Raw genomic sequence first — 72,089 nt, 5'->3', positions numbered from 1 at the left:
CTTAGCCTTGTCCTAGCACAGTTCCCTTAGAAGAACCATTTTTTAAGGAAACTCACTAGAGTGAAAAGAAGAAAATTTCAGTTACAGCTGTTCTTTCATATTCACCTAATTTGTTTATTATATCTTTCAAACTATTACTGTAAATAATTTTTAAAGTGATTAGGGGTCTCCAATTGCATAGGTCTTTGTGAAGATTCTTTCTTTGTTCTGGTTTATCTAAGTTGTGTCTACAAATTGTAAAAAAAAAAAATGCTCAAACTCCCAACAAAATTATTTTTATTCTCCTAATTATCTTGTAAATATTCTGCAGCTTAAAGCAATGAGTGGGTCTAATATGAAGCTTAAATCATGTTACCATCTTTATAAAATTCTAAGTGCAATCTGTTCAATGAACTCTGATTTTAAATGCCATCTAACATCTAATTGCATATTACATATAAACAAGTAGCCCCATTCACAACATTAAAAACTAATAAAAGACATAATCTGAAAATAGCTTTGTGTTTAATCAGAGGTAGATTTATAAACAGTAGGAAGGAATGAAGTATAAATAAAATTTATAAAAATATAAATAAATTTTCAATACTGTTTGCTTGGAAAGTGGTTACAAACAATAATTGATACCTGGATTGGACTTTGAACTGTAATACTGACCCTGGAACCAAGGCATTTTGGTGCTTACTATGTGCTTGCAGCTTGTTTGTCATTTTCATTTAGATTGCATCTATCTGAGGCAGGCTTTGTCTCAATTTTTTGTGCAACATGGATCAAATCAAGCTCCCAACTACTTCTGATTTCTCTAAGTATGGATCCTAGAAGCAATTACTAGTTCAGCCATACCTGGCTTACTAGATTAGTCTCAACACTTTCCAAAAGCTCAGCTCTATATGTAATAAAAAACAAGTGTATAGTGTGACAGAAGCAGTCCTCTATATCCAGCTAATTTTATATCAAATGACAAAATTTAGTTTATATTACAAAAAATTGTGCATAATTAAAATAAACCCACCCCCCCAAAAAAATCAGATATCTTCAGAAAGAAATTAGATAAAGATATCTCTGTAGGCTATTTTTTATATTTTATATTTTGCTACTCATTTTTCTGTTATCTTCACATAATAGACATTCTCTGTATTTTTATAAGATTCTTGCACAACTTCAGACATCAAAGAAATCTAAGAAAAGAAGCAGTATCAGTTAAATTATATTTCAAAATTCACTTCCAATCAATAGCCATTTCATAACTAATCTTTAGAACTAAAACCTCCTCTAGGAGACTTTCTCATATATCTATGTTGATAAATATCCAAATATTGTAATGATATTTCAATTTAGACTATCCTGTTTATGTGTGTCTGTATCTTAGCATTCTCCAGGACAAGTCCAGATGCATCGTTACATGAGGTAACAATGTGCCCTTATGTCAAAGGTCAGTGGTCTCCTGGGCTTCACTGGACAAAGTATTTCCAGCAGGTCAAGGGAGGTGATTCTTCCTCTCTGCTCAGCACTGGTGAGACCACACTTGACTGCTGGGATTGGTGTTGCCCAGTGGTAGGCCCAGAGACAACCGGCACAAACTGAAACACAGAAGGCTGCTCCTGAACTGCAGAAAAACACTTTTTCTCTGTGCACAGATTGCCCAGGAACTTTGTGCAGTCTTGTACTGGTTTAAAACCCAGCTGGAAAATTAAACCATGTTTGAGCTGCTCTTTTCCTACTCTTTCTCCTGGTGAAAAGGAAACCAAAAACAGATTCCTACTTGAGATAAGAATGATTTACTTGGTTAAAAAACAAACAAAAAAACAAACAAACAATGAAATAAGAAAAATTAACAGTCAAAGCAACATTATTAATACTAAATACAAAAAGAGAGGTATGGAATTAAATTTTGCTAGATACTCCACCCCTCTTTTTCCTCTGTACTCAGGACAAGTCTCCATCCTTAGAGACATTCCAAAATCTTCTGCACATTGTCCAGGGTACCTGATCTGGATGTCCCTGACTGAACAGGGAGGTTGGACAAGGTGATCTTCCAATCTCAACCAAAAACTCTGTGAGTTTTAGATTATCTGAATCTGACAAGTTCTTTTTGCCTGCTGCTGGGATAAATAGACAAGCTGCTTGAGAGATTAAAAAAAGGTATTTTGCCAGCATTGTCTTTGTATTTGGGGGATTAAAAGTCTATCTTTAAAGAAAAATGAAAGGTTTTCTTCAACAAGTCAGCCAAACTTTGTTCTGAAAACTTAACAATAATTCAACGTTTTCAGAAATATTTTTGACACATAGCTAAAGCTTGATAACCTATACAAATGTATACTTTTTCCTGTAATCAAGATTATAGAGCTGGTTATGATTAACGAAACATTCATGTTAATGAAAAAGCTTATAGAGACTTTTTTCAATAATGGTATTCCATTTTACACTACCCGAGGATTTGAACTGAAATGGATCATCAGTCCTTTGATCTGTTGGGCACTCCTCTCTTGATGCAGCCCAGGATGCAGTTGGCTCATATCCAGCTTTTCATCCATGAGAACCCCCAAGTCTTTCTCCACAGAGCTCCTCTCAATGCCCAGTGGCTTCCTCTCCCTGCTTCCCACAAGTCTGTGCTCATGTCTGGGATTGCCCTGATGCCATGGTGATTTTTTGCCTTTTCTTTTATATACCTTTTATATATCCTCAGTGCTCTTAGCATTCCTATTTGTAATTCATTAAGTCTTACAATCTAGCATAGCCCTAGTATTTTGTTAGGCCAGAATACCAAACATCCTAGAGGTCTCGTAGCTGGAGATTGGAAAGCCCTACACTATCTTAAAAAACCAAGGTCCTCTTTACAATACCTCCCATAAATTAAGATTAAGCCCATCCACAGGGGAATTTTTCAGGATGGCGGAATATCACAGTATTTATTCAAGCCTCTCAGTGGGGCACCGATATGCTAATTTGTATGGTCCATAAAATTGTATATGTGATCTATCATGTGTGTGCATTTTAGAGTAGTGGTGCACCATAAAGATCCTTACTAAATACTGAGACAAAAGCCCTTTATCCCTTAACCATGTCTGGCTCTTAATCTTTAGGGCCCAGGGAAAGTCATCAGCCCTGCCCAGGTGAATTTGGACTTGTTGAACCTCATTAAATTCTCATGGGGCCCACTTCTCAAGTTTGTCCAGGTCACTCCTGGATGGCATCCCATCCCACTGCGTCAAATGCAAATCTTGTCCTGGTGCTGGCTGAAAACTTGCTGAGGGACCAATTGATCCACTCTGTGTCATTGATGAAGATATTGAGGAGCACTGGTCCCAAGACAGAACCCTGAGGGACATCACTCATCCTAGGCCTCCTCCTGGACATAGAGTTTTGACCAAAACTCTCTGTCTGTATCCATCCATCTATCCATCCATCCATCCATCCATCCATCCATCCATCCATCCATCCATCCATCTCCTTATCCACTGAAAAGTCCACCTGTTGTTTTCCTTCTCTAAGGACTGTTTGGATTCCTCCCTATGATTTCTTATGCCAGAGTGAGAACTAGTTTCACACAGGCTCAAGTTAATTCCTGAAGCCTAAAAATCTTATTTGACCACTGTCAGTTCCCATATCCACCCTTCAAATCCAGGTCTCTCCAGTCTGGAGATGAGGATGATTTCTGGGACCATGCTAAAGGAAGTACAGAAGTCTAGGTAGATTACATCAGTCAATTATCTCTTATTGACCATGGCAATCACTTTCATAGAAGGCCAACAGACTGGCTGCACATGATTTTCCCTTGGTAAAGCCATGCTGGCTGTCAAGGATCACCTCCTTGTCTTGCATGTGCCTTAATGGTGTTTCCATGAAGATCTGCTCGATGATTTTCCCAGGCATAGAGGTGAGTCTTACTGATCTGCAGTTCCCTGGGGATTCCTTTCTTTCCTTTTTAAAAATCAGAGTCATGTTTTCCCTTTTTTCCTGGGGACTTCCCCTGGCTGACATTATTTTTCAAATACAAAGGAGACTATCAGGGCAACATCAGCCAGCTCCCACAGAACCCTGGGATGCGTCTCATCAGGACCCACAGACTTGCGGCAGTTCAGTTTCATCAAGGGATCCCAAAACTGCCCTTCATTTACATTTGGAGGTACTCCATTCACCCAACCCTCAACTGGATGTTCAAAATGGAGAATCCCAGCATTCCCCAAATAAATGTGGCAAGATCAAATGTGTCACACCTTTTTTCTCAACTTTTTTTCACAGTATAACTCAGTGGAGTAATTTAATTTTGGCATTTAACTTATCTGGAGGTTTCAGAAACGCTGAAACATTCATGAAATATAAAAAACTCTACAGAGTCTCCATGCTCATGTTTTGTCACCTGTACATTTTTTTTAATTTATATTCTTTCTTTGGTGATAAGCAATAGTGGGAACATTTAGGTTTGCCAGGATGAATATGTGTGCTCTGCTAAGGCCCATGAATTACCAACAACATTTTCAGTAATGAAACACAGCTTTTTAAACACATTCATATATCTTAAAAGCCAGCTGAACATATGAGGGTTTTCAGAGTATTTTTTAAAAGCAAAACTGTAAAGTCTGTTGATTTATGCCTAGCCTTGATATTGAAATGCATTATAATTATCCTAGTCAAAGTTTTATGTAGCAACATACCCATTCCATAAACCATTCCTCCAAAGAGGCATTTTAGCCAGCACAGACATTTCTCATGGCATTAAATGTACATGCATATATATTTACATTATATGTTTATCATCATCAGATTAGTTTGTTGGTATTGATGCTTGTACATATGTGTGTATATACATATCATATATGTACAGAAATATATATTATATAGATAAAGTATATAACTCTATAGATATGGTATATAATAACTCTATCTATATGGTCCTAAGAAACCTGTAGCCTCATATGAAGGCCCCAGAATTTCCCTGCTAGAATTAGATCTCAGTTTTGATACAGACTCATTCTACTCAAATTATACACAGAAGCCTAAATGTGCATAACCACAAGGAATTCCCTTCAGTCCTGCCAGTCTCTGTTCTGACACAGATTTATGGAATTCTCAGGCTCTGGCATTGTGATGCTCCACTGTACATTTTAATGATTCTCTGGTGGCTGGAACCCAGCAGTAACAATTCAAGTCAGTAAGTGGGGCGGCTCTACTCTAAACTTCATAGAAGAGGTAGAGGAAAGTCTTTGCTTCTCTAGGGGGATTTAGAAGGTGCTTGCCCTCCAAATAGAATCAAGTTCTGGTATATTAACTCCATTTTCTTCACTGATACTAATAGAACTGTGAACACAGGTAGATTTTAAAGCATCAATTTCTACCGTTACCCTGTCAAAAATTTAATTCCTTTCATACCAAGTTCTAAATCTTCACTACATCAGACCTCTCATATTAGCTTCCAAAAATCACATTTTCTCCCTTTTAAACAGTAGGTTTTGATCATAGGCAGATTCCATTTGTAGACCACAAATGTTTAAGTGAAATCTTCATCAATCTGAGTGCATGCTAGACATCACCCATTCCCCATTCTAGGTTAATTCCAGCCCTAGGAATGCTATTTTCAAGTGCAAGGGCTTTCCTTTCCTTTGTTTAATCCTTCATTCCTTCCTGACTTCAGTAGCTGCTGAGGATCTAGCTACACAGAAAAAGTAGTATCCAGAATTTTGTCATGTTCACCCCGGCCTGGTCCTCTGCAAGAAATGATGAAACATATTTCCTCTTACTGTGCTTCTGGGTGAATATGTGTACTCATAATATTTAATAGGGAATGTGAAGTAAATAGTAAGTACAGGTTAACTACATGTAACATAAGTATTTTTGCAATCTTTGGATGAGATTACACTGGAATAATTACTGTCATCATAACTTCTGTTTAAACACAAAAGGTGCCCCTAGAAAAGCAGATTGCTTGCACAGATGAACTTTGATGGTGTTTTTGACATGGAGTTGTTTATCAAAATGATTGGGTTTTTTTCACTGTGCAAAGAAACAAGTGAGATTAAGCTTAATGGCTAGGAATTTAACAATTTAGTAGTTTGGAGGTATATGACCTAGGTAAAGTATCTGTGATTGGCTTTGATTACATTTTGTAGTGTCATAATAATAATAATAATAATAATGGTAGTATTTGTATTTTAGAATCTCATGGCTTCACATTTAAAAATCATTTTTCTAAAGTGAAGAAATTAAATTATTTAGTAGCCCAGTGTATGAAAGATCTAATTCAGAATGCATAACAGTACAAAAACCAAACTTCACAGTGTTAGTCTGTGTCGTGGTTTCAGCTGGGATAGAGTTGATTTTTCTTCAAGAAGCTGGTACAATCTTATGTTCTGGATCTGATATGAGAATAATTCTGATGTTTTAATGATTGCTAAACTGTGTTTAAACTAAACAAGAAGGCTGGTGGGATGCAAAATGTTGAGAGGAGGCAGAGCCAGGACCACATGACCTACACTGGCCAAAAGAATATTCCATTGTGTATGGCACCATTCTCAGGATATAAAATAGGAGGGATCTGGCTGGGCAGCCACTGCTTGGCATCAGGCTGGGAGTGGTGAGCAACTGTTTTCATTTGCATCACTTGTCCGTATAGTCTATTGTTGCTGTTGTTGTTATTTTCTTCTTTTTCTGTCCCATTAAACTCTCTTTATTTCAACCTACAATTGACTTACTTTAGACTTCGGATTCTCTCTCTGTAGTGGTTTAGATTTGCCAATTTCATTTCCCGGCCAACACACCAAATAAATGTTATGGTTTTAAAGCAGTAACTAAAAAAGTCACTAGAAAACTTCTTTATTTCTTGTTGTGAGATGGATTAGAACAAGAGAAAAACAAGCTTAAAACTTAAAAGGAACAAAGAAAGTTTCTTAACAAAAACTACATGAATAAGAAACCAGAATAAAACCTCCAGAAACTCCTTTTTCCCCCCAACTACCCAACCCTTGTTCACATGACAACATAAAGAAAATGAAAAACTTTGGTGTTTAAAACAGTCCCAATTCTTGCTATAGTCCTTTCATCAGTCTTTGTACAGAAAAAGAAGTCTTCTGCTAACCTATGGAGGTTTTCACAAGAAAACTATCTTCTTCATAGCTTTCCATTTTTCTGATGCCAGCTGCCCAAAAATTCTGCCATCAGTTCTCTCCTCCCATTTCACATCACTCTGAGGTATGTTATGGCTCAAATGAGTCTAGGGATGTCATTTTTAAGGATGAGTTATTCAAAGGCAAAAGTTCTCTTCATCTGTTTTTGTGAGCCTCTCTGGAAATATAAGTTTTCTCTTCGCCTCTTAAAGGCCACAAATCTTCAACTATTACTTCTCCCCCTCCCTGTTCCAGCATCTCACAGTATCACAACCACTTCACCATTTGCTCAGAATCCACACTCTGAAACACTCCATTCCTCCCAATATACTCTGTCATGAATTAAAGGAGGTGTTTTTTTTTAAGAACACTATTGTCCATCTCTATAGCTTTAACAGAAACATATTTCAGCTTATTAAAGCATCTCCTTCTTTATCTACCCTCTCTGAGGCTTAATTCTTTTCTTCCCCCATGTTGTCTCTTTACATGTTGATCACTCTCTCCCCCTCTCTTTGGGAAAAAGGATTAATCTGCAAGTCTCATCCAGGTAGTAAAAGAGTTGAAGTCTTGGAAAGCTGCAGATGTTCATGGTGTCAGGTTTCAGTCCAGCAGCAGAAACTACAAACCAAGCCAGGCCAGCCGGCTCTGTTTCTCCCCCCACCCACCCTCTGCGGCCTTGTCCGGCCTAGTGGGGGGAAGGAGGCCAAGCAGGAGCTTGTTATCAATTCAGAAGCCGGAAACCAAAGAGAGCAAGAAATTCCCGGGCTTACATCTTAAGGCAGGTGTTTACAGGTTGATCTCACTTTTCAATGGTCGAAATCACTGTCAAGTCTCAGAAATGGTTAGTTATTGGTCAGGAGAAAAAACTCCCATCAGCCTCCAGCAGTTTCAACTTCCTTAGATCCTAAAGCTAATTTTAAAGGTGCAGAACTTAATATATATAGAGCAGGTGATTTGGAATACCAGTATCATAAAGTCACGCCAGGACACTCTCCCATCCAGACTGGGACAGGGGGAGTGACTGAGCAATCTAGTGGCTGGCTGGGTTTAAACCCTGGTAATTTGGGACCTTCCAGAGGAATGGATTTCCTGAAGCTTACATCTCAGATGTTTGTCCACTTTTTAAGGAAAATATATAAATTCGGAAAGCAGAGATTTTCTTGAACTATTTACCCAGTACTAATAATTTATCAATACTTATTCTCAAATTTTCCAAGATTGTTCATATCATGAAATATCTGATATACCATAAATTAAATAAAATATCCAGCATATTTTAAACATTTGAACAAACAAGATAGGAAAAAAATGGACCTAAGGCTGTCAACAGCTCTAGGATGAATCAACAGTTCTAAGCTCCGTTGCAAGAATTAATTTCATAGCTTTGATCATATGAAAAGCCATTGGGATTTGCTTAAGAAAAAAAAACTTAAAATCTCAAAACAGAAAAGTTCATGATCATTTAGAATTTCAAAAGAAAATGGGGAAATATACTTACTAAATGATAATTTTGCTTTGTTGTGTGGCCGTAGAGAAAGAGGAAGAAAGTGATCCATTATATTTTGAATTATGAAAATTCCCATAAAATGGCCTGCCAGGAAATGAAAACACATCTCAATTCTGAAAATAGGGAACGTGATGTAACTATGAACCCATCCAACTCCTACAAGCTACATGAGGACAGAATGTGGGAAGGAAAAGACATTCGCTGTACTGAACACATTAAGTTAGACCTCACTTGCAGGAGAAAAAAAATGAATCAAAATGACACATCAGCTTTGAAGATATTAATTATTACCAGATTTTCACACACAAATCCCACAGGTTGTCTGACAAAAGAAATAAATTAAAAATCAAAGCAGGTTATTATTTATGCATAGGTAATATAAGAGGAAGTTTATCAAGAGCAGCCCATTCTCCTGGCAAAGAACAAAGCTCTCTTCTTTCCTGGCAAGAAGAAGAGTTCTTTTGTCTGGAGAATACTTCTTTTCCGAGAACAGGATTTTCAAGGGATGTGGGTTTTCTGTAATGTCCTTCTGGGACCTCCCCTGATTTAGCCATATTCCAGTTCTACATACTGTATAATATCAGAACAAGAGTGAAACATTAAAGATTCACTAACATTTGTTCTATTACTGTATACTGTCTACATGAAGGAAAAAAAAAAAGCCTGCATTGACTCAGACAGTACAACTATATTCTAAATCTTCAAGACAAGGCCAAACTGAAATGCAAGATCTTGAATCAAAAAAAGCAAAAAAAATTAAATAATGGTATGTTCATGGATAGAATCAATGAGGTGTAGATATGTCAGTTAAAACACTGCAATGAGGATAGAATCCTCATCAAAGCAGAGAAATTGTTGGATGGCAAGATTGCCTAAAATATTTACTATATATCACAAATGAGCTTGAAAATATATACTGAAGACTATGAGGCCCTTGATCCAGAATTAAAGTAACAGTCTTATTCACATTCAGCATATGTATTTTTAGGGCACTTATGATCAACAAACTTAAAATGAGAACAAGAAGGTAGGAGGAATTCAGCAGTTGAAGGACTTCACCAAAAGCAGCATAATTTGTGATTTGTACACTGACTGTGGAAGAAAAATACATATCATTAATGTTACAAAGGGAAACTTATTATGATCCAGGCCATGTATCGACATATAGTCTTGTAATGTAGCTTCTAGGACTAAAGAGGAAATTGAAAACAAAGTGACATATCTAAGCAGATTTGAGCGGGAAATCTTTTCAAATTATATATGCAATAAAGTACCCCTTGTGGAAGAAGTATTATCATCTTAATTCTCTTTTTGTCAAGTTCAACACATACCAGTTTCAGAACTGAGATGCTGTCCTAGTGAGGGAAAGGATTGCCAACCAAAGCACACTGTGAAGTTTTAACAAGTAATATCGGATTGTGTGGATTCCAAACAGACTGGAGGGCTAGTTTGGACTGTGCTTACATTGCTTTAAATATAAAGGCCATGGGCTACTCCCTTTTCCTTAAGCCAATTCACAATGAGCTTTTCAAAGCTCATTGATGTATTCTATTCATCAGTGTTTACATTTACTACCCATAACTCTTGGTTGTGGTGGTTAGATATATACCTAACATGTCTTTATGCATATTCATCCAGATGCTTCAAGACTACAAACATCATCCTTAACTGCGCTAAGGGTTTTCATTAGGAAAAAAACTATATGAGCTCAACACTGAGGTAACTTCTGCTACATGTCACAATAGCAATTCCTCCTACTGCCCCTGCTCCTGGTTTAACTACATATACTGTCTACGGTTTGTCTGACAGTCTTTGCTATCTTAGTGTGTTTAAAGATCTTCATCAGTCTTTGTCATGTTGTCGCTTCAGCTGCCTCTTATTAGAAACATCCAATCAATTAGAAATTAGGCTTAAACTCAATGCTAAAGGTGCAGGTATGGACTGTTACCTTTGCAATTTTCTTAAGAAAACTTTGACAAATTAAAACACATCCCTTGACAACATTTCTTATCTGTTGCTTCTTCAGAGTCATGTTTCCTTTAGCTCCTGGGAGTTCAGTTCAGGATTGGCAAGACGTTTTGGGAATGATTGCCTGAAGCATCCATAGGGTTCCACTCCAGGCTGTCTGTGGGTGATTTACAGCAACAATGTATCTAGGTCATGGAAGTTCTGGCACAACACAGGCTGATCAGCTGTCAGAGGGCAGCAGGCAAGGCCAGGTAAAATGTGGCCCATGAAGCTTTTATGGGGATGTCACCTGCAACTGCTTAAATTCATTTGCTCCTGAAACACTACTTATGATCAGCAATCGATTAAACCATTACGCAGCCACATGTTGCATGCTAGAGCCTTTAGGACTTCATCTTTATATGAAAGGGGGTAGGATGACAAATTCTCTTTATCCAAGATTATCAATGCATATAGGGCATCAACAGGACACTTCAGGGAACAAGATATTGCTTTAATCATATCTCACTGTGCATTTACTTTGGGACAGTCAATGGGCATCACAGCGTCTCTCTGGAAGGTACATTCATCCAGCTGACAAAATGTCCAATTGAGAAATAAGATGTATATGCATACAATGTGCAGATTATCATAGGCTGCTGCACTTAGTGCAATCTATGCGAGATATTTGCAGTGTATGCGAGGCAAATGAGTATATTTCATGCTATTTGTAATCGTGTATTTTCTATTGGCAAATGTTTCCAAATGCAGATTTCCAAGTAATCATACTGTAATAGGACTAAGTACAGCAATACAGCATTTGCTTTGAGTCACACAGACATAAGATGAGGAAGTTTGGAGAATGCTATTCATTTAGTAGCTCATAAGAGCCATCCTCACCAGGTGTTAAGTGATTTTTTGGTAGCATGCTAAATACTCATATTTTTTAAAAACCTCAAAGTGTTCTTCTTGGTTCACAGTGTTCAGTAGTTTCCATACTTTTCATGGTGAGGACCTAAAAATGCAGATTACTGCACTTTTTTCTACCATATGCTGTTGTTCCTGAAAGTAACATTAAAAAAGGTTAGAAATCTCTGTATGTTTAGTCCATATCCTGTTAAAAAAATTTCTTTGTTGTCTCTTGTAATTAGTTTAAAAAGATACATAGTCCACATAAGATCAAATTATTTCAAGCAAATCACTCTTGGGGGATTGTGAGGCTAGGTGGATCACATAGCAGAAGCATGAAGGGTCAGCCCAAGCTACCTCACCCTGCCAGAATGGGGATGTAAAAGTAATTGGGGCAAGATAAAGATAAAATAAATTGTTTTGCGTTTGGAATATTTTTTCTGCATAGATATAAAATGCTTGTACTTGGTATTCATGTCAATAAGTTTATTCCATCCTACAGAAATCACATTGTCAATGTAATCATATGAAAAAGATTTTCTCTGAGAATTAAATTAATTGCTAATTTAATTTGTGATGAACTAAGCTAAAATGTGAGAGATTTTTGGCATGCATGGAGAAAAAAAATTATATATACAAAAGCTATCACTGACTGCAAGAGAATTTATAACATGTAATATATCTTGTCACAATGGATGGCAGTTTTTACTGAAACACTTACTAATGAGACCACTGGTTTTGGATTCCTTACTCAACAGTATAATTGCAGCTGACTAAAAGGATCTTAAAATTCTTTCAGCAAAGGTGTCAAAACAATTTTCATTCAGTCTGCATTCAGCATTCACTCCCAATGGCACAGGACAAAAAAACACAGTGCTGTAGAGAACTCAATAAGAATGTACAAAGTTTTTGAAAAAGTTAAGTTTATTATTTCCAAGTTAATAAGCTGAAAATGTTCAAGCATGAGGTTCACCTAAAAAAGACATTTTTAATGTACTAACAAATTCATCATAGGTAAAAAATCATTCTCAGACCACTTTGAAACTTACTTGCAGACAAACGGCACAAGTAAAAAAAGCTCCAACCAGAATTTGGAATGAAATTCAGGTAAAAAAAAAAAAAATCATAATTTCATGTTGAATTTAAAATAATATTGACCTTCATCACTAAGATGTGTACTCTATATTGAGTATGTCTGACTAGACTAAAATCTGGTACACAAATTAAAATTAGCATGTGCTTGCCTTTGCTATGACTCAGTACTGCAGAGCTACTTTTGAGCTTACCACATCCTTGATATTAGAATTACTGAGCCAGTAGATGACTCAGATTATAAATGGAAATGTTTATATAATGCACTAGGGATTGGTTTAATGCAGTTTGGCCCTTTTTCACCTATCAAAGTAAATAACAAACTTGCACTCTAAGTGTCTAAATGGCTTCAACTTTTCTGCTACTCTAGTCAGTATTTTAACCTTTTCTGAGCATTTGCTTTAAGACCATCATAAATGAACCACCAGGGATAAATGCTGTAGGAGTGAGCTTGAAGCAAAATCCTTCCCTAAACAAAATTTCTCAAAGATAATTTATGTCAGACCGATTCCCAAAGATTCTTTCTGATATTGAATGCATCTATCTAGTTATTTCTTAAGAATCATGTAAAAAAATTGTGTAGCTCCACTTCTTGTGCTGTTTCTCTATCAAATTAATTGAAGCCTCTGCTACCAGTGTACTTTCATGTCTGCTGGCATCCCAAAGGCAGACTTGTCAATCACACAATCCCTCTGCTGCTGTTCTGCAGTTGACCTGATTCAGCACAGAAAAAGAGCAAGAGCTTCTATGCAATCAAACTCGAACTTACGGGTACCAAAGAGACCTTAATAGACTCACTTAGTACCAGGCAGTGAAAGTATGGGAGGCAAGATAGGGTAAGAAAGGACATACTGGGGGAAATGGTTGCTTTGGAAGTGATACATTTAATTTTTATTTATTTATTTTTTTAAAATCTTTGCAGAAAAAGAACAAACATGCAAATATACAACTAATGTAGTATCTATGCATATATGGTGTGCATATCACACATCCCTACCCCCAGGTGTAATTGTAAGAATGCTAGCAGACTCTGGAAAAAACTTAAAATATAGATTTGTTTGAAAAACTCTGAATGGCACATTTGACAAACCTGGTATTACTAAGATGCACAAGGGCATGGTTCAATGACACTTCAGTTTGAACTTAATTTTAAATAATTCAGAACTTTAAAATGAAACACATCAGTCCCAGTGGCTATAGGGATAATTTTAAACTGAAAAATTTCAAATAATTTAAAATTACGCCTTTTTTTAATATTGCTACTACATTGTCACCCTGATGACTTATAACTTCCAACTTTAACACTAAAATCACATTGTAGGGAGCTGATTAACTGATGACCTTATCACTCAGACATTTCAAATTTATTCTTAGTAATATAATATTAAAAATAATAGTGAGTAATGATACATAGAGGACTGCTATGGACAGTCCAGTATGAGAAAATAACATGTTATTATTTTCTCAGAAGATACTAATTTCTAAGAGCTACCATATTGGACCAGCAAGATTACATATCAATTTACCAATGCTTTACAGGTCCTCAGACTTGGTCTGGATTTGGATTTGGAAGTCTCCCTTATTTGGATGTTTGTGTGAGATCTAAGATTATTTCACAGACATAAACAATGTTCACACACAGGCCAGCTTTAGGTGTTTACAGCTAGTTTTAATTATCCAAGCTTTCCTGTATAATTACAGTAAAAGAAAAAATTCCTTTTGTGGATAGTAAGTGTCCTTAAACATTATTCTGAAATTAAAGAAAATATATCCAAAGCTGAAGTATTTCCCTAAGGAATAAACAAATAAAGTGCATAAAGCTTCAGAATTCTCTTTAAGAAAACAAATCTGTTGTGCTTTTCCCCCCCTAAAATGTAATAGACATTCTCTATTACAGAAACAGAGAATACTGAAACAGGAATACTGAAATAAAGTAACAGTTGCCACAATTAATTTATGTACAATGACAAAGCCAAATTTAGACTTTATGGAGGACTATATGGTCAGATTTCTAGGACCATGTTTTTTTGGAATCAGATTAAAGGTTGATTGTGTATAGCATCTTGACTTTTACAGAACAGAAGTTTCATGTGATTCATTATTTAAAGACCCATTGAAAAACAGCTGGAGACAGAAATCTGATTAGATGCTCTTCAGAGCCTCAATAAATATTTAGGAAGATAACTTTTACTGAAATTAATGAATATTAAAAGCCTTACAACCACTGAGAATGTAAACTGTGTATGCCTGTATAATGTACTGTACACTGGAACACTGAAAAAAAAAAGAAAAAAGATATTACAGGACTGGTTATGTGTTCTTTTAGAAGGGTGGAATCTGGAATCAGATTCATCTGATCCCCGATTCATGTTTTCTCTCTTTGTAAGAAAAGTAGAGACTTTGAATGTTTACCTGAAAAAGGCATAAACTCTCCAAGTGTCCTCAGGCAGTTCAATTACTTGTTGACCCATCATCTTTACTTAAATTTGAAATATGTTTCACCTTTTGAAATATGGTAATTAAGTTGAGATGGTTATTATCTTTTATCTTTTTGTCCTCAGATTATTCTCAGAAAGACAGTAGTCCAAAAACTATTTTGGAATGCACAAGTTTTTTTAAAAAATCTATTATTTCAATAATGGTAATGGCTTACAACACAAAATTCTGTTTGGAAAAGATACACCTTGAATGGATTAAAGTCTTTCTGAAGATACAAAAATTATCTGCAAGGAAAAATTAGCAACAGTTTTCTAGAATGATAAAAGTACATAGTGTATTCTGTAGGGAATATAGAGGGATCTTCACATTAATTTATCTGAAATTTTTCTGCTTCTACAAATATAATGAATTGTCAACTTGTTGTCTTGCAGTTTTGAATGCAGGACGCATTTTACTTAAATTCATACCCTCATAAGAAGACTGTATCCTAGATAAGGTATACATGCAATATCCAGTGATCACATTCAAACAGAATAGAAAGATCAGGGATCCCACCTGGTGTGGACAAAAACCAAGACAAACATGACTCTTGTTCAGCTTATTTTGACTGTGGATGGCAAGAGGTTGCACTGAAGAAGTACTTCAGTCTCTGTGTGAACCTAACCTGTGAGAGCCTTCTCCAGTTGCTAGTTGCCCTTTGTGCATCCTCTGGAGTGTGATGCTAAAACATGTCTGAGTCAATTTATTTCAGCACCTTCTCTTCAAAAGCTGTGTTTGGTTCTCTGTCTCATGACATTCAGATAATCTAGCTTCAGTCTGATGCATCAGGCCACCTTGACCACAAGGTCCATGTCTTGTTGGCTGGGATACCCTGTGAGAAAGAGTTGCCTCTGTTGATCCTCCACAGAAAGCAGCTACTGTGTAGGAAGATTAGTCACAACTATCTACTGTTAAATATTTTTCTTTTTCTGTAGGAATCTGCAGAGTGCTCTGCCTTTATACATGATTTCTAGTGTGTGAAAATGGCAAAAATGGTACTTTTACCTGGAATAGCCCTCAGCATAAGCCAAACTGCAGTTTTCAGAACAGTGGAAGAAGTATCTCACCTCTGGGCATATGTGCATGTTTCTATTACAGGTCAGAGAAGCATACTAAAGAAAGACAAAATTTGGCTAGGTGGTGCATTCTGCTATGCACCTGTCTAGAGGACAGAAAGAAAAATCTTTATATCACATCTTTCAAGAGAAGACCAGAATGGTTTGTGATTCAGGAGGTAATTTTTTTTATAATGAAATTTTAATCAAGTGTCAATAAAAATGATAGAACTGAAAAAATATTAAAGAAGATATGTCAAAATTTTAAAAATATGAAGTACTGTTTTTGTAAATGCTATGAAGAGACTCAAACAGAAGGATTATATTTGGTTGCTTACATCCATAAAGGTACATTGGAAGTATATAATCCAGATATAATCAATAATGGATTACTTCATCATCAGTATTTATGGAAAATTATGTATAGTCTACATATCCAAAAATGGTTGGAAATGTTTAGAAATTTATGCTGAAAATATTTTTCTGAAGTCATTATATTTAGACCATTGATATTCTCTGATAATACCAATCTTATGTTCCAAGTAATTAAATAATCAAATAAAGCTTTACCTTTCATTTTTATTTGGTAGATTTTCTCCGGCTCAAACTAAACCAACTTCTGCTTCCATTTATTACAGCTATCTTCAATATCTGTGTTGTTTTTTTTCCCTTTAATTTTACTATACTCTGGAACTATTTGACCCAATATAATTTAGACATAAATGACGATTACTAACTTAATTTTCTAACAAATATTTTTCTTGTGTCTTTTTTTTCAGTTGTTCATACACTCTTCTCTTTCAAAGAGGTGATTGTCTTCAAGCCAGAAGAAGGTATGAGTTCCTCAAAAAGGAAGAGAGGCAGAAACTTCTCCTCAGGGATGAGATTAAGATCAATATTTGCATTTGAAAATCATAGTTTTCCCTCAGTTGAAAGAAATATAACAGATCCATTAAGTACCTACATCATGAAAAATAATTAAAAATTATATTCATAATTTCAAGATTGACTCCTTTGCTACAGAGAAACACGCTGAGATGTACATTCAGACCAGATAAACACACGTTTAGTTAGGGGTTTAACACTAAAGTAATGTGTCCCTTGGGTATTAGTCCCTGGTTTAAGTGGTTTTTTTTTGACAAGCTACTGCGTACTCTTATTCAAAATGACCTCTTGTCTAACACAAATAGAATGAAGAAAGAGAGGGGGGAAAAAAGGAAAAGGTGACTGCTCTTGAAGATCACTAGACCTCCTCAGACATATTCAAATCAGAAGAGTGGTGCAATAAATATTGAAATATTTGATGAGGAAAAAATGATAGTTAAGCCCTCTTGACCTTTTGTGCAGCCCATTAACACAGTCTGCTAACACCTGCTTTGTAATTACTGTGCTAATCAAGGCAACAGGGTTCACCAGTTGCCACATTTCTGTCCAGATTTCCATCTTTGTTGCCATGTTGCTATCTCAATTAGTCTGCAGCACTCTTAATGTAGCCTCCTCCTGCAGAAAGAAAATTGGTTTCATATGTGAACGCTTCATAATGAAGCAATCCCTTAATGTATAGTGAACTTATTATGCATTGTGCTGAAACTAATTTTCTTTCTTCTAGAAATGCATGTGTGCTTAAAACTTAGAGGCAGAACAAATGATATCCAGCTTTGTCCCAAAATTAGATGTTTGGGACTAGTTTACAATAAACAGACAAACTGTCACAGTCACAGAGTTGAAAAAGCTGTTCAATCAATACGCTGTTTGCTTAGGTTCTGTCCACACATGCACACAAACAAACCATTTTATGTCATATATTTCATGTCCACTTTCAATATTAATACTGTTAGAATTACTGAAATGTCACCTGTAAAGCAGAAAAGCATTTGAAAACTGTCATGTGGATAAGGTTCCCATGGAAACCAATTTACTTGATATCCATGTGTTCAATATAGCTGCCTATAATTTTATTTGGATTCTTGTGGAAAAAAAAACAACCCAAAACTGTAGCAAAAACTTGGAAATAACTTAAACATTTTTAAAGGATATTAAAAATACTCATTTAATGCACTATATGTCTCATGCAGTAGAATAGCACTAACCTGATCAGCATTCATCACTTCTAGCTGTAGCTTTCATGCTACCTGTGATGAATATGGTGTGTTGACTCAGAAAATCTAAGGATCTTACCAAAGTAAACACAGTGCCTTGAGTTCTTTGTTCAGTACATAGAGGAGTTACACTGGAAGCACATTTGCAATGGAGACTACAACATCACTGAATTCCCTTCTGCAAATCCCTAAAACTTGTCACCTTACACAGCACTTCTGTGTGACAAAACCACATTAGTTCCAGGACAGGAGAGACTGACTCTATCCAAAACTAATTATGATAAAATTGACTGTTTCAGACAGAATTGGTGAGAAGTTAAAGTGGTTGAGATGACGAGATAAAGCTCGCAAGGCTGTCTGTGAAAAGAGCTAACAAAAAAAGGGACATAGCTATAAGGATTATTCCTTAAAACACAAAGAACTCCAGCAACCAAACCTTAAAAAAAAAATCCTAAAGGGTTTATTGTTGTGAGGTTTTGTTTTTTTTTCTTTTTTTAACTGAAGAAATTTGGTGTCTTTAAAGCTGCATTATTTTCAGCTTTGGTGTTCTGATAGCCTGCAGTCACCTAAGGCTACATTCATCGCCTATATCCTCAATTACCTAAATTTCTTTAGCCATCTCATATCCTTAGACAGACTAAATCTCTAACACCTGCCATATTATTTACCTTGCAAATATTCCAATAAAATACATAGTCCAGTTACCAAAGCAAGATGCTTCTAAAACGTGATTATGTATATCCATGTGAACTATGAAATAGGTGGTATTTTTTCTGTCTCTTTACTGAAGATGAGGACCAAATATCCAAAAGACATCTACATTTAGTTTAAGACACTGGAAAGTAAGGATTCTTTTTTGCTGACATTTTTCATATGTAGAAGGGGAAAAAAGCCATCACTGTAAAAAGAGAGAGAATATACTTTTTAGTAAAACAACACAAGAGGAGGGGGAAGTAAGAATACAGACCGTTTGTTTATTTCAAAACAACTTTGTGAAGATTTTCAGTCATAAGTCAGTGTATTGCTTTGTTGGGCTGTAGTTAAATTGTTTGCTATTTTATAAAGCTGATAACCTAGGTTTTCTGAGCTATATGGCAAAGTACTGAGTCCATGTTAAACAGAAGTAAGAAATGTGCTCAAAGCTTGAGATAATTCTTCTTGGCGTTGTTATTTCTACAGCTGCAGTGACAGCTGCAACAAGATTTTCCAGAAAGTACAAAAGTATATTTTGCCTCTTTGAATATATTCTACTAACTGCAAGAAATGTTAATCTGAGTACACTGTTTTATTTCCTACCTATACAATTTAATCTATAAGCAGAAAAGAATTTAAAATTTTATTTGCTATTTCTTGGAAGGAAGAAAGCACTGTACTATACTGCTGATAAGTGGCCATTAATGTCCCTGATTCTGAATTAATATCCTTAATTCTGGCTATGCTATACTGATGATATGCTTTAGCATTGAATGAAGACATAATATTTTCTTCATAGGCTACACCACTTTCTACTTTTTGTGTGCAAACCTACTGTTATATTTCAAGTTTGAAATATAGTTTTATTTTTCAGCTTGTTTCCTTAGTTAAAAAAAAAAACAAAACAAAAAACAAACCTCTAAAATGATTCTATTGCAGTTCCAATACATTGACACAAGATTGTTCTGAGATTCTTTGTTCAAATACTAAAGGCAGTAACCATGCAATCAATATGTTAAAGTCATGGAAAACATTTCTGGATAGTAGAGACATGCATAAAACCTTCATGCAGTGGACTGTGGAAAGGATAAGAGAAGTAAAAAAGCCTGATTGTAGTCCTTAAGGGCTTAAAGTAAGAGTCACAGGATAAATGGGGCAACAGAGAGGTTTGCCTCCAGCTAGATACCTTTTACTTTTCAGAGAAGGTGAGATAATAAACTGATAAGGAAAGTATACTGATGATATATGTAATTAAATTTTAATTACTGGATATTATCAACAAAGTTGAAGGGTTTTTTTGTTTTTTTTTTTCCTTTAAAGCCCATTATTTTTTTCTAAGGCTTAATATTTAATAATTTAATATATTTTACCAGTGTTTTTAATCTCTTATAATATGTGGGGCTATTTACTCACAATATTTTTACCAATTTGTATTAGGGTTTAAATAGAGAATGAGTAGATAGATGGAGTATTACAAAAGTGATGATCCTAAATCTGAATGAAACCTGAATGAAAACTGTCTATCTTAAAAGACAAGATAATAGTGAACTATTTATTATATGTATATTGCACCTCTTGTTGCACATTCTTAGCATTGCTCTGTAGCACAAAGATATTTTTAAATTGATCTTCCTTCTTTCAGCATATTACAACTATAAGTCAACATGAGGATGTGTCTGCATGTAAATATGCTCAGATCCCTACAAGCACTTTCTGAAGTAAAAATTGGTTGTTAAATGAAAGGCTGTGAACTCCAGTTTTGTTTGTAATTGATCAAACCCTGCAGAAGTCTTTAGATTTGTACTGTAGGAGTCATTTACATTCTATCATCATCAAAACAGACTGAAAATATCAGACCCAAATGCATGACTACAGAAACCTTGTCTAAATATTTTTTTCCTCCTAAAGATACGGGATCTGGGGCATTCTGATCTAGTAGTTGGCATCTCTGCCCATGGTGGGGGAATTAGAACTATATTTAAGGTCTCTTCCAAATCAAACCAGCCTATGTTCATTTGATTCTATAAGTTTTGTCCTTTTGGGCTTGATAAGCTTTCCCATCCTATATTTCTTCTTTGGTGTTTCTAAAATTTAGTCTTTCACCGTATTAGAGTGTAAGAGTCACAAAGGTAAATGTCCTCATTCTTTAGCACATTGTGGAATATGAAATAATATAAATTTAGTGGGATGTTTTTATGAAACAAAAGAGAATATTACTAAAAATAATTGTTTTTAAATAGAAAAATCCATGCATTTTAGAAACTTTTCAATGATGTTCTTTGGAGGGCTGCTCTCAACCATTTCTCTGCCCAGTGGATAAGGCCTTGAGCAACCTGGCCTTGTGGGAGCTGTCCCAGCCTATGGCAGTGTGGGTTGGGACTAGAAGGTCAATTCCTATTCCTGAAGATTCTATGATTCTGTTACTTGAAAAGCAAGGCTAACTAACATCTTTGGGAAGATCCATATGAGTTCTTTGACTAATAAAGATTATTGGATCTGGCTAATTAGCTGAACTAACAAGTGAGATGCTTACAAGCATCTGCAGGAGGCTTAAAAAAATCATAATTATCTTAAACACTATTAAGATCACCACTTTGCTCACTTTGGCAAACTGTTCAACGAAGTTGCAACCACTGAAGAACACCCTGCCTCCTGGATTTCAGGAAGTTGGACTTTAAGACACCTGATAAGAACTGGAGATAAGATAAAGGTGGCACTATTATCCAGTTATCTCAGGTCTAAGAAGTAGATGAGGCTTAGGGAGATGAGTGTGTTCACAAGGCAAGCCAACAGCAGCTGTGTTGAAAATCAGCTCTGGTTGAGTTTGGTGTGGGAGAGGCTGTAGCCCACAGACTCATCTGATAATGCCAAGGAGGTTCTTGGGCATTCCCAAATGCACCTGAACTACAATAATCTATGGAACAGTGTGTTTTGTGCAACCCTCACCACTGACAAGACCAGAAGATGACCAACAAGCAGCCATGGGATCTATGGGGCTGATGATTTTCTGCTTAATCTGTCTCTCTTTTCTCTCCCTCACCACCACTTTCCCTCACTCTCCTCACTTTTCTATTTCTTTTTCTCTCTCTCCCCCTCTCACTTTTATTGCTAAATAAAATCCATACAGTTGACTTCTGCATATGATCTTGTTTGCACCTTAATTTTGGCAGAGGTATCTCATTAATAATTTTAATAATCAGATTGTAACCATGTGATTTAAACAAGCTGGCAAAATGACACTGATTTTATATCCCTTGATCTAGGGAGAAACACTCCAGTCATCTCCTTGCCCTACTTCCAGTATAATAAATGTGTCCTCTATGTGCAAGCACAGTGGCAATAATAGAAATATAGTTTTAAATGGGTGCTTATTTTTTTGTTGTTCATTAATAAGCAATAATAAATAAAACCACCTGTAAATGTACTATATTTATCCAAATAACAGAAAAGACTGGTACACAGTGATGATGTAACTCATTATATACTTCTAAACCCATCTCACAAAAAAAGGAAAAGTAGACTAATCAAAAAAAAATGTTTATCCTGGTAAAGCCTATACTCTGGAGACACAAATTTTATTCCTATTGGAGAAAAATCCTTTTATGACATGAAACTTTTAATTTATGGTACTTCATCTCTAATTTGGATGAAAAAACATTTCTGTGCTCTAATAGTGTGTCTCATATACATATATTTTGTGATTTTTTGTGATCTTAGTATGTATTAGAGAAGCAACAGAATTATTTTGTATACTATAATGTAGGTTAAGTTCCAGTTGTATTTTATATCAGTTTTTTATAACATAGCAAATTGTCCTGATAAATAAAAATTTTTATTTGGTTGGCTTGTTTTATATTCTTCTTTGAATGAAGTAATGCAACTCTATTTTCAGTTCTTCCAAAATTACTGCAAGACTGACCTGTTTTTAACAAGCTTAAAACAAAACAGTGTTGTGTCAGAGTGTTCTGTTCCTTGGAGAACAAGATATTAACATCATTTTTCTTATGTTTCTTTCCCAGAATTGTGAATTTTAGGCAAACAAAGTGTTTTTCAGGGCAACCTGAATAGCTTCTGTATCTGAATTTTCATTTAAAACAGTTTTAGTCACCAGCTACCCATTCAGGCTTGTAAGTTCAATTTTCCCAAGTGTTTTGTATCTTTTCTATATCTTAGTTAAGTTCCATCTTGCCATCTAGAAACCTTAAGTTAACCATGTGTATCATGGTTTGATTTAAAAAGTCAAATGTAATAGAAAAAGGGAAAAAAACATAAAAGAGGACTAATCACATAAACTCTGTGTCTCAGCCTCATAAGCTCTGCAGTTCTACAGATTCATCATCCAAATTTAATTTGAAGTGACTGGGCTGATGCTACATTGGCTGCCACTTAGGCTCCAACTAGTGCTACTGCTGTGTATCATTAGAACACCTCCTGTTGGACAGAAAAATGTCATTGCTGCCAGCTAGCACTGCAAAAAGATGCCATGCTACAGGAATCTGTTCAGTATCTGGAATAAGATTTGCATTGTCACAGTCTCATAAAAATAAAATAAAATATAAAATATAAAAAATAAAATATAAAATATAAAAATAAAAATATAAAATATACAATATAAAATATAAAATGTAAAAAATAAAAATAAAAAGAATAAAAAGAATAAAATAAAAAATTAAAATAAAATAAAAAATTAAAATAAAATAAAATAAAATTAAATTAAATAAAATAAAATTAAATTAAATAAAATAAACTGGAGTAATAGACAGGGGTGGGGGAGAAAGAAGCAACTGTCTTACAAAATTGTCCCTGGACCATTAAAATAAAAAATCTGATGTAGTGAAGAAGAAGCTGGAGTAACAGCTGTCATCAGATCGAGATAGAAGGTGACCTCTCCCAGAAAAAGGTGTCCCTGGAGTTTTCTGGCTGACACCACAGTGGATACATCAGCTTAAATATATCTTCATTTATGCACATAAGGTTGCAGTTAAAATGTCAGAACTCAGTAGGAATACATAAACACACACAGAGACAAATATATGTATTTACACACACGTGCACATATACACATACATAAATACATGTATATATGAGGAGAGATGGAACACATCTAAAGAATGTAGACAGCACTATGGTGGAAAAGGTAGGATGAGGAAAGCTGTAGAAATCTAAGACAATTATTTGAAGGAAGAAACTTAATCTCACTCCCCATTGTTTATGGGGTACATGACCTCAATTTGTAAGAAACTCTTACATAATTTAAACTCCTAATTTTACATATCCTCAGAGAATTTGCCCGTACAGCTAAATTGATGTGTTATTGCTAATAGGGACTCATTTCCAATGTGGAAGCACATATTGAATAAATCACTTTAAAGTCAGTTAGATTTACATATATGCTATTTTTTCATGCTAAAACAATCCACATAGACAATTAGCTCAAAGTAGCTGTACATTCTCTACCTACTTTATTGCACACTTTTTGTTAATCTTGGCAAGTCCACAGTTACCTCACATTTAAACTCTTAATAGAACAGTACACCATATGTAGGCAACAGCCAAATATACCCTCTTAGATGCTTTTCTTCCTCTTGTACTATCCTTTGGCAAGAACTTCTAAAAGTCAATATATCAAGTAAATTTCTGAAATTATGGAATTATGGACCCTATGAAAATACATAACTATGAAAATGAAACCTGGTGAACCCCAGGAAATTATGAGGGAGAACACACATATATACACACACACACACATATATATGTATATATGTGTACACAAAATGGTGTGACAAAAATAAATTCAAAGAAATTAATTGCATTAGAGTTTTTTTTTAAATTTGTAATTACAAATTAGAATATCTTTTTTTCCTATACTGTTTTTTTTTTCTTTTTCCCCTTTTAATTTTTTTAACCAAAATAAAGATAAAACAGTTCCCAGAAATAAAGGCAATTCAGTTTTGTTGAAGAATTACTTAAATATTATGTACATTCTTTAACAATATAATTTTAATGCATTATTTTTATTTATTAAGATATTAAACACAGACACTGATGAATGGAATGCTGAGAACCAAAGAGAGGATTTTGCAAAGGACTTGGCATTCAAATTCAGTACATTATATATGATGTATTTCCTGGCTCTGTCTATGACTTAGGCACTTTAGATTTAAAGAAAACCTTGTGGCCCAAAATAGTGTTACAGCAGATATGAATACAGTCCATCATTAGTGGAAGAAAAGTGTAGTTATCTGAAGAAAACAATGTGCTGGGTTGAAGACATGTGACAGAAAGCTTTAAAATGTCTGCACATCTTTGGAAGTGTGACATTTTCTACTGGCAGGAGCAGAGGCAGGCAGAACAGACTGAAGAAAGGAAAATGCCTAATGAGGTTTGAAGGGAAAGTTGTTATAGTGCTGGTCCAAAACACACCACAATCAATTTGTATTTCTCTTTTTTGTCTCATCCACTGTACCAGGTTCTCTGTCAGGGTCTGCACTTCATTCATAATAACACATACACCGTGCAGGGGTAAAACAAGAAAAGGTAAGGAAAAGTAGTGTGGGTGGTAATATTGACAGAAGCTGCATAGGTTGCATGAAGGCAGTGATTTACACCAGCTGAAAAACTGGCTAGTATATACATTTTTTAAAAATAAGAATTTGCAGCTCTCCTGTCTGTTACTGACACATTCTCTGTATATATGTAAAAGAATAATTATGAATATTCTATGCACTACTCTAGATAAAATACAAAATTCCCACTATAAAGAAGAGTCAAAGGTAACATCATTTTATTCCCCAAATTATTTAAGATCTGATTTAACTTTCAACACTGCACGGTGATAATACACTTTAAGCTTTAATTATTCAGTGAAGTAAAGAATACACTTTGGCTTTTATTCTAGAAAATTAAAAAAATAAGATTCTTAAAAATATAACCTTTCATTCCAAAGAGTTTACATTTAAGGAAAGTAAAGAACAGTTTTGTACACCATATAATACCAACGGTTACGTTCTAAGTATTTTTAGAAAGTGCTAATAAGCATTTTGTCTAGTATGGATAACAGACAGCTTTCAAAGCAAAGACAAAATTACTTCCATGGAAATTTACAGAAAATATTTCTATCCTATAGCCTACAAGAATCTACCAGAGCACAGAGACTGTAAAGTCAGGAAATTGGTCAAGCTTTTGTATGTTTTTCTATTTAATTGGTGTCATGGTTAGATATTGCCTAATGTATAGCTGATGTTGGAAAACAAGTTGACAGCTATATGAAAGAGCAAGTACCATCACTAGGAAGAATTGTATTTAATTATGTTTTGCTAACCACAGAAATTCTTGCAGTTGATACTTAGAAAAGAATAACAGAAATCATACTGGCTTATAGCCAGCAGTGAGACAAGCTTGACATTTTCATGACCAATGAAGGGTATTTGGTGATTTATTTTTTTTTTGTTAAGCATAAAGAAAAAAAAAACAACCCAATCTGTCAAAACATCAAATAATTAAATTCACTTTTTATGTATTACCATAAGAATAGTAGTAGGTGGACACTCAAGAGCTCTGGGCTGTTCCCAATTCCATCACATTATCAGCTGTATCAAGTAGGTGCACACATACATACAGCATAGTTTGAAGTATGCTGCAATATAAGTAGACAACACCTAATGCATTGTTTCCCTAAAGAACTTCTCCTGTGACAGTGATGAAACTATAGAATCATTCATAGAATCACAGATAGAATCATAGAATCATAGAATCATAGAATGGCTTAGGTTTGAAGGGACCTTGAAGGGTATCCAGTCCGAGCTGCCTGACATGGACAGGGACGCCTTTCACTAGACCCTATGGTCCAGAGCTCCATCCAGCCTAATCCTGGCCCAGGGTTGGTGCATCCACAAGTTCAGTAGGCAACCTGTTCTAGTGACTTACCACCCTCACAGTAAATATTTTTTGTCCCTGACATCTAATCTAAATCTACTCCTTTTCTGTTTGAAGCCCTTTCCCTTTGTCCTGCATCCTCTCGTAAATAGTCCCTCTCTATCTTTCTTGTAGGCTTCCTTCAGGTACTGGAGGGGCACAATTAGGTCACCCCAATGCCTTTTCTTTTCCAGGCTGAACAAATTGAATTTTCTTAGCCTTTCCTCATGGGAGAGGTGCTCCATCCCTCTAGTCAATGGACTACCTTTACTACAAATTACTGATATTCTGATAGTTTAGCACACACTACTGTGGTGCAATTGGCTACACTGTGAATGCTTTAAGAGGATGAATATTGTTTATGTTAAATGGGCCAAGGACTATTGCCCACCCCCCCCGCCCCAACAACAAAAATCAGGCCTAGTTTTGGAAGATTTCTTTATATTCTAATGTTTACTCCTTTATGAAACAAAAAAAAACAACCACAAAAACCACCAAAAAACCCAAAAACCAACCAAACAACAATTGAACAAATAAACAGAAAAAAAAAAACCCACTGGACAAACAAAAACCCCAAAAACCCCTCCAAAAATCCCCAAACACTCAAAGAAAATATTTTTCAGATATGCATTATGAATTAAGAGTACTAAACCCCACAGATTAGCTTCACAAAGCAATTTGTCAAAAGTTGTCAAAGCCTTCAAGTGTGATGATGGACGATTTTTTCTAATTCTTATGTGAATTAAAAATTTATCTTTATTTTTGTTCAACTATCTTTTTGAAATTTTGAAACAGTTTATGTTTCAAAACAACTCATTGATAGCACCAGCTGCTGCTGTCTCTACCATAAGATAGGTGAATCACCAGCTGACAAAATAGGAAGGTTGTACTGCATGATGCATTATGAGATGATGTGAATAGTGTTATGTCCACTGTAGAGTAATACTTTCCCTTGTTAAAGAAATGAAACATTTGATGCATGATACAAACAAGGTTACCACGAGGTTCTCTCTTCATATAGATGTCTACATAATGTGAAATTCTGCCAGGTGCTGAGGCACTAATGGTAGACACCCCATAGCTTTCCATATTCACATTCAGTTACAGAAGCTATGAAGTCTAGTGCAGCTGCTTCCCAGTAGGACAAGCTGCTCCTGAAGCACAGGCTGTCTCAACATGCTGCACACCTTTATGCAGTAAAGGGAATTTTTCAAGTTTCTTTGTGTGGGCAGAAATCATCTTGTTCACTTATTGCTGGTATTGAAAATGGGTACTTCTAGGGTGCTTTTTTGTGTTGTTTTTTTTTTGCTGTCTTGAAATTGTAGATGTTGGTCATTTAATAAGTGATTTTTTTAATGAAAAACTGCACTTTGTTAAGAAAGCTTCAAAGAAGGCTTATTCTTCTTTGAGGAAGGCAGTTTTTACACAAAATGTTGAATCTCTAGTATGAAAACATCATTCTCATGAGAGAATTTTTAATCATTATTCTCTGTCCAGAACAAGATTGCACTTCTCTATTACTACCATCTTGTCTATCCATAACCTCTTTCCTCTTCCTTGCCAGTTTTGGATGATGACTACTTTTTTTAGATTCATGAGACCTTGATATATTTCAATTTTAGTTCTCAAAATTGAGTTTTTGATTTTTCAAAGAACTTGTTTTGTCAACTATATAGCAGGATGAAGATAAGTCTTCAAGATACAGTGCCTCATAACTCATGTGGTTTCTATAAAATCAATATAATCACAGAATGACTTAGGTTGGAAGGGACATTAAAGATCATCTAGATCCAACCCTCTTGCCATGGGCAGGGGTATCAGTCACTAGACCAGTTCCATCCAACCTTGCCAGGATTGCTCAGCTTCTCTGGGCAGCCTGTTCCACTGCCTCACCACCCTCACAGTAAAGAATTTCTTCTGCATGTCTAATGTAAATTTCCCATCTGCATTACTCCTTGTCCTATAGCTACAGCTTCTGATGAAGGAACACCTTTATCATTGACTGACTATGGCAGTGTTTAAGTCTTATGAGGAAAAGCTAAATTTAAGGATGCTACTGCTGGACTATACAGCACAGTGGTTGAACCTGAAAGTTCAGTCTTTGTCAGTGATGTCTAAATCCATGCTGAATTCCAATATCATGTTGCAATATTTTTTCCCTTATAAGCTAGATGCCCAAGTCTGGCCTTTACTGCAAGCTATAGATCATGATTCACCACTAGTACAGGCATACTTAATGGGATCTTCCTAACAAATACCACTTTTTTTTTTTTTTCTTTTAAATCCTTTTTCCCCCCCCTTTTTTCTCTGTCAGGAAAAGTATGGCAGAAGATGAAAAATGACCTATTTGTTGTTCAGTATATTTTAACCACTCCGGCACTGAGAAAGTCTGAAGGCATGATAGTACATTTAAAATGTACACTTCATTTACATTTAGTGCATTTAAAATATACTCTTCTCCTATGAAAAGGTAAAATACCCAAACCAAACAAAAACCCCCAAAACTGTTACACTGATTTTATCAGTGGTTGTGTCTTAGGGAAAGTAAAACAGTTTCCAGGAGTGATATATGCATGCAAGTTAGAGAAACATAAGTCTATCCTGGATTTTTCCTATCTGCCAAGTTCTTCTCTGATTTTATTTTAATTAACACAAGAAACATTTCTCTTGCTCACTCACACTAACAAGTAAAACTCATGATGACTCTTCCAAAAAATTTTGAATGGAGATGAATAGATGGTTCGAAATAGGTCAGAGAAGTTTCTCAGAGCTAATTACATTATTTTACTGGCACTTCTCTGAATATGACTTCAGCAGTACTAATTTCTAAATATTGGAATATTTTCAGTTTTGCAGTATCCTAGTTGCTCTGCCAAGAAAAGTGATGCTTAAAACATAAGGCATTTAACTGATCTTCAGTTTCTTGTTATCAGCTAAAGAAACAACAATCTGGTAAAAAATTAGATTCATAAAGTTGTCTCTGCATCAGACAGGGAAGCGGACTGTACTCATGAGAGCTAGAAAATATCTGTGTCAAAGAAGTAGGCTGAGCATCCTGGCATCAGTATTTTTGCTGTACCTTTCCACATGTTTTATCTGATGTGTTGGGTGTAGGTGGCAATGCCTTGGCGATGAGACAGGTGCAGAGGAGGACCTGTCCTATGCTGGACACAGCTGGTTCCAGCTGGCTCCAGTGGATTCAGCAAAGGGCACAGCTCAGGCCCTTAGCCAAGCACACTTAAGAAAGGGCAAAACACTACACAATAGTATGGATGCTAACTATGAGCAAAAGCAGGGAGCACAGTGCCTGTGGAATAGCAGGCTGCATAACTTTCTCAGTCTCACCTGAGAAAGTGGCCTGGGAAATCAGGGGGAGGAATTAAAACAATCCTCAGAGATAGAAAACAGCCTTGCAGGTGCTGTTTGTCTGTTCCTTGTTTTCTTGCAAGAGAAGGTCGAGGGGTGGTGTACCCCACTGACCAATGATGGTGATGTGTTAGTTTACTAACCAATAAGAGTTTTACTTTTCTCTACTTTCACATATCGGTCTATTAAAAGAAGATCTGAATAAATAATAAACCCTGGAAAGAACTCCCCTGTTCAGCTCACAAGAGAATCTGTGTCATTCTTCTTGCCCTTCCCAATGGAGCAACACAGGGAATTCACAGTGAGGAGTGAATGAGACAAGGGTGAGAAATAGTCCTACAGACAGCAAGGTGAGAGAAGAAGATGCAAGAGGTGGTCCAGGTGCCAGAGCAGGGCAGAGGTTCCCCTGCAGTCATGGAGATTACACTGGAGCACACTGCAAGCCATGGAGAGGGTAGATAACTTCTGAAGGAAGCTGCAATCTGTGGAGAGTCCATATCTGTATCCCATGGGAATGACCCATGGTGGACGAGGGTAAAAGTATGAGGTGGAAGGAGCAGCCTGGACAAAGAGCTAGGAAGTAATCACAACTCCCATTCTCCATTACCCTGCTCTACTCAGCAGTGAGGTAAAGTCAAAAATGAAGGAGTCCAGTCAGGCCTGGGAGGAAGGTTGGGTGGTTTATTTTTTGTTTCTCACCATTTGAATGTATTATAATTAGCAAAAAATGAAATAAATTTTCCCTAAGTAGGTACTGTTTTGTCCATGATAATGGTAATTGGTAAAAGATCCCCCTGTATTTATTTTGACTCATTAAGGTTTTTGTCTTACTTTTTCTCCCTATTCCCCTGAGGGGCAGGAGAGAAACTGGCAGGCAGCCAAGGTCAACCCACCACACCTGTACATTAATGTCCAGTCTTCAAATTCTTAGTTTTCTTGAAGGTAGTTATATGGCAACTTATCCGTAGAAGGAAGAGCAAGACAAGAGGATAGAAAGGCACAAAGGCAATTTAAAGTGGATAGTGAGGCCATTTGATGCCCAAAATAATATAGATTTTTCTTTTTTGAAATATTATTTATACAGAAGTAAAATCTGTGAACTTCATAGGGGCATATTTTCATCATTGCAAATCATATCTCCTCTGCTTCCATAATGGCTATGCCAATTTGTGACAGATGAAGATGTATTGTATCTTGAAATGATCTTGCAGTCCAAAGTGGTTTAGAAAACCTGGCTTTTAGCACAGTAAAAAAGACAGTGTAATGTTTATTGGTTTTGTGTGTGAAGGTATGTGTATGTGTGTGTGTGTGTGTGTGTGTGTGTGTGTGTGTGTGTAAATGATATTTTTTTCCCCATAGTTATTTGCATTTCAGAAATAAGAAAGCATATTTAGAACCCTAATGATAAGGTTTAAATTTCAAAGGATTCAACAAAGGCTAAGAAATTAACAAGAGAGATGGGAAACAGTGTAAGGTATATAGTGCAGTGTATGAATAATTAGACCCTAGGTCTCCAAGATATAGCTAGAATCTAACTTGAATATGCTATGTAATTTTTGTCACAGCTCTCTCCTTGCCAAATGCCCTTTTCCCATAGTTTTTTCCATATTTCTTGGCTTTGTTTCTTTCTATGTTCTGCTCTTTTGTATACATTTTTTTAAGCCCTGCTCCTCCATTACTGTCTAGTATATTACTTTCTAGTATTTCAGCCTTTCAGAACCCAGAATTTACAGCTTGCCCAGACAGTTCCAACAAATCTGTTTCACATTATGCAAAATGAGCATGTCCATTATTATTGAACATACTGGTTTTTTGAGATGCAGTAACATATTGGGCTATGTGTACATTACTATATATTACCATATACAGAAGCTTTCTTATTTTTGACAAAAGCACAGTAAAATCTGTGTGGTACTATATGGAGCTGTGAATTCAGCATATCTTCTGTAGTTCATATTTTTTAAGCTTAGTATCTGAAATCAGAATTGTTCTAGAATTTGTCCAAAATGTGTGCATCTTTTTAATTATCTTTTAACCTATACAGTTGATTGACAAAAGTCAGCACAGAGGTTTGACAAGGACAGTCATTCTATCAAAATACAGTAACAGATATATATGACTAAAAGAAACTCAACAAAACGGTAAAGACCATGCTGTCTTGGATATGTTACAAGGAGGTATTAATGAAGAAAGTGCTGCTGTATCACACTAATAAGTTCCAAAGTCTACACTAAAAAATGAAATATTTTAATTAATTATTAATATTGGCTCCTCAGCTGCTAAGCACAGCTTGGATGAACTTCAGAGAGCATTAACATTACTGCAAAAAACAAAGGGAGAACATGAAAGCTCATGTTTCCTGTTACCCTACCAGCCAAGACATTCTTGCAGCATCAAAGTAGAAATTACTTTTTCACACTTGGATTAAGAGAAAATTTAAACCTTTCCACTGATGAAAAACTTTTTCTGTTCATTCAAGAGAAAGGTTTCTCTGAGCTCCATTTTCTCACTGTAGAAAAGGAATCAGTTCCTGCTTGCACTATAGAAATTATAATAATCTGAATATGATATTATGTTATCATCTGTTTACAATTTACAATAAAGTTCAAAGGACTCCATTTAAGCATGTGAAAATCCAGGGATTATATGATTTTCCACCTCTGTCAATTTGATTCTGTGACTCATCATATTGGACCACCCTTTTCTTTCAGGTACCAACATCCATTATGAATTTTCTCAACTTTTGTATACCATCATTCTTGATCTTCCACCATCTCATTGCTTTGATATCTGCTACTTCTCAGACAATTGCTAAAAGATTATGTTTAAATATCAACATCTAACTTCAGTTAAATATGTTTATGGTGTTTTTCCACCTCCTGTTTTGTTGCAAGGAGAAACAAAATATTTTCTTGGTTATGTTTTGCCAAACTTTAGTTTCTACTATAAAACGGGTATTCCACATGAGAGGTCATTGCAGAGCTTTATAATAAGTTGTTTTTTTTCCTGAGGTTAAACTTCCAGTTTTCTATATTTCAGTTATAGAAATTGGACACATTACTTCTAAATAAATCTTACCAGGACCACGAGACTCATAGAAAGTAGATTTGGAAAGGATTCCAGGAGTTTACCTTCCAGCTTGGTGTAACATCATATATCATTTTTTCTATGGTTGTTTTCCCAGTATCCTTTAGCTCTGTTAGTAATTTTACTTTTTTACATGAGCATGCTTACTTTTCCACAGTCTTGTTTGATTCACAGAACCAAAAGGGATTGGAAGGATCATCTGGTTCAACCTTTCTTGGTAAATGCATGGTCTAGACAAGCTGTCCTAGTACCCAGTTCAGATGAATCTTTAAATTATCCGAGGCTGGGGAATCCATCTATATACTGGGGAGATTACTCCAATGGCTGATTTTTTTCATTGTCAAAAATGGTCCTTTTGTGTCCAATTAGAATCTTCATAGGAATAACTTGTACCAAATACCCCTTGTCTTTTCCATGGGACTTCTTGAAAAAGAGGACCTCCATTTTTTGTAGCCACTTTTTAAACTCTGGAACAAGATGACCAGATATCTTCTAAGGCTTCTTTTCTCAAGGCTAACATAATTCTCTGAGCCTCTCCTTTTAATGGCAGGCATCCTAATCCTAGGGTTATCTTTGTGGCTCTTCAACTGTCTTTGTATTCCTTTTCTACACCCCCTCCAACCTGACTATATCCTCAATAGCAGTGTAATTAAGTCTTTTTTTTTTTTTCCTCTGTTATTTGCTTTCAGTTTATAGAAGCTAACCTAACTATTATCTGAGTTTCATGATCTTGCACTTTAGACTATTTGATCTTTCCCATCATTTTTAATATGGTTCATTTATCAATGACTAATTTTTTCTAAAATATTTTATCAGGCTCCTTTTACTGATATTTTCTACCTTTGTCCTATCAATATATTTCATCATTCTATAGTAATGAAAATATGAAATAGCATTGTCCCCATATTTTTTTGTAGGTTTCCAATTCTTAATGATCTTTATGACAAGACAATGAAAAATTATAGAAAAAAATTAAGTTTACTTTCCATAATTCTGCATGGAGTTTCTCAATTTTCCAATAGTGAAATTTCCAGAGACAGTTTGGAATTAGATCAAAGTTCCTGACATCAAAGATATAGTAAGAAAACTTCAAGAATCCTCTTTCAGACTTCATATCAGATCACTAGTAAAGTCAGACACTGTCAGACACTTTGATCAGTTAGCCTAAATTACATTAATATTAGAAAAAACCCTTATAAGAACCACATATCCTTTACATGAAATCATGTGATCTGGGAGCATTGCACAGAACATCACTAATCACGTTAGTGAAATCATTATTAAATCCCAGTCATATACAGAAAATATTAGCAGTATAATATCTACATCAAGAGTAATGAAAATGATGCTTCAAAAAAAACTTATTTAAAAAAAATAATTTCTCTGCAATCAATTTTTTTTCCATCTATTTTTTGGTGTGATTCTTCTCTTAGACATTCAAGATAAATCTATGGGTTTTTCAACCATAAATATTCTGGTCTCAGTTGTAGCACCTCGTATCAATAAACTGCAATGTAATCTGGCTGCTGCTGGCTGATTGTGCACTATCCTTCCCCTGGAAGAGAAAATTTTGCTCAACCCAAGAATATTTTCGGCACGCAGAGCCCCTGACCCTGAGATAAGGAAAAGATAGGAATAGCTCTTTGTACATCTTGACACAAGTGTTAGCTTTGTGGATAGCTTTTCAGAGCCATGGTGTGTTGTAAGGAGACAAAAGTAAGTTGAGAATCAGAGTGAATACCTCTGTCTCTGATTTCACCCCTCTCACCCATACTGTAGTGGGAGGCTTTGATATGAGTCTCCACAGCAGGGGGGGATGCCAAGAAAACTCACCACTTTGTGATGCCATCCTGTACTCCTCTAACACTACTTCTCAGCCCAGAGGAGAAGTTATTGCACTCTGTGGCCCTTGCAGCTGTTTGATGTACAGTCAGAGCAGCGTGCAGGGATAGTGTTCACTCCAACGCAGGACACTGTAAAATAGATGCAACTTCAAGGAATTATTTCACTGCTGAGCAAATACTTTGGCAATGACATGACTTAAGGTAACATTCTTTCTCAGGATGGCAATGGCCCTTGTAAAATTCTGAGTGTGCTTCAGGGAGTTATGCTTGTGAGTAGTAGGAAAAACAGCACATCTTACAAGCTTTTCTATGTGTTTCTTAATTTCTGAGTCTATCAGTCTTGATCATTTAACATGATCTAGTTCTCATTCTTTGTGCTTAGGACATTGTTCACTGATAATAACATTTATTTTCTAATGTTATTTCTGAGTTATTATGGTGAAGAGAAATATATAAAATAAACTTGTACTGAAAATGAAACATTACAATTTATTTGTTTATGTTGTTAGTTAGTTAGTGTCAGTTGTCTATGATGTCATCTTTTAATTGTTTTTTACTGTTATCAGATCTGGAAGGGAAGCTGACAGGAAAATTGCTTACTTTACAGATCACTGGTTGAACTCCAGAAAATCAGCTGGCATGTGAAACATCTGAGCTCAGACAGAGACCACAAAGTCTTTGTAGCATTTTGTAGCATTGTTCCTGAACATCTGATCTATAAAAGAGTTATTAGAACTCAAAAGTAAAGTGATCTGCTGAACACTTTAAAGTAAAATTATTTAGGTTATGAATTCAATTAGCAAATAGAATAGCAAATTGCTATAATATCATGAAATATGAATAAAAACATGCTCATTCTTATCTCTATTTATTGAAGGTAAAGGCAAACTTTAAATCAGGCACATCCTTATTTTTTAATTGAATTGTCCTTATCTAGATTAATCTTCTTCTTAAAATTAAAGTGACTTATTGTGACACAAAATATCTGTTTCCAGATTAGGGACATTTGGGAACTAATGGTTCAGTAAGTTTTCAATTGTACAAGAGGATAGAAATTATGAGACTGTCTGCTCAGTGGTCTGTCCTATCTTAGAACATGACACAAAGGCAAAAAAATATTGGAATTTTTTCCATTGATTCCAAAAAGCTTTTTCCCAGACCTCTTAGACCTTAGCTGTCCTTATGTAGTTCTTACAAAAGGAAATTAAACATCTGAACAATTTTAGACCTTTTTTCAGAAAAAGGCCAAGTCTTAACTGTGAGAGTATCCAATTTTGTATATGGGGAAAAGAAAAAATGTTGATCGATACTTTAGTACAGCCTTTCCAGAGAAAAAAAAAACAAAAAAGCCCCAACAAACAAACAAACAAAACCCAAAAAAAACCAAACTGAAACAAAAACCCTTTCAGGTTTGAGTTTTCTTTAGGGAACTTTAGTGTGTTCTTTAGTTCTTTAGTGGGTTTCTGAAAGAAATAAACATGAATTTAAAGATTAAATCTCTTGTTTCTATTCATGTGTCCACACCATTCATGAGTCCCCTCAGCTGCTGCAGAGGATTCTGGCTACTTATTATGAAGGAGATTCTTGTCTGACATTCAGCTGCAAGTTTTATCTCTCTTGAAAAACAAAAACTCAAGTTTGAAGACCTTTAGGAATTTTCATTACTATAAGAATTTTGATCTTTTTGTCCTGAGATGGTCTCAAATAACTTCAGCTCATCTTACTTATCTGCTAACACTAGAGATTCAAGTACAATTTTGAAACAAATATAAAAGTGTTGGGTTTGTGGGGAGAGTATTTCTTATTTCCCATTTCTTCTTCCAATATTATTACTCTGTCTCCATAAGACATTAAAGAAGGCTAAAAACCAAGATCTTAGAAAATTGTACTAGGATTAATTCATAGCTGAACGTAGCTGAAAAACAGAATGGTCTTAGCAGAAGAAAAAAAAAAAAAGCAAAGAAAGATGAAAGAAAGAAGAAGAACCTGACTGATGAAACTGATATAAACTGGACTTTTCTAATTTATATAACTGAAATCTGTCCAGGAATTTTGTTGTTGTTGTTGTTGTTGTTGTTGTTTGATTTTGGTTTTGGGTTTTTTTTCACAGAGTTTGACTTTTTAGTGCAGCCTTTTTTTATGTATTCATATGATTCCTCAAAGTCTTCTGAGGGTAAAATCTGAAATAAATTCACTTATCTGAGAAAACAAAAACAAAAACACCGATATCATTGCCTAGAGAAATATTAGGAATAACAAATAAATCACAATAGCAGAATCATTCCAGAGGGGAAATAAACTCCAGAGACTAAGCGTTTTCTTGCACATACAGTATATTAGAGATGCAAGTTACCTCAAGGCTTTCAATTGATTTGATTTTTCTGTGGTTGGGTTAACTCAGTATTTCAAGGTCCTTGACTCTTTATTATGTTGTTGTTTTCTACTATATTATGTTTTCTTTTTGAAATATCATGCTCAGAAACACTATTTTGAATGTCGCATGAAGACACAGGAACACATAGGAACTTTTGCATTTTCACATGACCTTGTTGTTCCCTTGGTTAAACCATCTTTTGAGTACTATTTTCCTTCTGCAACACACCTCCCTTCCCCCACTCATGCTCTGTCTCACACAGACATTTAACATTTTGGGAGAAATACAACTCAAAAGACCTGCTACTGTGGTAAAATAAGTGAAGACATTCAAGGTTCTAGCAAATAGTGCGTGATTTTAAATCAGTTATTAAAATGAAGTCTGTGATCATCTTCTCATGAGTATCATGCTGAGTAACTTAGAGAAGGGGAAGAACAGTGCACTGAAAAAGCACATGGTTTGTTGCCCTAGACTTAAGATATGATCTCAACTATCTTGCCTATAATTGTATTTTTCCAGTCATTGATGTCTGTCTTTACACAAAGATGGATATTGAATGAGGTGTTTAAGAGACTTTGCTTCTATCACCTGAGAAAAATTTCAGGAGTCAGGCCAAACCTGGCTTTTCTTCTTGCTTGTTTTTAGTTTTGGCAAGCTGTCAATAACTATCCACATATCATCTGACTTTTTTGAAAAACAAGAAAAAATATTCATGTGGTTTAGTTACATCCATTTCATTGCCATGTAGGATGCAGAATTATTTTTTGAACATAATTTTCTTAAACTTTAACTTTTTAACAGCTTTTAAAATAACCTGTACTGGATGTGGAAACTATGAAAGGTTTCTGGCAGAGATTTCTTGTCTTGTAAGTTCAAGATGGACCATAAATTTTACTGTATGACATTACATAATGCATTTTTAAATATCTGAAAACTATCAAACCATCTTAAGGATTTTACTGTTTGTTATTGTTTTTTACCTATGTCTGACACATAAAGAGATTATTATCTCTTTGTTTTATTGATATTTAGCAGTTGTATTCTTCATCAAAGACCTGAGGCATTTGGCACTTTGTTCAGTTGCAATACGCTACACAGTTTTTACACAGGTTCCACCTATACAGTACAGGCAGAAGGGGATTTTTCTGCCCATATGAGTTTACAAAAACACATGAAAGGTCAGTGTAATTCTCACTAAGAACCATGACAATGAGAGCAGCAGAGGAGCACATCATGTAGTGAAAGTGGTGTGCAAAAGGGATCAAAGGCAGACGTGGTAATGCTCTGTGGCTGAGCAGTACAGCCTCCTCAGGCAAGATGGGAGCTAAAACAGCATTTCAATTCAATCTAACCTTCCTGCAGGGGCATTTCTAGGGGGTCACTTCAAAGGCAACTTCCTGTGGAAAACTCAGATGAGCTCTGTCTCAGCCACTGGAGGTACAGTCAGCTGCAGCGTTGGTAGCCCCCCACTATCTTTGCAGATGGGGTTCTCTCTGTTGAATAAAGGATAAAATCTACCAGCTCTTTGTGTTCCTTCTGTCTGATATAACTACAACCGTGCTTGTGTTTAAAACAAGGCTTTCTGCTAGCCATCAGTCATCTCTTAGTGGAGTAGGTCTGGTGACTGTAAGTCAGAAAACTCACTAAAGACAGTTTAATAATAAAAAATTAAATGCAGCAATTCTGCTAATAATATAAAACTACAAGGAAAAAGGGAAAAAATGGAGAAAGATATGACCCAATAAACACAAGTGATGGCAATGAAAACCACTGCTCACCACCATCAATAAGTGACTTATATCCAGCCAGTCCCTGAGCAGGGCAGCCCACTACCAGCCTGCTCCCTAGTGTGATGGCTGAGCATGATTCCATGGGGTGTGGAATGTCCCTTTGGCCAGTTGGGGTCAGCTGTCCTGGCTGTGTCCCCTCACAACTCCACGTGCACCCTCGGCCCACTCCCTGATGGGGTGGGGTGAGTCACAAAAACGCCGTGAGGCTGTGTAACCTCTGCCCAGTCGTAACTATGGGATCACTGTGCCACCAACTCCATTTTCAGCAAAATCCAAAACATAGCTCTTTACAGGCTACTGTGAATAAACTTAACTCTACCCTAGCCAAAATCAGTGCAAGACGAAGAAAGGAACCGTGCAAGCCAGCACATGTGTTTGTTGGCCATATCAAAGCACGTTACCACATTTGAAGTGGTTGTCTAAATCAGTTTAAGGTGAATACCCCGTCCTCAGGGGGTAACATTCAAGTATTAAAAAAAACCCTATACTACATAGGTTAAACTAGAAATATTTTGTGGCAGTGGAGATGTAAGAAAAGAATACTGATAAATTTCCCCTAAATATCTCTCATCATCCTTCTGTGTAAAACACTTTAGAAATGTAGAAATAATTTCATTGGAGCAACCTAAGACAGATACAATGTCACAGGTAGGTGGATTTATACCCTCTATCATTTCACTTTGATTCTTCCTATTTGTTCTGCACCTATATACCTCAGCAAATATAATGCAGATTTGAGTTTCCACAGTGAAAAAGCAGTAAAAAATCACAACTGATTTAGTCTTGACATTTTTGTGACATATTTTATTACATTCCTGTGTACAATATAGTGTGTTTCTTTTTCTGGAAGTGTTTAGGAGCTTCTTTTGGGGAAAAGAGCACTATTTGTAAGTCTGAGCCTTTCACAGCATTCTCCTTGATTTGGACCAAGTAAAATATACTTCAGTTAAAAATAAAAATCAGTTTTATTCTCTGTAAAAAAAAATTAATTATAGAGTGGAAACTCTTTCCAAGATATGTACTGAAAATAAACATAATATTATTGGAGAAGTAGATAAAAATAATAATGGTCTAATATTATTGATTGTATGCCATGTTCTATTTTCTCACTTTCTTGCCTTTTTTTCTGAATGTTTGTCAATAAGAGATCAGGATTACTGTTTTTTAATTTTAATTTCTAACTTTCCCAACCCTTTCCTGTTGCAGGTTTGTATTTTGTCTAAAATTCTGCTTGTCTTGAAATTAGTTTTTAAGTTAATTAATTAATTTTAATTAATTTTAATTAATTTTTATGTTACCCTTTCTCTTTCTTACTTCTTATTTCTTTTAACTGTGCTATCCTATGCTCTTTCAATTTTTTTTTAAACTTTACAAAACTTATGCTTGCCTTCCTCTTTTTTTTGCCCACTTTCCTCTTATTCTTTGTATTCATCAATTAAATATATGCAAATTAATTTGACACCAAAGATCTAGAAAACTGGAAAAACCTCTAGGTGTTATACTGTCTATGCCAGGTTTCATTTTACAGTAACATTAGGTAGGGTATCATCTCCTAGGGTGGCTTAATATCTGTCACTGTTGAATGGTTTCCATTAACAAGCATTTCTTCCTATTGTCTGTTTCTCTAGCTCACTAAGAACAAAAAAACCTATTCCCCTTATTTCTCCCTCTTTTATTCTCAGTATGATATCTGTGTCTCATAGCAAGGAACAGAAAAACCCCATAGTACTTTCTTTGTGCCATTGCAAAACTGATTTCCCTCACAGTTCTTGAATGTTTGAGTTTTCTCCTCCGTCCTCTTTTAGCCTGTTTGAATTTTTTTTTCTTTATTTGATGTTCAACTCATCCTGTGTTCCTTGTTCAACTCTGTTACTAACACTGTGACACCTCTCTTTACCACCCTATCTATCCTCCTCCTGTGTGGGAATGTATGGTAGGATTAGGAGGAGAATGAGTTAGGACCCCAAGTCCCTATCTCATCCACTTCTAAAAGGAAAAGATATTTCTCCTCTTGATGAAGCTGAGCTGATAGATGACAGGAAGGACTGTCAGCTCCCATCTGAAACCAATCTTTCCTTCTTACTCTCTCCTCACCCCTTTTTCATTTCAAAAAATGATAAATAACTGAAGCCCTGTCACTGAGAAACCTTTCAATGCTCACCTTCAATTCCAAGACCACACACAAATAAGATAGAAATGCAAATTTGTACATACTTTGAAAACATAAAGTCCTATGCAAGCGCTAAGTGTGATTATGATGACTATTAGTGATCCTAAGCACTGTGTGGTTTTTTAGGGCAGAACTGAGACTAGTTTGACATATCAAAGGAAAGTTAGCCTAGATTTGAGGCTCTGCTTTAACTAAGTCAATTTCACACCTGCTCCCTTTGTCAGTCCATATGTTTGTCATCAATGAAAAATCCTCTCCACATGAGCATTTGCAGTGGGAATGATTATGACACATTTCATTATCTTCAGTAAATTGGATGGTTCAGTCCTTGAACTGCTGAATACCCCACACAGGTCTTGTCCGCATTGCAGACTTCACTCAGTCATAGTGTAATTGAGTTGAACTCATCACATAGAGCCAATGCTTCTATCTCTGCTGCACAGAGGAATCTTTTCAGCTGTGGTTCAGAGCATGAAGGGATTATTTTTTTTTCCCCAAATCTAAAAAAAAAAGAAGCCAGCCATTTTGATACCACTTAGTCAGTGGAATTGTACAATTTGAGTAAATAATCAATAAGACCCCTTATTTATTTGTGATTTCTTCAGTACTGGCTGGAATTTCTAAAGCTACACTGGGTTTTTTTATATCCAAAATGTTCTCATCTCTGAATGAGTCCATTTCCATTGTACCTTGAAACAGTTATTGCCTCATTTATTCCTATCCAAAAATGATAATTACACCTGACAAAATTTTTACTCTATTATGAAGTGTTTTTCAGGTTAAAGCACATTGAAGGCTTCTGTGTAATGGAGCTAAAGGGTGTTGAATCAAACTAAACACCATTTGCCTTCATTTCATTATTCCTTTTTTCCTAGCAAATGCTAGAATTCAGTATTTCAGAGTAGTTTAGGAAATTAGAATTCTACGTGGGGTTACAGCTCCTATAGCCTTAGCAAAAATAATAGAATATATGTCCTGGCATAGTGAACATTTAATACATTTTCTTATAAATCATTGGAAATTATGTATAGAATATTGTATGAAGTACAATTTTAACAAAAGCTGTTTTGTAGTGCTAATTTTCCTCGCAGAAGGCTTTCTTTCATAAGTGGAGAAAATCACCTAGATGCAAGATTTAAAGCTGAGGTTTACATCTGTGTATTTCAGGACCCCATAAAAACACATTTCTCTTTGATCTTTCAGAGGTGAGCTGGAAGTCCCTGGAGTGTGACCACAATACAAAAGGTATGTGTCACCTTGTGACACTTGCTGGATTGATTCCTTCAAGTGAGGTAGTTTGAGGAATTCCTACTTTACAGTTCTCAGTGGGGTTTAGAGATGAGAGAGATTTCAAGCTGTCAGGTGCCAAAGGCAGGAGCAGAACTTTAAGTTTCAGGTGAACTTTTACGCTGGAATAAATACACTCACAAATTTTGTAGGTGCCTCCAGGTGGTTAAATCTTCAGATAATTGTACAGGTATCAGGTTTTTATACAAAAATAGAGTGCAGACAAAGAATATTCATTCATTTTTCAGCAGAATCTGCCAGCTAGCAATTATGAAATTACTCAAAAATAAATTGGGAGAGTGGACTTGTTTAGGTGTTGATGTTTGTTTTTGTTTTTTCTTTTTTTTTGGTCTTAATAATATGTAAGAGTTTCCTAATAAGAAGGGTCACAAGAAAACAGCTAATCATTTCCCATTTATAGATTTATTTTTTTTTAATATTTGTACTAACCCTTCCACCTTAAATACAGTGTCACACAAACACAAAAAGATATTTTTTTTTATGCTGGTGTAGTGTACAAGTGTCTTACAACATTTTTTCTTTTAATTAGAGGAAGATTAGCCACAACAATTGAAGCATTATGATTCAGTTTGGGTCTTGGGTCAAGATGAAGAGAGAGAAGTGATGGTAGATTTTAATGAGGATTTCAACATTCAAATGGCAACTTATTTATTACAAGATCTCCAGTATCATGAGCAATGTGAATTAGTTTTCAAGCAGATGAGTCTTGTTCTCAAGCAAAACAGCTTGTTTTTTCTCAAGTAAAACAGGTGGAGATGTTATATGTGAAGCCCCCTTGTTTTGCAGAACAGAACCTCTCCACCAGATCTCGAGCTACAAGGCAAGTGAAACAGCTGTACTTCCAACAACCATCTCACAGAAACAATGGTTTATTAGATTAATTAAATGAGACCACCAAAAAGACAGTTGGTGGAGCTAGTTTCATATGTGAATGCAGATAGTTAAAATTCCCCTAATATTTACTAGCCTTGCCTCTGCCCGCAAGGTTTATCAGAAAATTATATCTTTAGATGCAGACTAAAGGACCAGAGAAGTAATCCATGATTTTTGATGATCTACATGACATGCCTTGTGATGAAATAAATTTGTTCACAGTGTTATGTCTCAAGTGATATTTCTACTGAACAAAGTTCCTGATATCTTGCTGACTTTGTTTTAGAGAATGTTAGGTAAAAAGGTATTAAAATTTTAGTTAGTAGATGGAGTATTTTCTTTATAGCTTTGAAATTGCTTCTTGAAAAAGATAAAAAATTTTCCAACTCTAGGAAAGACATAAAATATGATTAAAATGGTCAAAAAGCCCTAATGAGAACACATCTATGGAAGGCTAAAAGACAATTATCTCATAAGGGCTGAAATTACGGTATGAAATGGGAGGAGGGGGAATGTAAGTTGCATGTGTCAAGTGCACCTGTGTGAAAGCCATCAATCCACCTTAGTATCCATTAAAAATATGCATCAGAAATAAAGGAAGAAAGGAAGAAAGGATGATTAACTTTCTTTTTCTTTTTCTTTTTCTTTTTCTTTTTCTTTTTCTTTTTCTTTTTCTTTTTCTTTTTCTTTTTCTTTTTCTTTTTCTTTTTCTTTTTCNTTTTCTTTTTCTTTTTCTTTTTCTTTTTCTTTTTCTTTTTCTTTTTCTTTTTCTTTTTCTTTTTCTTTTTCTTTTTCTTTTTCTTTTTCCTTTTCCTTTTCCTTTTCCTTTTCCTTTTCTTTTTCTTTTCATCAAGAGTTGCCATGGAAGAAAATACACTAATACACTTATGAACTCTTCAGGTGCACATATTTAGTTCTTAACAGCCAAAATTTATTCACATTCTGTAAAAATGCATCATTATTTGAAAGCTAAAATATTTGTAGAAGGGTAAGAATTTTAATTCTGGAAATCTATCACAGATTTATTTCCTAAAATTATGTCTGATTGTATTTAAAACATACTAGTTGACATTGTAAAGTCATTATTTAATAAATTTTAATTAATTTTCTAATCTTTGTAGTAACATTAATCATGATGAAATAGCTTGGTAATAATGGGGTTGCCATAAGTGCATACAGAGGTGTTGCAGTGTAAAATCATCACTGAGGCCTGGATGTTCTCTCTTTCAGTTTTCTTTCTATTAATGAAAGATATAGGAGTTCAGTAATCAGAGAGAAGAAACAGCTTTATATACTTTTTTTGAGATTATGCTATTTTTTGAACACTTAGAAATAGTAATTTTTGATATTAGAAAAAGAGCAAACTTTTTCAGAAGATGAACAAGTAAGAACATTTTTAAGAAGAAAATCTTTTTAATTTGGCTTAAGTTTAAAACCAAAGTATAAAGAAAAAATTGAACAAAAAAATATATTTTTTCCCCAAATACCTATTACTATCAATTAACATAATTTTTAAAGACTTAAGTGGCAATCAGACTCAGTCCATCCTATTAATGAAAATTAGTTACTTTTGCATTTAACTTTTTGAAAGAAACTTCATTTAAAAAGTAGTTATATGGTAACTGGAACAACAGATGGAGAATATCTGTGCAAGAATTAATAGAGCCTTTTATTTTTCATTCAAAGCTTATCATCTATCTATCTATCTATCTATCTATCTATCTATCTATTTATCTATCTATCTATCTATCACCTACCATGGTGCAGGGATTTCTTACAGATAATTATTTGGCAGGTCTAAAGTGGGAATGATACAATACAGAGCTTTCTCCATGCTGCCATTTCAAAACAAAAAAATAAACCAAAATCTCCCAACAAAGCAAAAGGAAAGAGGGAAAATTAAAAAAAAAAATGAAATGTTTACTGAATCTGTTTTATTGTGAGACTTTTTTGATATATCATTTTTAATATATATTCAACAGAACCTATTGTACTCCCTGATTATTAATAAGAAAAACATGACCTAAGCAAATGTGTTTGTCGGTGCCATGATATCAGTTTATAGCATGGTACCATGATACTGCTTTTCCTAGTGTCTCTGAATGCTGAAAGAATATTTTTTGTACCATTTCTGGAGTTTTTCTTTCTGATTTTTCCTTGATTAACTCACAGTTATCATAGAAGTAGTCATATTTGATAAATTTGCCCTTCTCAACAAGCAGTATGATCTGCATTGACACATCAAAATTAAAAATCCAGAGGCATCAATGCTGCTGATATGTTAGTAGTATGTGATGGAAAGAAAAGTTCACATTTATTACTTTTTTCCAGTGCTCATTTCTTCATTTTTCTTCCGTGGGTATTTGATATTTTTCTAATCCATTGTTTCATATGGCAACAGTGAACAAGACAATCATGTCCCCTGGCATGTCACTTCTCATGCAGCAACTTCCCAAAAGGTCATCTCCTCAATGTGCTAAATAGATTTCCAGGCATCTTGAGAGAAATTCACTTCACTACAGATGAAGAAATGAATTAAAATTTGCTTTGGCTTTTGAGATTTCAGAAGCCTTTATACAGCTTGTCTTCATGTACTTTTGCCCATATTAAAGTTCAATGACATAATTTATTTTAAAAAATACTAAGTTCTTTTAAAATTAATTTCTATCTTTCAGGTTCTAAATAATAAATCAAGTATATTTTTTTAAATCTGTTTTGTTCAGCCTGTCATTTTATCCACAGAAACCCTTAGATGTTGACTATGAATTTCCTTCTTCAAACAAGTATTCTTAGATTATTTTTTTAATGCAAATGTCTTGTTCAGAGGTTCTCTGAAGAGTTCCCCTGTGATTTAACTATTTTCTTTAGAAGCTCGAACCTTTTCTTAGAATTTGTTTTTCTATATATTGTGGTGTTCTTCTGGTGGTGTTCCATTATTTAATATCCCCAGACCCAAGAACTACAAAGGCCACACACTGCTTATTTAGATCAAAATATCAATTTCATCTTCTGAGAATTGTTCAACGTATCCATCCCAATTCAAGTTCTAGCTGATGTCATGCAGGGACTAAGGTTATAATGGATATACTCCACATATCTATGAGTTCCAACTCTGCTTCTCATTCTATTATTCATGGTTTTTTACCTTATTTTTAGCAACTATTTTGATTACTTTCCTGCTTTGGAGAAAACTAATCTATGTAAAACTTTATAATCATTAAAAAATTCCATTAGTAATGTCCATTGTCAAAATTACAATTACTTTTAATTTTTTTCTGAGCCTAATTAATTTTTCAAGAAGGAGCTTTACAGGTATTTTGTTCCATAAAAATACAGATGCTAATTTGTCAGGAATTTTGATGAAAGGAGGTGGAACATGACTGAATATAGGATGCTTTAAGTGTGTTTCTTTATATCATGACAGTGTGTTTGGTGGGGATAAACAAGTGGTTCCTAAATACACAGTCCAAGCTTGCTTATTATGCTTTTAGTAACCAAAATTATAATTGAAATTTATTTATTTATTTAAAAACAGAGTTTTTTAATTTTTTTGAACCATACAATGCCATTTTACCAAGGTTTCTACAAAACTGTGCATTGTCTATTAAATTATATACATGTTATGTGACTACTTTGACATTTTTTTTTGTCTGTTATTAATGACAGCATGAACCCTGTTAAAATAAGAATTCAAATGAAAGTTTAAGTACAAAAAAATCACTGATTCTCCCAGTCTTGGACAGTCTTCAACATCACATTGGTATTTCATTCATAACAGTGAGTTGGTTAAATCACAATTTGTTCATGGTCAGCTGCAGTATCTTTTCAAACCAGTGTGCAACCATGTTTAAACATACTCTTTGTGTCAGAACAGCTTGTTAAAATATATAGATATTTCATTTAATTGTCAACGTACTATATTGTTTACAATTCAATGACTTGTAGACACTGCTGCTCAGATTTCATGTAGTTCTTGGCTACATGCTAGAAGATACCAATCAAAAGTTCTGAAGCTAAAGACCTTCTTAAAGCAAAGGAAGAATAGCAGAAAGGAAAAATAATCTTTTTTTTTTTTTTTTTAAGTAGTACAGCAATTTAGGAAGGATATACTAATGTGCCTGTTATCTACAAAAATACCTTTAATAAAATCAAATCTCACTGCAAGTCTTTTGAAGATTAGTTGTAGTGTTCTAGTTATAGTGTCCCTAAAGATTTAATTCTGAAAGACAGAAGAAAATATGTGGAATATGTTTAAATATATATGAACATATGTATTCTAAATTGAATCATACATCCAGAACCATTTTATCATCTTTGAACTGTTGTAGAGATATTTCTCTTTACCTGAGGATAAGAAATATATTAGCAAACTGGAGTAACTCCAAAGAGAGCACAAGGAACCCTCAGAGATGAGCATTTGCACTGGTACAAGGGGCTGAAGGACCAAACGTGGCTCATCAAAACTTTGGGGGACCTAACTACATCTCTCCTGTGCATTAGGTTTTTGGGAAGACAGAGACAGGCTCTTCACAACCATTCTTGTCAGGGTAAAGAGACAATGGATATAAATTGCAGTAAGAAAGTTGTTACCCTGTGAAGACAAATCAAGTAGTGAAGCTGGCTACCCAGAGAGGCTGTGTTCTCTTTGTCCTTTGAGGATTTTAAATCCTGACTGAACAAAGCTCTGAGCAACCTGGCCTGACCTAATAGATGACTATGCTCTGAGCAAGCAGCTGGACAGACAGTCTCTTGAATGTGAAGTAGACCCTGCTCCTGCTACTGTAATAAAGCAGGCACATCCTCATTGCAGATTAGTCTGTCAGCTTATGCTGCTTTTTCCATAGGTAAAGGTAAGCACACCCCACTCCTGAAATCTCTTACTGTATTATAGGGTTCTTGCCATTTTAAAAAGCATTTGATCTTCAAGGAGGCGTGGTAGGTGGACTTTGGCTGGATGCCAAGTGTCAACCAACCTGTTCTATCACAGTCCTCTTCAGCAGGACATGGAGAAATAACATGGAAATAACTCCTTGTGGAACAAAGTGATTTAATAAAGAGGAAACAAAATTTGTGCACATGGGAGCAAAGGAAAGCCAACAACTTTTTTCTGTATTTTCCATCAGCACTCAGTGAAGTCCCAGGAAGCAAGGTTTCAGCACACACAGGGGTTGCTCTGGAAGATAAACACCATAAATAATGAATGCTTTCCCTTCCTCCTCTAGTCTCTTAGATTTTATATCTGAGCAGACACTCTATGTTCTGGAATAACCCTTTGATTGTTTGGGGTCAGCTGTCCTGGCTATGTCACCTCACAAAGTCTTACCCAACTCCCAGCCTACTTGGGAGTGTAGAGGACATTGAGAGACAGAGCTGATGCTGTGCCAGCACTGCTGCTCAGCAGTAACCAAAAATCTGGTGTGTTATCTACACCATTCTAGCTACCAATGCAAAGCACAGCATTGTGAGGGCTGCTGTGGGGACAAAAAGATCCATTTCATCAGACTCAATACAACACCATTCTGCTCAAACAATTAGAAAAATGTATTTCAGTCCTTTTACTGGGCACTAGGCACAGGGTATAGCTTGTATTTAGCACTCTGAGACCCATGCAGGTCTTATCACAGCCTTAAAAAAATAATGAAGGAGAGCTTAATCTACAAGCTAATTTATTGTTTATGGAATTCTGTTAGCAGTTGTTAGTCTGCCTTCACTGAGCCTAATAGAGGATAATCAATGCATTTAAAATTAAACAGGGAAAAGAGGTGTTGGGGGTGGATGGAAAAGAAAGAAAATAAATTAGGCTTGTCTTGTCACAGTCTTCAGTGATTTCACTCAGTACAAAGCAGGATTGCAGTTTTTCAGTTAAATAGAAAATGATTCTGAAAGAACTACAAAATTAACCATTGTCTATTTTATTCATATATATAATAAATTGTGTCTTTTCCCATTGTCTTCTGCCATTATGTAGGAACCCTATTCAAATGGATTACTGAAGGCAACACTGAGGTCAAGGTAACAAATCCTGCAGACTCCTCTTGAACAGCTCATTGATTTCCACACTGCAGCTAAATTTTTCATTTATATTTTTAATTCATTGTGGTAAAAAAAACAAAACAAACAAACAAAAAAAGCCACCAAAAACCTGATGATAAAGGAAAAGAGTTGAAAGAGTTTAGTAAATCAATGTAGAAGCTTTTATGCCTTGCATCTCTCTTAGGATTGTAGATTTATTCCTTTGGGACTAGATTATTTCAAACACCTTGCATTCTTGTGACAATAAATCTGACTCTTGAAATAAAAATCATACAACATTTCCTAGTTTTGAAACTATTCAATCCTTCAGAAACTACATTTTTGTTTTTTCTTTGGTTCATACAAGCTAAATTAATGATGCAGTATTTCTTTTCTGAATAATTCTTGGCTTTGTGGGATTTTGATTTTTCTCATTTAAAATATGAAAAAATGGAGAATATTTAAAGCTACGGCATATTTGTGTATTTGTGACAAAGTACTCATTGTAACAAGGAATTTACAAAAAAAAAAGAAATCTAAGAGATAGTCTGATTTTTTTTTTGTATCACATGCCAGGTGATAACTGAAATGACTCTGTGTGGAAGATCAGACAGCCACAGAAGCTGAGCTGGGTAGCACCACAGACCTCCTTGCCCTGGACAATGAAAGCTGTGAGAGAGATAAACTCAAGGCAAGAAGTGAAGACACCACGTCTGAGCGGTGAGATGAGAGAGGATGTGGACAAGGACATGGCTGGTGCAAAAGGATGTAACAGGGACTTGATAACCAAAAAGATTGTGTTGCTAAGGGAACCAGGCCAAGGGGGTCTGAGCAGAAGATTTTGTGCAGAAGTTAGAGAACTATGGTGATTAGTGCAATAAACTAGCTTTGCTTTGCTTGCACTGCATGGTCCATTTCTTTCAATTGCTGCAAATGGTGCCCTACGTTAGGAGAGACAGCTAGCCGAGCTGGTGTCCGGCAGCAAGCCCCAGGGAGCTGAAGTGCTGTTGAGAGGAAGCAGGAGCCCAGCCAGCATCAATCCCTTTGGATTTTGAAGGAGCTGTGGGGAACATGGACGCTAATATGTCATCAGAAGAAAAATGTGGCTTTGAACTTACGTCTAAACTTTTAGAGAGGCGTGACATATTGGTGGTTTCTCACTCTCTTAAGCTGATTTTACACTGTGTGGAATCACACGCCAAAGGGCAGCACCGCTTTTACAGCAGAGTTATGGGATGAAACTCTGGGATCAGGTGACTAAAGGCAATTAAATAGCAGCTGGTTTGTTACCTCTGTGGCAAGCTATCTCAGAAATGCTTAAAGCCCAGGAAGGTGCCAGGAAAGGATCGCTCTGGTTGTTTTCTATTACTGCAATCTCTGTCAGTAAAATTAAGATGGCTCCTACCTCTTTTTACAGAGATTCTGCATCTGCCCAGGATATGGTATTCTTTATAAGAAAAATTGGTGTTTTCTTGAAACTTTTCATTGCATTAATCTATTTCTGCTTCCCCACTGCATGTGGATTCTCTCTTTCCCCACTGCACATGGATTCTCTCTTTCCTGTTTAATGCTGCTATTATTGTTTTATTTTGTACTTGTTTTTCTTGACTCAGACTAGAAGTGAAATGACAGCCCACATTCTGAAGTGAGACTAAAAAACCTAAACAGACTTTAACTAGAGCTACATATATTTCTATCAACCAGTATTTATGTCTTTATGTATCTCTATCTTCATTCTCTAATCCATACTATGCAACCTACGTTCCAAGAGAAAGAGGAAATGTGGCCACCCACATTCCAAGAGAAAGAGGAAATGTGAAAATGGCCATGCAGATCTTCTAGTTTATTTCCTCAGTAATTATTTACTTCTAATAACTTCTAATAACTAATAATTGCTTCTCACTATTTATTTCAATAGGATGCTTTTTGACCACGATTTCATATCTGCCCTCCACAGTAGATGTCTTTCAGAAGATAAAACCACAAGTATTCAGTCACAGTGGACCCAGTACTGGATACAGGATGCAGGGTATAGACAGATTCCTCTGTTTACATCATGTCATCTGGCTTCAATATCAATGATCATGATCTTTCAAGCTATTTGGTTTGTACCTTTTCAAATCAAGCACCTCTAATCAAACAGTATATTTTGACATCTATCAAAAGAAAACTACTGGAGCTGCTGTTATACAGTCTACTCTTGCTTCATTATGCATGATAATGCACTTTGTACCAACAGTATCACACCCAACCTTCCCTGGCAGCTTGACATCTGTCTGGTTTTTAACTGATCCTTCAAAGGACTGCTATCAATAAAGGTCTCACCCAGAGTTGCAGCCTTGAGTGAAGACTGGCTTTGCTGATTTCTAGAAGCGATATGCAGGATTTATTTTATTGCAAATGAGACAAAGGCTCTACTGTCACATAAATAAATTATCCAGAAAAGGATAATATAGAAAATACATAGGCATAAAACTTGACAAACGCAAAGTTTGACATTTTTAGAATCCCAGTTGACCATGTGCACTCAGACCATGCAGAGTACAAATATGTTCATATTCATTCTCTTTTCCAGTGACATCCTTTTCCACATTTCACTTTTGGCAGAATGGAGAAAAATTCTATAATGATAATATCTATTCTTACATTTTTTCACAAGATATCTTTATCCTATATTTATGATCTTTAAATAGTCATATGACATCATCCTGACTGTCTAAAAATATTTATCTGTCCATTTTACTGCAAAATAAAAGACTTTTTGAAATTATAATGTATCTCAGTGGATCCATGATTATTATTCAGTTTAGTTCATCTTATAAATCATTAATAAATATAACCAAAATCATAATGCAATATGTGGATCATAATGCAAATACATGTTGATATTAAACATTTAAAAATATTGATAAAAAACTGTTGGATAGATAGCTTTTTAATAGCAGGTTGCTAAATAGTGGCTCTGATGAATAACTTATTATTCATTTTTCAGCTGCAAGGGTTTTTTTTTTTAAGATTATCACTAAAAAGTCAAAAATCTTCTAAAATTAAATCCTTCATTTAAAAATGTTTTATTTTACTTGCAATTGTTCTGAGAAAACTTCTACATCAGTGCAGCTTGACTTTATTGATTACCAAAGACTTGGTTCAAGTTTTGTTAGAATCTTGCTAGTATCTTTTCAAGAATATTAGATTCTCGAGCAGTTTGGGTGGGAAGAAGGTAGGAAATTGCATTTACACAAAGGACAAATACTTTTAAGGAGTGATCCTCTAAGACCTCTTAGACCATTCACACTTTTTTAGAGCTTAATTCTGCTATAGAAAAAATGTGAATTAGTGATCTCTGACCAGAGACAGCAGAGCTCACCTCTCTAAATGTAAAGTGCACTTGCCCAAAAGGCAGCAATACTCTGTTTCCCACCTGCCTTTCCTAAATCCTGGCCAAGTATGGCCATTCCTATTGCTCACAACAGCAGAGTCCTCTGGGCAGGCTTTACAGACATTACCAATCCAGAAGGTCAAATTGTCCTGTTGTTTTGACCTGCTACAGCTTGCAGTGTCTATTGATGGTTTTGGTCATTGCTCTGACTGTCCAGTCTTGTTGGGTTTGATGAGCCAGAAATTCAGACTGTCACATTGCCTCAGAAGGGCACAATCCTTTGTGTCTCCTGATGATTTTCACTGCTCATATTTGTAGTCTCTATGTGCTGAAATACTTTGTTAGATTGTGAAGGTCATCCTGTCAGAAAGTGCTTCCAGTTTCAGAATTTCTGTGCTTCATTGCAGGGCTTTCCTCTTGTGCCTAGACAAACTTACAATCACAGAGCTTTGGAAAATTCTTTTTAGTGTTTCCTAAAAGCATCTGTGATCACAAGAGAAAGGTTGTTGCAAGAAATTAATACCATTGTTCTAGTCTCATTCCTTGTTAGTGACTTGTGAGAACAGATTCATTTTGTGCTTGCTTCAGCCCTCATTAGAGTTTGCCAGTTGGGAAAGGGAACAGGGAGACAAGTACACTTTAGCCTTTAAGTTACATGAAAAAGGTTACAACCAAGTGGTTTCATACCGTATGTCAAATAGTTGAAGATAACCATATGTCAATGTTCTTAGAAATCATGTACTTAGTGTTTAAATCACTATGGATCCTATTTGGAGACCATGACCTTTTCTGCCAAGAAAACATAACTCATTACATCTGAGACATGCAAAAATCCAAATGAAAAGCAAAAATAAAATATGAAAAGAAAGAGTGGGTGTGTGAGAAATGCATGCACTCACAAATATACATGTAGCTGCGAAAATATTTGTTTACAATTTCTATCTGAAATTTATGACTGTGTAATCTTTGTTACAAGTATGACAGTTAGCAAAACAAGACTAAATCCATTTTTTAATTAGAGATACCGAGAACCAGTGACATATTAAAAATATCAAATAAAAAAAAAAGGAAATACTAATTATACTCCAGTATGGCTTTTATGACTGTCCATTTGGTTTGCAAGTTATAAAATATGAAAAAAATCATGTTTGGAAAATAAAATATTTTTCTCAACCAAGCAAGATTTTAAGGTTGGGTTTCTTCATTGACATAGTTCTTATGTCTGTTCAGTATATTTATGTGTAACTGTGAGTCGTAAAAGAAGTATGTGATAGATACTTCAAATAGCAAAAGGGAGTTTAACTAAAATTCTTAAGTGTTTAACTAAAACCTCCTACATTACATATCCAGACTTTCTATTTCCTGTGAAAGAGAAAGATTGTGTAAATTTAAGATGACTATTTTATGCCAGAACAAAGTGTCATGTTAACAGCGGCAATGGACTTTTTATGGAGTTTCAAGAAGAAAAGGAATGGGGGAAATACTGGAGCCTGGAAAAGTAAAAAAAAACTAGAGAGAGCTCTGGGGTCAGAGGAAGAGCAGCAGAGAAGCTAGGGTCAGTGCCATGAAGAGAAAGATACATGTCAGGATGGCTAAAGAAAAGTAAGAAAATGATACAATGGAACAGTAAAGAACAACAGATCATTGACTGATTTCAAGACTCAGCTCAGAGTATAGTTTCTGACTAAAGTAATTAGCAAGACTTAAACAAGTTTTTTAATGATCATAAAGAACACCAGAAATTGACACATATTGTTTAACTAGTTCTTCCCCTTTCCCGAATGTATGCATTAACAGGGACAGGACTTAGTTGTGAGCCTGAAAAGCCTTGAATGCACAGAGTACATACACGTTACTTCTTTGACATATAGTTGGTATTCCATATGAGACCTGACTAAGCACCACATTGATGTAAAGGATGCCATGAAATTTCTGGCCTCAGTAATTCTACAGCAAAGTTAAAAGGTTGGTGTGTTTGCTCAGGGCCAGTGTTTTAGAATGTTTCCCAGATCAGAGATATTTCATTAAGTAATGTTAACTAGGATCAGGGAAGGAAAACAATTTAAAAAATACACTTCTGCTCCAGAAGGTATTGTTAAACAGTTTTCAAATGTGAGCTCAGTACTACGGAAACACAGAAGGGTTGAGATTTAAAAATACATCTGGAGTTTATCTGATCCAACCTTCCTGCTCAAACAGTAGCATTTCAAGTCAATTGCTTTGGACCATGATCAGATGACTTCTAATGTCCCCAAGGTGGGACACTCCACAAATTATTTGAGCAACATGCCAGTGTTCAGTCACCCTCACAGGGAAAAAAAATCCTGATGTTCAAGGGAAACTTCCTGTGTTTCAGTTTGTATCCATTGACTCTGGTACTTTCACTGAAATCGGTTTGGCTTTGACTTCTTTGAAACTGTCAACTCTATATACTTAGATAGAAAAGAGAATTATGGAAGAGGGAGGATGAAAATAGCTATCAAAATATGGGACTCTTTTCTTTAAGAGTATATGGTAAGACAATAGAATAAGTATTCATTATAGTATGAGTTCTTGCAGAGTGGAAAAACACTATGAACAAATGCCTCTTCCAAAGACAGAAAAAGAGTATTTATATTACAAGAAATATTTCTGTGCAAAGGATGGCAATTCAATCAAGTATGAACTGAAAATGCTGATGGTCTGCATTTCTTTAAGGAATCTTTTTATGACTTCAGATTGTCTTTACTGAATTTTTATTTAGACATATAAAGGAAACATAGTGCTGTTTGTTTTTTTTTAATTACATGTTTAAATATGTAAAAAATAAAATCTTTTATTATTATAAGCATGGTAACATAAAAGGAAACCCATATTCTAAAACAAATTTTCTACACTTATACAAAAATGCTTAGCCTTCCAAGACAGCACAAAGTGAAAAGCTATCTTGGAAAACTATTACTCTACTTTAACCCAAGCCCTCTAGACTGAAACTCACAATGAAGTCAATCAGTCAGAACTGTTTTCATGAGAACTAAATGAACACTGAATAAAAGCCTCAATTTTAAGTCAAATATACCTCTGAAAAAGTTACATCTCTGTTTGGATCTGGCTGTTGTCAGCAAAAAACAGAGACACAATAATGAAAACCACTGACCAAACCAACCTGCCTTTCATTTCTTGCGCAAAAATTTGCATAAGTAAGTGATGGTAGTCCCTGAAACCAGCCGTGCTACCAGACTGCATCAAGTTTGTTTCTTACTGTAATACAAATGAAAAATTAATGTAGCCTCTCAGAGATGCATACTGAAATATACTGCTTTTGCTAACCTGTCAAGGTGAAGCCCTGAAATAAGAAAAAAAACAACAAAAAAAAAAAACCCCAACCCCCCAAAAACAAACAACCAACCAAAACAAAACAAAACAAAACAAAAACAAAAGACAGGGAGAATAAGAATTCTTTGCCTTCTCTGGCTGCTTTTACTCACCTCCAGTGAAGATGGGAGGTCACTTGCCACTTAAAAGTGAAGTAGTTATCTCACAAATACACTCCTTTGCTGCTTCTGATATAATTTCACACCACCAGGTTGTGCCTAAGTGGTATGGCCGAGATCTCTGTTGCTTTTCTGACAGTTTCAAAGTGAATGCATCTCTTTCCTGGGATTTAACAATTTTCTACACAGTTTCTGAGAGGTGTAATTTCCTGTCTGAATATGTCTAGAGATTGTCTTAATTGAAGAACTTTCCGGATGGATGAAACAAAAATTCACATCTTTGTAATCATATAAATTTAAATTGCATAGCTGTATAGTAGCAAACAGATATTTGTGTGTTATCTGTGCAGGTTTTGTCTACATAAAAAATAGATTCCTGCTGGCTGGTTGGTTGTTCGGTTGGCTGGTAAGATTGTTCTTTTCCAGACAGGCCCACCATCTCTTATTTGACCTCCACACAGATTTGGATATTATATGTAGCAGTAGTTATTCTCAGTGGGACCATGCGGATGCAAAGAGATTTGTCAGTGTATGGATTTTACAGAGCCTGGTTTGTATTTAGTGATAGATTTAGGTTGTCCTATTTTCCATGTAATACAAGAATTTCAAAAAACAGATTTATGTTGCTGAAATGTGTGCCACAATTTGTGACCACAGAAGAGGAGATACATAACAGAAATTGGCAGCTCTAATCCTGCTTATTTCTGGAATTTTGAAAGCTTAGTAATATCATGAATAGTATAAATAACTCATTTTATTGCAAAGTTATCATTAATGTCTTATGCTTAGACAATGACATATAGCCAATGGCCTTAACAGAATAATGTGAAAGGATGCATTAAAATACAATTTAAAAAAAAATAAAGGAATGTGTGTGGTAATCATGTATGATATGTCTCTTATTTATATTCTAAATTTAATTCTGCTTCGCTACACTCCATCTTTGCCTTTCCAGCGCATACTGAAGAAACTGGCATGTGTTGTATACAGCAGATGGACATGCTGTGGCATACACAGATTCTCAGCACAGCTCTGGCACACATATTTTCTGCTGAATTTGCTAGCTAGTAAGAACTCCAGCAGCAGTTGTTTCACAGAAAATGTTAGCTGGCACTATATTAAAAATAATTAGACCAGAATGAATCAATGAAACCAAATGAATAAGTCAACTTTAAATCAAGCTGGATGAATATTTTTTGATATGTGTCTTTACACTTTCTTTCTGTAGTTTTAACTGGAAGATATGTTATTAAAAAGAAGAAATGCAGTTCTCATCCTGAATCCTCTAGTAAGACACTTATGCCACAACTTAGTCACTCTGAAAACTGCTGCAAAAAACTACAGCCCTGCTAGGTTTTGCCCATTTGGAGAAGGCAGCCTCAAGAAAATGGTACCAGAAAACTCCACAGTAGATGCAAAGGTCATCCCATTACTGTATCTTGTGCATCCTGAGGAGGTTTTGGCTTGTGGTTCTGGTTTGGGGTTTTGTTTTGTTTTGTTTTGTTTTTTGTTTTGGGTTTTGTTTGTTTTTGGTTTTTTTACTTCAGTGTAAGCTAGATAGTCCTACCTGATTCAGAGGAGTAGACCTTATATTCCTTTCTTGGAGGTAGTAGAATGCAAGTTTTAAATGTAATAGTATACTTTTTCTTGGAATTCATAATACTATCAGAAAGATAACCATATACATGCCTAACTGAAGATAGGTATGTATTCAAACAGATGTTCTATTATCCTGTCATTTCTGGACAACGCTCTCTCCAGTGTGACACGTAATAAAAATGTTCTTTTCTTAAAAGTTGCTAAATCCTTTTATTAATCCTAATCTTGTTTGAATGGTAAAAACAATGAAATGTGAGAGAACAGGAAAGAATACTCACAGAATCACATAATCCTTTAGGTTGGTCAAGAGCTCCAAGATCATCAACCCCAACTTTAAATGATCACCACCTTATCAAGTAGACCATAGCACCACACAAGTTCATTTTTCTTCAACATCTCCAGGGATGGTGACTCCACCACCTCCTCAGCCACTCCATTCCAATGCTTAAAAACCCTTTCCATAGAGATTATTCCTGATGTTCAGCCTAAGCATCCTCTGGAACAGATTAAGTTTTTGTCCTTTCTCCAGGAGCTGATTGTGACTGGGAGAAGAGGCTGACACACACGTCCTTCCAGGCAGTTGCAGAAAGCTGCTACATCATCTCTTCCCATCATATCTTTGCCCCTTAAAGATTGTAACTATAGTCTAGTTTTCTCTCAATAGATAATAACATTTGGCTGTAAATAGATAAGGATGGTAGCTGAAGTAAAATTTCATCATTAAATGAAATATACCCTTGCGCACTTAAACTTGAAATTCATTCTTCACTTCTTCACAGTTCTTCACTTGCAACATGTCAAGTTTTGACCCTCAGTTTGAGACTGCTATATTGATAATTGACCTGATGATTGACAGTCATGCAGGGTCTTCCTGACAGTAACTGATAATAAGAGATCATGTTCATGGCAATGAACAAGGTTTAAACCTTGGCAATTTTGCGATTTATTAAAAAATGTACTAAATGTGACTGTTCTCATCCTTGATGAATAATATCTTTTCATTATCTACATATATTTGAGTTTTAATTTCATACCAAATACCAATAGCTCAATAGTGAACAAAGAAATGAAAATGAAATTAGCCTGAATTTAGAGGCTTATATTTTACTAAATATAAACATTCAAGCATTTCAGCACTTAAATTATTGATTTTAGTATCTGTCATTTCTCTAGATGCTCAGGGATCTTTCTTTGATTTCTCTAGTTAACACTATTAAAGTTTATTACCTAGAGAACTACTTGTTATTGTAAAGTGAAAAACATATTTAGTGACAACTGGTATTCTCCTTTGCTATCCCACGACAGGATTATTACTTGTAGTTCTTTTTGGAAATTGACCTGCTGATCTCACCCTTATTTATGTGCAGCATGTGTTGTTACCTATGTACAGATCTGCTGTAAAGTCTTCTTCCTCACCACATTAAAAAAAAAACCAAAAAAACTAATGGAAAATCCCACTACATAGGTTTGCCCTTGTGGAGTCTACTTGTATTTTAATTCTGCATGTACAGGAATCTCAGGATTTGACCTGATGTATTTTTTGCTATATTGAGGATGCTCTATATCACATATACTTAACCTGATAGAATACAAATATTCAAAAATGTTTCTTTTTTCATTACAGAACTGAGTAGGTAAGAACCAGGTTATCGACTTACATTAGAACTCTAGTTATAAAATCTAATTACTGAGGTGTGCAAAGTGCCTGATGTATTTTAGTTGTCTACTTCACATATGAACAAAAAATTGTGGTTTGGATGACTCTTCACTTAAATGGTTTGCCAATATTTTGCCTTCTTGTTCACCCCTACCTTGTAAAATGAAAAGCTGACATAGTATTAGCTAAATTTCACGAATATTAATGTCTGTTCATTTGCCACTGGTTACTGGGCTGCCTGTACATCAAATTACATAAAAGAACTTGCATTGATTTGCACTAGAAAAATGAGTTACTTCTCACCTAAATTAACACAATCATTGAAAACGCATTAGCACAGAGACTAAAAGGTGAAAATGGCTAGTTCAGTAGGACTTACTAAAGCAATAATTTGATCTGTAGGTCTGAAGTTGACCTGACTGAATGACTATAGATTTTCAAGAGGCAAGAGGAAGACACTCAATGGAGTCCAGGAAACTGGGGAGAAAGAAATTAATTATCACTTGTTAAAATCATACTAACTACCGTAGTTAATAGCACGTCTTTTCATTAGATAGATAATTTTGCTTTTACTGCCATTTTATAGCAAAGATTTGTATCTTTTTTGTTCTCCTTTCTGAAAGAATGAAGAACATCACCACAAGTGAGGTAACTCAATCACACTGTCAGTTTGTTCCTCACAAATCTTTTTTGGATGCCGGGTTGCACAGCTACATTTAAGGCATCACTGCAAAGGTACTAATAATCACTACTACCATAGCCTATAGTGTTAACTATGTGATCTGGTGTACAACTAAACTACTAATGCAGTTCCCTTCTCTCAGCATGTATTTAGAGTTTAAAGTAGGCTTTGTGAAGAAGATTTATACCTTATGACAAAGTACACCATCTTTTCCTCAGAGTTCTGTAACTATAACTAAGCACAGAAGCATTAAAGACAAAGAAAAAATACAGCTAGGTGGCCCCAAGTGTAATAACAGCTACATCTCTCAAGAAATAAATTACCCACATGGCATAGCAGACTATGAGAAATGAATAGGAGAAAATATATATCAGTAAATCAACAGAAGTTCAAACTGCATTCTGCTGCATGTCTAGCTGAAAGGAAATTCAGAGTAGCAGCTGACACACTATCCTTTACTCACCCTCATTTCCAGCTGGTGCCAAAGTAATCCTTAGCTTTTTTTTATGGTTTTTAACAGGGAAGCTATTTATCCTGTGATAGGAAAATGACTTAACGAAAAGGTAAATACCATTAAGCATAAGATGGTGAAGTATTTTTATTCCTGTCTCTGCAACAGACATCCCACGTCTCGGGAATCACATCTCTAGGACAAATACCTTAAGTCTTCCATGTCACAGTGTGTCCATGAAAATACTCATCTGTGATCTATGGATGACTAGAATAAGTACATATTGTCAAGACTGCTAATGTCATTCATAGCTATGTCCACTTTCAATAAGGATACATTTACAGCTTTTCCAAGTTTTTTATGGGTTTTATTTGTTTGTGCTTTTTAATAGGCTAATTTCTAATCAGAAGTTTGTCATTTGTTCATTTATGCTTAAAAATATCTCAAAAATATATTTTGATCAACCTTTGGAATCTATAAAACTACCATTTTCATTTGTATAATTTTGGCAGTTTCATCTCATGTTGATCTGTGACCAATTCTTGATTGATTAGTCTTTTGAGAAGTGATAAATATTTGTTCTGGTTTTATAGCATTTAAAACCACTTCTGAGTGTATAGCTTGGAAAAGAATACCTCAAAGTTTGTCTTTCTTGGTTTGATAGAATTCTCTGTTTCCAACCAGATGCACTTTAAACTGTGAGGATACTGCTGCTCTTTTCCATTTGAGGATACTGCAACTTCTCAACTAAATGCACAGATGACTGGATATATATCTCTTTTTATATAATTCAAATTGTTATCACTGATTTTTAATATAACTATATAAATATTAAGTTCCTGGAGAGCTAAAAAAAATCCAGTGATATAATTAAAAATAGCTACACAAAAGAGTTGAGAAAATAAAAAAAGAGACATTTTCAGAAGGAAATAGTGTATAAATGCCAATAATTTTCCACACACTGACCATTTCAGAGGAAAAACAAAACCAAACAAAACAAGAAAGTAGTCCTTGTTCTCAATAATCAGTCTTTTTAATCATCTGCAGAAATTATTTTATAATATCAGTGAAAAATCCAAATAAACTATAGAACTTTTTCTCTAGCTTACTAATGCCTACTGCTTAATAAAGAATTTTTGGGCACTTCACTGTATCTCTTGATAGGTCTATCACATCTGTGGGATACAAAAAAAGAATGCAATGGTAGCATCTAGTCAGAAAACAGCTGAAGGCTACCAGTGTTCTGAACTTTGACTTGCAGTTTTTGGCTCTTAACATATTTATTCTGTGATCTTTCTGAGAAGCACTGCAGACTCTCCAACTTTGGCAAAATGGTATCGTCCAAATTTTCCTCTCACTAAGTGGCCTCAGCATGTCAGTGTATCCTGAAGGGAATACGCTGGCTCCCTGTCAAACATCAAATTGAATTTCAAATTGCTTTGATGGCTTATAAGGCAGTGCAGTTTGGGAAGTATGTATTTATTGGAATTGCTTTCTCTGCATGAGCCCAGTCTCTCTTTGAGATCATAAAAAGCAAGTAAATTGGCAATTCTGCAATGTGCAGAAGGGTAAAAACTCAGGAACACATATTTAGCTGTTTTACCACTCAAATATGTAATTGATTCTCTGATGGGGCCTTTAATGTGACTTGATCCTGTCATATTCATGAAGCCTTTCAGACATCTCCAAATGATGAACAGTATTTCTTTGTCACTACATTCATTAGTGATCTAGGCCACCAAACAAGAACCAGCCTGGCAACGTGATTTTAAAGGGTGGGATCTGGTATCAAAGACACACCATAGCTGAAAGGGAAAAGACATGTTGCTGTCTGAGGTATTGCACTGTCTGTGCTTAAAGCTGACCTAAAAATGCACAGAGGATTTTATATAATGTCCATAGGAAAGCTATGACTAGTGCACAAGATATACACCGTTCTTTACATATCCTCAAAGGTTTCTATTTGCAGACACAGAGCCCAGAGTGAGAGACGACACTGTTTTAAAATAATCTCCTTTAGTACCTTTCAACTCAAAGACTTAATGTTGAAGTCAATAAATTTAAATCTTAAGCACATTTGAATTAGGGACTAAGCAAATAAAAAGCCTTTCCTGCTTAAAAAGATACTCAACAAAAGTATTTATTATTTAATTTTAATATTGTGGTAGCAGCTGAAACCACATTTGCTTTGACTCTTGGGTTAGAATATGTTGGTAATTAATATGTTGGTAACATAACACTAATTGAATTTCTGAGCTTTTGAAAGAACTAAAAAAATCTAAAGGAACTTTCCAAGGGCATTTCTCTCTTTTAATGGGAAAAGAGTGTAATCAAGGGATCTGCAAGCCTTCTATCAAATCATCTATTTGTGCATGATTTTAAATATGAGTATGATCCCAAATTCTTTCAAATGTAATAATGAAACTTTGTAGCCAATATTGTCTTTCACTCATCTCTATCTATTAGTGGTCATTGAAATTTAACATGAAATTGAATATTTAGGAAAAAAAAATGAGACACTAAGTATCACCACTTTCTTACAGATATTTATGAAATTAAAAGAGCTTCAATGTGAAGAGTATGGGATTAGTTAGAGTGATGTGAAAAGGCCACCAAAAGTAAAATTATGTTCAGTTTGGATATGTGTTTGATTTTTTTCCCCCATCTTAGAGTCCATCTCTAGTCTTCCTTCATTTGGTGCTGTTATTCGGTTGACCCCCAGAATGCACAAAATGAGATTTATTTATTCTGCCAATACTATAACTTGTCTGTGTGTTTTTATGTGTGATAAAATAGATTTCTTTCAAAATTCAATGATTTTTAAAAACATTTATCAGTAAGTACCCTAACAGTAAATTTAATATTTTTGAAAACATATCTTGCCCACATAAAACCATCAGAACAATATTTTCCAAAGCATCTTAGAAATTTCTTTGAACAGAAAATATGCCCTATTATTTTACAATATTCAAAGACAAAATCATGAAATCAAAGAATGTTGCCAGTAAAAAGGACATGTTTTGTAGAACAGTGAAAGTTTAATAGTAAGAAATACATAGTTTTCCATAGCAAAAACAAAAACTGAAGAAATTATAAAATTCAACGTAATTTAATCTATTCTCTTTAACAGGAGTCATTCTATCATGTATTCTCATTCTGACTCTCCCAAACTGTGCAAAAAGACTCTTATTCCATTAAAATAAATGCTATTTATTTTATAATAGTTAACACAGTAAGTTATTGGTCTCAGATGAAGGAGTTTAATAATTATAACAATAATTTTTACTCAACTTTCAAAGTAAAAATCTTTCTAGCAATGTTAAATTATTTTTAAATGCTATTATTTATTTTTAATAACAAATAAAAATGCTGTGCTGACATTTTCAACATTTCAATCTCCATTAAAGTTATTTTAAGTGCCTTAAATTTTATAATAAGATAGGATGATTTCATTTTCAATGATATTAGACTGCATGCTTTCTTAACAAGCTTCTGTGAGTTAAATTAAAAAATACAGAAATATTTTCTTTCTGCTGAGGAACAAAAATTAATCAAAATATCAGAAAAGCATTTCAAATAGAAATAGGCATTCTCAATAAATTTCTTAAGAAAAAATATTTCAGAAGTTTATTTTTTTTTGTTTTCTTACGTTATCTGAATTTACTTAAATACAAAACATTTTAAAGTTGTGATTCACATTCTTTGAGTATGACAGATATTTTGGAAGATGTTGTATCTGTAGCATGCTGCATGATTTACATGATAACTACAGAATTCTTTATTTCTATACAAATATTTCACCCTGAATGTGGCAGATAGAGCCCATTAACTGGTAACAGAAGCTCTTTATTTGGTTTCACAATTTCAGTGAGTATCATCTGACACATAAGGGAAGTTATCACATAGGTAGGTTTAAATGTCAGTCAGACAACTTCTTATGTAATGATGTGCACATTGACTGGTAGGCACACAGGTCAACTCATGTGACAAAAAAAGGGGTAAAAAATACTTTTGCTTATTTAAGTGCTACAAAGCAATTAGCAATCACTATGAACAAACTGAAGCCAGTACTTCAAGCTCATTGGGTGTTTTTGACAAATCATTTACCTATAGTCTTGGAAAGAGCTTCTGTGTCCTTTTAAAGAAGGTTTTCATGGTGAGTATTCATTAACTCAATTTTTCAAAATTATTATTGTCTTTTCTCCTTTTAAGAAATATTCCATTAAATTTTCTGTTAATCACAAACTGCAGTTGAAAAAAGCAAATCAGAATGATTAGATACAGACATCTTTTGTAAAACCCTAGAAAACAACAACAAAGTGTTCTGGAGATGCTATTGCTGTGCCTATGCAATCAGGTTTTTCTCTGTGGTGCTTCAATTCTGTAAAAACATAAAGACCTCTCAGCTGAGGTTAGTTTCTTTTCATAGAGAATTTGCAAACATATAGACAGATGACATCATTCATACTCCATGGACTTGAAGCCAGTCTCATAGACAGAAAAATTAAATGCAGGGATTAACAAAAGCGCAGTTTCATGCCACGCTGAGGGGATACTTTGGCCAATAACAACTAACCCTCCTGGATTCTGGAGAAACCAAATGGTCCTGTTGCCTGCTGGATGAAATGATCTGGATTTGAGAATATTGTCAAGATCTATGTTGTGTGCTAGAAAAAACAATAAATCAATGGTTCAGCCAGGAACAGAAGACAGATTTATAGGCCACTGTCTTTATCTTCTAATCTATAGTGTGACATCCATGCAAGAGTGAAAAATAATATTTCCATTAACATATATTATATAGCCTGTAGGCTCAGAAGTTTGTTTCTGTGACCTACTGAGGTAACTGATAATATAATTTTCCCCTGTAATTAGTTCTGATTTCTGTGAAAATTGGAAGTACTCAATATTTTGCAAAAGTGAAAGTAGAAAGATAAATCTATAGGTTATGTGTAACATAAATCAACATTGTCCCAGTAGAACCATCTTGATTTCTAGTAATCAAAATACAGTCTTATAAAAGCTCCTTAGAAATTATTAGGTACTTCTTAAAAATAATGAAAGGTTATCCAGTTTAAATATTTATAATTTATTGTGGTAAAATACATTTTGGAGAAGAGAGTTTAGTATTATTACAACCTGTATTACACCAAAACAAAGCTTTGAAAATTGAACCCCTCACACTAAATATAATAATATATTTTAAATCCATTTTAAACCATAAAAAAACACCATAAAACACTTGGAAAAAAATAAAAGGATTGATTTATAAATTAGAGGAAGTATGTCATTTCAACAGCTATTCTTTCAATAGCACAGAATTTCAAATGAAAAAATATATTGAATTCCTGTTATTTTATTTCTAATTTGTTATTTATTTTCCTTTCTTCATCTACAATAAGACCTTCAACAACAGGACTTACAGATTTCATAACAACTAGATTTAATTTTCTTCTTAAAATATATTTCCCAAAATGTTCCCTCATAGATATCAAACACAGTTGAACCTTTTCAGACAAGGTAATTTTCTTCAAATGCCAGATATAAAAATAAGATATTTTATTTTGTTATATCTGTTGGCTTCTCTGTTTTAAGTAGTCCTGTAACCCACATATATTTGTCTAGAAGTTAGAGAATGTCTTAAAGGTAGGCCTCAGTCAGTGTAACATGTGCTTCTATAAAGGCTTTGAAGATAACAGGCTGCAAAAACTCTGATTTCCAAACTATGTTTAATTAATTATAGAGATTTACATCTGCTTTTTTAGTGTTTGCATAGGCTTGTTGTTTTGTTGGTTTTTTGGGGTTTTTTTTTTGATTCTTGGGTTTTCTTTTTTAAAAAAAAACAAAACACCCCAACATCCACCACAGAAAATGAATAATACTCTGTGGAAATGACACAAATGGATTCCCTGGAGAAGCACCAGTTAATTGGTAAACATGGGAAATCAGTAGCAATCAACCTTAGCCAAAGATTTGCTCTTATTGGCAAAAATTAACCCTCAGACCCTTGGCTTTATTTCAGAGTCATGGCACTGAGGATCCTTGTAAATGGGCAAAGAGAGCCCCCACCTACAAACATGTTGTCCCCAGACTGGTGGAGAGGAAATACAGCCAGTGAAATCTGGAGAGTTCTGAATGATGAGAGCTTTTCTCATCCCTGGAAGAAACACCAGTGCCCTGAGAGAACAGCATCGCCCCAGCCCTACTGACCATGTTAGAGAGCACTCGGAGGGCTGGTCTGACACAAGTGTTTTACTGAACAAGCCTGTGAAAGGAGAAGCCTGTGGAAGAGTGCAGCTAAGTCTTTTGTTACCTGTTCTGACTGTTCTTGAGTGACAAAAGATTATTTTTTGTCCCCTTACCTTTTTTCCCTTGCCTATTATTTTTTTTAAAAACTAAAATTGAAAATACTTTGGAAAGAAACATGAAGAGCTAAGACATACGTATTTGTAATACATTTTGGTTAATAGAACACATTTTGCCTATTTATTATTTATGGTTTTTATGGTTTTTTTCTTTTTTGACCAGATGAATCCAACTCTAGATAACACACAATTCCATTTTCCCATTTTCTCACAGCTCTCTGACAAGTGTCAAAACACTTCTGTCCATCATTTCTTGATGACACAAAACAGCAGTTATAAGTTTCAAGTTATAATAATAACATAATAACACACCAACATAAAGATTGTCAGAAAAATCACATGCAGCTAGCACTGCAATTACAAGCAAGTTTGTTTTCATATGCAGGCTTTCCTAGGCTCAGAAGAGTTAAAATACTGGCATGGGTTCATAAACTAACTGTAGGAAATTGTTTCCAAGGATGTGGTAGTAAATAAAACTTTGAAAATACCCAGGTTATTAACAAATATGCCACCTTCTCCTTATTATCATCTCTCTGAGACACAGTCTTTTCCAGCCTGAGACACACAGTGATAAAAGACATGGCAAGAAAAAATCCTAACTTACCATTTAGCATTCTGGTACTTTTTTCAGGTTTGTTTGTTTTTGTTTTTTTGGTTTTTTTTATCAGGACAGAGGCATTCAAAAGCTCAAGAACAAGTCTTCAGAGTGTGAGATGGGGTCTAGAAAGGGCCATGAGGCGTCAATCCTAGCAGCAAATTAAAGGCCTTGAAGAGTCTTAATCTTACTGCCCACTGTGTTCCATGAACAATTCCAACTGCTGAAGGAACCCAGAACTAGGGAGGGGCAAGTGTGGCCTCATACTCCAGAATCCCTCTTTCTGAAGAGCACTTTGTTCTGCTAGTCTGAACTAGAGAAGGCATATGAACCATCCCACAGTGTGTAAATCAAATGTATACTTCTGAGGGAGTTGAAATCATAATTACAGAATCTGTAGCAAAAAGCATGGGATATAGCAAGGTAATTTTAATAATCATACATATAGCCAATATAGATTCAAGAAGAACACTATACTGACAGAAAATGTTTAAAAAATAGTGCTTTATATTTATCTAGAGAAAGATAATTATCTCTGTTTCTTTACTGTTTTACAATGCCTATTTTGTTAAATATTTCAATCACTTTTTATATTACAAAATGAAAGAAAATTAATTGTGTGATAATTTAAACCAGTATGTCTCTTGGCATTGTTTCTGTGCTCCTTCTTTTGAGAAAAAAAATCTTTAAAGTCCCAAGAAATATTAATTTGCTATAACTGTCCATAATTAAAATATAAGAGTAACTAAAAATGCTTCATGAACATAAAAAACAAGGAAACATCAAATTTCAGACACAAAACAGCATGGATGAGAATGAGAAAATGTCATATATGTGCTTTAAATTTATCCTCAGTAAATCTCATATGCTTTGTTAAAAAGTGTTAAAATAGATTAATAGTGCATTAAATTAATATTTGAAAATATTCAATGACGAAGATTCAAATTCTTTCTGTTCCTGTGAAAACAAACCTACAAAAGTGTTACAATACTTGTTTCTAATGCCAAAACTATACTAAAAATAAATCAACAAAAAACCCAGAAAGGTAATGTAGCTGCAGTTTCTCTATTTAGTCAGAATGTTGTTCTCACACCCCTAAAAAATCACTAAGGATGCTTATATAAAGAGGAAAAACATAGACAATTTTAGTGATTAAGGATTTAATCATGAGAAAATACTCAATGTATGTGTACATGAGTTATCTCTAACAATATAAGATTATTATTTTTCCCGGCCTTAGTTGGACATCTTCTGCTCATTAATTCAGATTAAAAAATGGGAGTTCATGGCATTCTGTTTGAGGGTGACATATCTAGGACATATTTGAAAACCATAGCTTTGCCAACAATGTAGGCATATGTTAAGTGCTAAAAAGGTTGAACTTCCCCATTTCAGGGTTAGCACAGGTCATAAATCTGCCTAGACAAATATTGAAAAATAAGATTATTCTCTGTATATGTGCACTCATTTTCGTTGTCTTTCTTGCATCAAAAAATATGGAAATATGAATGAAAAAATACAAAAGATGCAACTCTAGTTTTGTGTAAGCTGGCAACAAAACTATTGGTTTTATTTTGTCTGCTTTCTGTTACAAATACAATAATTTAATGTATAATATATTTTATTACAAAGACTATACTGCAGCTACATCAAGTACATTAAAACATAGCCAAAACACACTTCCTTCTTCCTTGTCTTGGCTTAGGCTTTAGATATATTTTGAAACCTTCAAATGCAGTTGTGTTTTTCTTCACCATGGCAGCAGATGTCTTTCACATGTCTTTTGTTTCTGATGCAATTTCTGGGGAAGATCAATTACCTTGAAACTAAAGAAAAAAAGGCCAGTCTCTTTACTTAAAGAGTAATCTGCCTTGGACAAATAGCTCTAAAGAGAAGTAAACCTGAAACAAAGTTAAAAACCAAGGTAGTTCAGGTTGTCAAGTAGATACCTAAGTATACCTAACACCTGTATGTCCATGGGCCTGCCAGGATGCTCCCAAAAAGGATGAGAGAGCTAACTGATGCAGTGTCATGGTCACTTTCAATAAGATTTGAACGATCCTAGTGAATGGGAGAGGTTCCTAATAAATCAAGGCTCAAAGATGTTAACTTTAGTTTTGAGATACCTTAAAAATGCCCCATGAAGCTGGATTATCCAGTGTGCTTAATTTATACAGTTAACAACATATGAGATCTTGTTTATGTTCTTGGTGTCAATGTTACTTTTATAGTTTAGATAGGATGGAATGGGATATTTAATTTTAACTTGTTGCTGAAGATCATCATATCCTGAAAGGTCAGTGTGGATTTCATAAAGCATGCAAATTTATACCAACTAAGACTATAGCCCATTGGCATTAAAATCCCTACTTTCCTTGTGTTTCCATATCCTGCTGAGTGAAGAAGGTTAACTTGCCATTGCCTGGATCATTAACTTTTTGGAGAGAGATTTTTGAATGCTCTCATACATAAATTTATATGGCAAGATGAACTTCTCAACTCCATAAAGTAGACATTTCAGAATCTCCCAAGGATAGCATTTAGAAATCAGCATTTTGATAAACAGGTTTGTTTTATTTTTCAGAATACAATTTTGAAATGGCACTGAAATACTATTCCTGAGGAATAGGGATGATGGATACATGAGGTAAACATAGAATAAAATGTTCTCTTTGTTTTCTTCATGAAAAGGATCACACTCCCCAAAGACAAATTTGTTTAACATATATGGAGCTACAAACAAGCTAGAAAGAGTTGCTACTTTTATTTTTAAGTCTGCTTTGAAAGACAAATGTAATAAAAAAAAATTAAGTCCTACCATATCTATTTTGTTTGTATTGCAATAATGTCATAGAAACTCAATGTGACTGTGTACTGTCATAATTTTTCCACCTATCCTACTGTTATCTGCTGTCCTGTAAACTTCAAAAGCACTATGCATCTGCAGCTACATGCACCAGCTTTTTGACAGCAATTAAAATTGGCATGTAGAGACATTCTGAGATGAAATCTTATAATTGACAAGCTGAGACACTAGCCAAAGGGTTATTCATTTGGGTAATCCCTGGGCTGAAACACTGCTGGTCTGTCAGCCTCTGAAATTATTGGCAATCTCATAGACTGTATGTAGCAGCTGAGAGGAAGCTGTGCCAACTGGTGGCAAGCTTCAATAGGTTTAGAAACGCCATCAGTGTAATTGTCATCTTTAACACTGAAAAGTGCTTATCTGCCATTGTGATAAGTGTGATAGAAACTGTGTAAATAGAAAAGAGCCAGCAGAGTCTTGGAAAAGGCATTCTGTATTTACTATCCCCCACTGCTATGAGCTGCCTGCAAACAGAAACTTTAAAACAACAGACAAATATCGCATCCCATCAAGTACAAAGAATTTTGAGAATGACTTCGGTGCATTTCTCTGATGTCTTGTGCTACATGGCAACAGGGGGAGGAGGACAAGTGCTGGCAGTTCTCTGGATCAGACAGCTGCAGGATGAGACTATGCCTCTGCTCCTGACACTGAGAGAGCCAAAAAGCATAAGGGCAGATAAACACTTACTGGAGTGTTTGAGCTATTGGTAGTTCACTTTATTCAGAGAGGACAAAAAACCCCACCATATTCTCTAAGCATTAAGTACTTTAGTAAAAGGGCCTACAAACTAGAAACAGTAAAGCTATTTAAGTCATTTTACATAGTGTGAAGCTGGTAAAATTTGTAAGTACATTTTGCTGGTTTTATTTTTAACAACCAACCAGTCACCTCTGTGGTTTTCATTGTACAGAATGGTTGTATGTTGATGAACAGAAAACAATTGCTTGAGCATCACCTAAAAGCTTGCAAGTGCTGAGGCACGACGTTAGAAAAAGTATAGATAGTTATAAACTGATTTCATTGCTGAGTGCCACAGCACTAACTAGAATAAAGAAAAGAGAGAAACAGGTGAAAGTTTTTCTAAAGCAAATAGTCTGGGGAAAAGTTGTCTTTGTGCGTTAACTATTTAAAAAAAGCCAAATTGAAAAAAAATTATTTTTGAAAAAGTAACTGATTTCCTTTTTTTTTTCAGAATGATGTAACATATGCATACACTTGAACACATATAGAGAAACGGTAACGTCTGTCAAACAGAATTATGTATAATACCTGTCAGCTTCTCTTGCCCCAGTGCTTCACCTATTGAGAGACCAAGTCAGTTGGGTTGCAAGAAGTGTCATTTTAGGGAAATTATTTTTACTTTTTCCTTGATTTAAAGTGAAGGGATTTTTTTAAGCTAAAAGA

The sequence above is a fragment of the Parus major genome, chromosome 2, assembly GCF_001522545.3.
Source record: "Parus major isolate Abel chromosome 2, Parus_major1.1, whole genome shotgun sequence".
In the NCBI taxonomy this organism is placed as follows: domain Eukaryota; kingdom Metazoa; phylum Chordata; class Aves; order Passeriformes; family Paridae; genus Parus; species Parus major.
Note: the sequence above shows the minus strand (reverse complement) of the source record.